The following is a 70,505-nucleotide window of genomic DNA, read 5'->3' on the forward strand; positions in this document are numbered from 1 at the left end:
TTAAACTGAATTTCCAGTGCTTGAACTTGCCCTCTGGCAAAATATGAAGTACATTATAGTCAAGGCAAAATTGTTGTCCGAACAAGGATTTCAACCTATTAGTCTCAACCAATAAGTTAAAGTTATCTAAATCCAACAAAAAAAAAACCTGTATTACGTTAATAAAGAAAAGCGGTTATGACGAAAAAAGAAAAGGTTATATTTATATTTTTGCCACCTACAAAGGAAGATTTATTTGCTTTATTTTATTTTTGGGTTTGCCAGCTACAAAATATCCTCCGAAATGAAATTAAAAGATTGTCTAGCATTTTTTTTTCGATGTGTACCCAGGTATTTGAAAGCTCAACGGGTCCCAACAAATCCAATTTGAATTGAGTCGGCTCATTAAGGAGTAAAACTCTTATAGAATGAATTTTTTCATTTATAAGATCCGAATCCGAGACATTGTTTAAGGGGAATAAACGCCGATTTAAGGGTGTTGGCCAATGGGGACACCCCACCCTCTTTTTCCCATTTGTCCGTGTTCTTATTTTAATTTAAAATTTTAAAAGACTCTTTTTTATTGTAAATAAATGCCATGTCAGCTTCTTTTAAGTATGTGATGTCTGGATTAAAGTGGAAAAAAAATAAAAGATTGAGGACAAGCATGACAAAAAAAAACTTTAGTACAAAAATGTCAAAAGTTGAGGATCAAAATGTCGTTTTCTCAACGTTCTTCTATCAACTCTTTTTCACACGAAAGTTTTCAGGTTAATAGCTCCCACATAATTTTAAATTTTAGGACCACTTTTCACCCTGAAGATTGCATTGGTCATATGCAAGGTTGTCAGAATTGTGATTCTACCTAAAATCGGTCAAGGGTCATGAAATCGTGAATCGTAAGATTTTACCTGTAATTAAAAAAATAGCATATATATATATACACCAAATCCCATATCAGAAATAATTGAAGTAAACATCAAATGATAAATCTTGCTGCCTCCTATTTCGTTTATCAAAATTAGATAGTACTTAGTTTTCACAAGAGAGCGCTCTCATTATAATAACTTCCAATGAAAATTGATATAGTACCGTGGTCACGGATTCTGTAGGCGAAGTTGTTTTTCCTCCCTAATTTCTTCTTGGTCTGTCCCTTCTTGGAATCATCTTTCTTTACACCTAAAAAAGTCCAAAAAAATTCCAGCCTAAATCATCTCAAACCAGACGGCAATCAGGAAGCGGTCGTAACCCAATTCGAAACAGTTCTAGAAACTTTATAGGTCCCTATCACTTATAGCCAAGAGGCAAATTTCAAACTTTTCATAAAATAAGAGAACCAATGAGCAATACTGTCGCACAATGAGAGAAATGAGGAGGGAGAGAGGGGGCATACGAGGTTGAAATCAGAATCTTAAAATCGGTCCGATTCTACAATTCTGCGATTCTAATCGCGATTCAGCCACGATTCTACCTTCCCGATTCATGCCATAAAATCGAAATCGCTAGCTACCCCGATTCTACGAATCGAATCGCTATTCTAACAACCATGGTCATATGTATAAGGGAATTTTTTAAAATTTTTGCCACATAATTATTTACATATTTGTACAGTAAACACTACAGCTTTTTCTTGAAATCTTTTGAAATTTGCACTAGCACAAATTGAATTAAAATCCTAGTAGCAGGAGATGTATATTTGTGAGAAATAAAATTTGAAGGTCTGAATCGGTCCTAAACTAGAAATTTGGATTCAAATTAGCAATATGAAAAGTCCAGAGTGTAAAGTGCTGCAATGTTAAAATTTCAGGTCTCAAAATACAATGAACAAAAGTATAAAACAATTTTAAGAGAAGTCTGTAAGTATATATATGGTCACTATCGGATCAGCAAAAGATTTTACTATTCCGTGAAAAATAATGCAAAGATTGATTCTCCCATATATCCGGAGAATTTTTCTAAATGATATTAGTGATATATTAAATATACAGATCGAAAATATTTAATTTAAAATAATATTTAAAAGATATAATATACATATATAGATGAAATTCTACCAGTTTTTTTTTAAATGCGGATACTCCCCTTTATATTCACCGAAGAATCTATATTATTTGATTTTTCGAATATAATATTTCCTAGTTACGAAAAAATAATAGGTTAACCCTCCCTAAATATCAGTACGTCGTACTTGCAAAATAATTAATCAGATACCACAACCTTCAAATGTCCGTCCAGTTCTAACTACGGCAACGTTCAATCTCTTATCTTTTTTATCGCCACAAGGTCAAGTGACCAACGTAATAGTCGTTAATTGCCAACGAGTCGAGTGGCCAACACGCATTTTCCTGTATTGGTGGTCAAACGAGCAATCCTCGTTCTCCATCTCGCCTGTGATGCGGAGCGGCCAAATATAAATTTCTATCCGTAGGTGAAGCGACTAAAATCTGACAAAGCGGTTTTTGCCCATCTCTTATACCCCACAAGTGAAGCAAATAATGTCCACTTTTGTCCACTGGTAAAGAAGCCTTCGCCCGTTTCCTTCATCAACAGTGAAGCAACTAACTCTTGCTTTTTTATCTCACAATGAAACAGACGTAATACATTCTCTGCCCCCCCGCCATTAATCAAGTATTAATTAATTTAAATTGTACTTTAGTTTAAAAAGTCGCACACATCTCTCCTAGAAATAAAAAGGTTTTAGTTTGATTATTAACGAAAGTACTCGTATCCTTTATTTTCTTTTCGATTATAAAATAGGCTTATGAAATTAGTACAAGGAACTGAAATTCTAATATACAAGTACAAGCAGTCCCAATAATAAGAATTATACTTGAGACCTCTTGGATCCTAGGTAAAAACAAGTATCGCTATATTGCGTCTCCTTATTTAACTTTTCATTTTCTTGTAAAGCCCCTTATAAGAGAATGGCCACAGGCGTTGAATCCTATTGCCCCTTTTCTCTCTTTTTATTTTTACAAAGAGTTGAAAGGTTATCAATGACCTCATCTACCCAATGTTATATGCAAGTGGACCTCAGTCACCCCTCTCTCCCTCTCTAGCTTCCAGCGTTTTTTTAAATTATAGTTTGATTTTTTTTTGAATTTTTTTTTAAATTTCATGTAACACCATTTTGGTATATATAACTAAAAAGTTGAAGAAGAAGAAGACGACGACTAAGGCAAATGTTTAACCTTCCTGATAGTTCCCATAGCTAATCGGTTTTGATAGTTTTGTTGATGTGTGTTGGGTAAATGGCCTCTTAATGTACATACATTTTGATTAATGAAAGTCTCTACCATTTATTCAAAAAAAAAAGACTAAGGCAAATATATCGTGTTTGATATTAGAGTTGAGTTGAGTTGAGTTTTGGTTTTAATTAGTTTGTAATGATTGTATTGTTAAATTATAAGAAAAAATGTTAAAAAGTAATGAATAATTGAGAGAAAGTAATGATTAAGTAATGATTGTGTTGTTGAATTATAGAAAAAGTAAAGAATAGTTGAGTGAATTTAGTATTAAAAACTGAATTGAATAGTTAAAAAATTGAAGAAAAATGAAAAAGTACTAATTGTGTTGTTAAATTGAAGATAAGTGAAGTTGAGTTTAATTTAGTTAAAAAAAATTCTAAAGTCAAACAGAGCCTAATGTGTAAACGTTAAGAACAAAGTCAAAAGAAAAAAGAGCGAGTACTCGAGAAAGAAATTAAAGTTGAGGATCAAAACTTAACTATTTTCTAATAATAAATTGAATAAAAGGATGAAAGATGAAAAGCAAATGTATAGGATGAATACCCAAAAAAAAGAGAACTAAAATTAAAAAAAGTAAGTGAAGCTGCTGGATGAAAACCCGAATGGGGTAGAAATGATTTTTTGTCATTAACCACACGTTCCTGACTGAAAGGCTCACCTCCAATTTAGTACAAGTAGAGTAATTAAAGTAGACAGACTAATAATAGTTAGTTCAAACAGTTCGATACTTTTTTCTCTTAAATAAGTAAGATTTCAGATTCGAATCTTGACTCGAATTGAATTAGTTAGGACCCGCTTGATCCGAATCTTAACAATAGCTAGTTCAAACGGTTCAACACTTATTTCCATTAAATAAGTAAGGTTTTATATTCGACTCTTAACTCGAACTGAATTAGTCATGATCCGCTAAACTTCTGGATAACAAAGTACACACCGAAAAAAAAAAGTAATTAAAGTAGATAATAATGTACTCTTGATTTGAAACCCAGATACATATCGGGCCTAGGCCCCCTATTTCAACCAAAAAAAAAACATATACATAAGCACAGCAAACGCCAAATTTCGAACGATCTACATGGGACATGTCATCACTCTCATTTCACAAATTCCATACAACACTTCTATGTTACAGAGACACAGACATGAAGCTAGCAGTAATAGAACCAGCTGCATAATCATGGAACTACTCGACTCTGAATGCATTCGACTTTAAAACACACAAATGACTTGAATGAATGATGTCTTTCTCCAATTATTATTAACTAGGGAGAAGAGCTCAATGAATCAGTAGAGAAAACCCTTCGTCTCTTGCTAGGTGGTGTACTTCGCGGGCAATATTCCGACGAGTCAGGAGCCTTCTCGAGGATCAAATTCAGAGCGTAGCGAACGGACTCTATATGATGTTGGCCTTCTTCAAGGTCTCCATCTCCAGTACAGCGCTGACTTGTGAAGATGAATATGTTCTTCAGTCGACTACCAACAGCCGATATTTCGGCCTTCACAGGCTTCAAGGGCAGCGCCTCAAATGCCTTTCTGATTTCAGATAGCAAGGTCGGCCGGTACTCACAACATATTGATGCCCTAAGAGAGAAGCTGCCATCTCCGGTTTCGTCTTTGCAAAGCTCAACGTTTACTTCATCGGCATCCATTGGTATAAGAAGGCCTTCAGTAGCTTTGATGGCATTACTCTTCAACTTCTTCACTTGGTTGATCACCTCGGCAAGCAATGTGGCCTTATCCATCTAATTAAAGGAATGAACCGAAGTCATGTTATAAAATTCCACAGTATATGAAAGATGAAAATTAAAAATCATATATGTGATGACAGACTGACATGTACTATAGAAGATAAAACAGAATGCAAAACTCGCATGCATCTTCCAATGAAAAATTTTCAAGTTTTTGCTCTATGGAACCCTTAACCTATGAGCAAACCACCTCAAATGATGATGAATTGCGCAAACATATGTTTTTCATTAAATTATTTTGGCGTGGTGGGCTTTCAAAGTTAATCCTGTCCACGTGTGAGGAATTGTTTCATCTATCATTACGCATATTCTTAGGGATGAAGCTACCTCTTATTAATTTCAAGGTAGGTTTTAAACCATTGATTATTGAGGTATACTAAGCCTCGACCGTGGAAGGTTAATATGCAAACAAGCCAATTAGGTCCTATGTGCGGAAATTTTGATGAATCTCAACAATTTTGTTTAATGTTAATTTTTAAGACATGGGTCGGATTGCACCCCAATTGCGGCTTTTGGATGCCATGAAATCACACATATTGGCAGCCGTAAATAATGACCCAATCTAGGGTCTCGACACTTTCACACCCACACACACACACAAACACACATATATGGTGGCCATACTAACGACACATGTTTTATATATTTTTTGTGTTTTGTTTTTGTCTTTGTCTGCCGGCTGAATCTTACGTATCTAATTGCTTTTATGGTCCATTGATCATTAAATAGTACTAAAGCCCAAAACTATACAAAATATATACATCCACACTACCTTTTTTTTTCGGTTACTATACATACACGCTACCTTATTATAATGTTTTTGGAATTAAACAAGAACTAATAAGATCCCGATGATAAACAAATATTATGCTATAGTACTCGATGTTCAACATTGATTTCGTTATCTACTCGAATTTTGTTATTGCTTCTAAGATCATTAATTTAAAACTTATTGATCATCATTTACCTATTTGTTTTGAGCTTTTTTTTGGGAGGATTTCTTTTTAGTGTTTAAAAGCAAAATTTTTTGTTAGGATAAAGTATTTCCTAATTGACCTTAATTAGTGATGTTAAATTCCTACCTAACTTCCCAAATTTTACACATTATGCGAAAACAAGGCGCCGTTGTCAGGTTGAACTACAATAAATTATCATTAATACACTTGGTCGAGGATTAGCCACGCCTAATTACAGATTAAGAAATATTTTACAAGTAATTTCATGCTAAATATAATAATAAACAATTTAAAAGAAAAAATTCAATTATTTTGGCTTTGATCAAAATAATGTATCATACAAATTGCCCTTTCAACTACTTGAAAAAGAAAGTATTACCTTCTCAGTGCACGGCACAAGGCCGCGGAGTGTGGCCAAGTGAGAGTTAATCCTCTCTCTCCTCCGGCGCTCGGCCTCGCTGTGGCTCTTCAAGGCCGCCAGAGCTTTCTCAGGCGATGCAGCCTTCTTGGCGATGGATGCTGAGGCCTTGACAAGCTTGCCTTCCTCATTGCCCAGTACTAGTGACTGTGGCACTGCTGACCCGCTGCATGAAAGACCACTGAATCCTGGGAAACTGCGTGAAAGCGGATTGAACAGGTTAAAACAATCCGCCCCGAATGAGAAGCTCGTGTCATAAGCGGGTAGGGCCATTACGAAGCTCTAATCTTCCTGTCCCTTTTTTTTTTTTTATCAATTCACGAATAGAAGAGGAGGAGGAAGCTGGACGGGTGGGTCGTGGGATCGAACAAGAAAGTGAGGCTTAGAGGAAGAAAGAAATTCTTTTGGGACGTTTGATTTGGCTGTGGAGATTATGAAGAAATCTTCCGTTTTGCAAGAAGATCAAAGTAACTGGAATTAAAATTAGATGGATTAATTAGAAAACATCCCATGAATGAGTTAAAGGGTATTTTCTTGAATTTCTTTTAGTTTTCTTACACAAGAAATTTTTCTTATTTAATAAAGGAGGATTTTTTCTTTTGAAGAAAAACAGAGGCTTTAAATCTGAGGAAAATGAATTTGTGCAATCTGTTCTAAGCTTATGCGAATTTATAGACCAATTTTTGGGATATTATAATATGATGGGATTAGACAAATATTGTTGGACATGTCGAATAATAAAATAGACCAATTTGCACTTGGAGTGTTTGCCTAAGGGATCTCGAAGGGACAACGAGTGGAATCAGAAAGTCTTAACTTTTGAATCTTCTAATCAATATTTCTTTGAGCTGGTGGTTGAATAGTCGGCATCCAAGCGGCGGAAATTTGCTACGAATGATGATGATGATTTTTTTTTTATTTTTTTGTGTGTTGGCCTCAGTTATGATGATTGGTTTAATGACGCACAGCCTATGCATTAGTCTATAAGAAAGTAAGCTTTTAAATTTAAAAACCATATCCGCACCATAACTAGATGCGGGAATGCAGTGAAAAAAACTGTGTGATTATCAGCGGATACAGTTTTTTACTAGCACCATTGCCATCCTATGACAAGCGGTCACAAGGATTCATGTGTCCTAACCATTAGATGCATTACTTTCTTCAGAGCCCACGCGCATTACAAAGCCGGCACGCAGGGTTACTGTGACATGCGGTCACACGAGAGGTGTCCCTCCATAACATCATCAAAAAATACCGATTGAAAGACTGTAAATCTGAGAGCTGAGAAGGAAGTGCCCCGCCCATCAAAAACTTCATTTTTTGGTAGTAAAATTGGTGGGAGAATATATATTATAAACTAAATTCTCTTGATTTCATTTGATAACTAGTGATAGTCGCATTTTATACGGTAATGTTTATCAATACATATGTGAACAAATAAAAATAAGAAAAGAAAATTAAATACTCACTCTAATCTTTTAATAATGCGAACGACATAAATATATATATATATAGTAAATCTAGTTTTAAGATATATCATGTAAGATTAGGTTCATATAAACTAAACAAATAAAAGATATATAGGTAAAAATGAACTTTTAAATCCACTATTTATAAGATTTTCAGTTCATTGAATTGAAAAGTATTTTGTATTTTCATGAGTTTTTAAATATTCGAGAAGATTTTTAGTTTTCAAAAATTAAGTCTCATAATTATATATTAATACATACAAATAATATGAATATAAAATTCGTTAAATATAATATATCAAATGAAATAATAAAAATTCATTTAATCGGAATATAAAAGGCAAATGCACAAATTTTTTCTCATTTGAAATTAATAAATTATCCGAATACTTCAAAAGATGATTAATCATGAGCTGATGATTTTAAAATAATGATATCTCGTAAGTGCTTATAACCTTTTTATAATAGATAATGATGATATGTAATCTGACGGCACTAAATATCTTTTAATAACACAATAAAATATGCAAAAGATGGGTAAAAAATTGCTTCCAGGGTATGAAGAGGCGGAATGGCCGTTGCTTCTTAGAAGCTAATGCGTCGCTTTTATGACACCGCATGCCAAGCAATCGGTGTCGATTTCAGGCAGTTCCATATTTGTTGACCACAAGATTCCAACTTAGGATCTCCAATTGTATAAAATCCATGAAATTTCTTCTTTTTTTGTTTTTGTTTTGGTGGAGCATGAAATTTCTTTTATGAGCTGAAAGAATTCTACCCATAAAAAAAAAATTACCCCATAAAATGCCAACATTGCGTAAGAAAGAATAAATATATCAGAGTTGACTTTTTAATTTCAGTTTTTTTCTTTTTTATTTCTTGCAGAAGCGGAGAAAATCATCACTTGATCTTTAATTAATATTAAAAATTAATTAAATTTATAACAGTAGAAGCCAGAGTTCTTAATTTAAAACCACCAGGGGTGAATGATTCAGAAGTTCATTTACGAGGCCCTGTGCTTTTTATTTATATCGTAAAAGGGCCACTATATAAATTTTTCTTTCGATGAATAAATGGCCCACTATACAAATCGAGTACATTAAAAATATAGTACTGTCGTGTATGGAAGGTGCAAAAGAACAATAAACAACTTGAATATTTTATCAAATAATAATTAAAGATATAAATTTGCAGTGCAACTGTGCAAGATTGATACTATACTAACCTATAAAAACCGAAGTATCAGAATTTTATTCAACGGAACTGTGGGCATACAAGTAGAATTGTCAACGAACATATACAATCGAAATTATACTCTGTGTGTCTCTACTGAAAACAGAACCTTATACATTTACATATTCCAATTTAGGTCTCAAGTTCAAACATGAACCAAAAACATTCTCTGATCCCTTTGTCAGTTTAAAGAAACTTTCTATAAATGTCTTCCACTGGAAAGTTCGCAATCACTTTTATATTAATTTAAGAAAAATAATAATAGGGGAAAAAAAGAAATTATTAAGCATAGAAAGTACACCTAAGCACAAACTTTTCTTAGCGATGCTTCAAATTTTAATAATAAGATTCATTTTCAGTTTCCTTTTGGGTAAAAGATTCCTCATCTGAATATTGTTTTTAAGTTTTTAATATATAATAACGCCCATTTGCCCTAAAAACATCATGGCCTTCTAGTGTTACGCATGCACTTACGTCACTGTATATGGTACTTATAACTTATAAGTAATCACAAGGATGTGGTTCAGCAATAAATTGAACTTTCAATAAACGAATGTTACCTGTTGTGTATTAGTTTCAAAACTCAGTGGAAATTGTACATCATATTCAAAGTTAAACTAATGTCAAAATGAGATTAGTATCAATTAATAGGCTAAGAATGCTCTAGTTCACGTCGGGAAAATAGAAATAGTAACTTGATAAGTGTAAATGGCTTATCGACCTAATAAGTGTTAATTAAATTATATATGCTTAGCAAAGTATTGTAATATAAATAAAATACTTTAATTATCTATTTGTTTTATTGGAGAGAGGAAAAAAGAAGAATTTTTTCTTTGGGAGGAGAAACAAATTTTATGCGTTTCCGTACACCCTCTATTTAGATTTTAGAGTCATGCGCGGGCTAAAAGTATATTGTGACCAATCGAATTTTTTAGTAATACTAAGATTTTAGTTTAAGAAATTTTCAAAGTATATTGCTCGAGCGAGACGTTTTTTCCTCTTCAAGTTAAAAGTTATTTTTTTTCGAGTACATCCAACTCTAAATTGTATAGGGTTGAATTATGCTTCCCACTTTCACGTGAGGTAATTCTTGACCAACATGATCAATATGATCACAGAAAATTGTGAAATCACTTTGATGTTCATATCTCCGTAAAAATAAAAAAGCCTTTTTAATCATACGATCCGCAAAGTAAAATATTATTTACAACTCTATAATCGAAAGTACTAATAAGACTTCAATCAATTGATGAAATTGTTCCCATAATTGTGAAGAATGACTCCCACTCTCAATTTATATTAATAGTGCAATTCAGCTGCCTTGTTTGTATCAGAGCAACTATATTCAACATCACAATATTATTCATTTCTTTTGGAAGAGATTTTAGCTAGTGAATTGTAATATATTATTATTCAATTTAACTAATTTATTATTTTAATCTTATCGTCTTCCATTAGTACACTAGTTGAATGGCTCGTACGATACACAAATTTTATTTTTGAGGACTAAATCTAACAATATTTTTAAAGTAATATCTTAAGTTAATCATTTTGATCTTTCATATTTTTATTTATTCATAATCATATTAACTTTTACATGTATAAAAAAAAAGTATTTGAAAGTAATTTTCAAAATAAAAAAACTTCAATCTCAATAAAAATGTTATTCTATTTTTGCAACTTCCATTTCATCGTATAAGTTTTAAATTCTGAAATTATCAATTATTACTCTTTGGATCACCAATAGTAATCATAATATTTGATTCTATTTTCGCTCTAATTATAATATGTTTATAACTTCTAAAGTATAATAATTCTTTATTAAATATTTTTGGAACTGTGTAATTAGTTATATATTATATGTGTTTTATTCAAATTAATTTACAATTTCATCATCTCTATCAATTCACATCATTAAATGCACCAATTATCCTTTACTTATGCATACTAAACTTTCCCATCCAATACATGGGTGGTTTTTGGTGTTTATTTTGCTCAAATTTGTGTTACAATATTATCAAAATTAACGAATTCTAATTGAAAGATTTTATGTTGTGATATAATAGTATTTTGGAAACTCAAATAATGAATGAAATATACAACTGTGAGAAAAATATCATTAATTATTTTACCGAGTGATTTCTTTTATGAATATTTGTATTTCAATTTGCATCAAATATGTTTTCATAGGTAAACTGTATCTTTCTATGAATCTCATATTAATGATTTTGATGTTGTATAAAAATATGAAAATAATTTTTTTTTCATTTTTTAAATCATAACAATCAAAATATTAAAATATAGTACACAATACTTCTTCATAGGATATTATTGATTTTATATATATATACTTAATTGTTGCAGTTATAATATATATATATATATAAGAGCAATAACTTATTTAGGAAATTTATCTAAAAACATTTTTTAGTTATTATCCGGGTAGAAAAGTTATAACTTACCTTTTATTTGAAGCATTATCTTGAAAATAAAAATAAATTGATTAATTAGTTGCATTAAAATATTCAATGCGTAATAAATGTACCAATTCTCTTTTACTATATGTACATAGATAATGATTTTGATGTTGTATAGAAATATGAAAATAATTTTTTTCATTTTCAAATTATAAAAATCAAAATATTAAAATATAGTACACAAACTTCTTCATAGTATATTATTGATCATATATATATATATACACCCTTAATTGCTGCAATTATAATATATATATATATATAAGAGCAAAAACTTATTTAGGAAATTTATCTAAAAGATTTTTTAGTTATTATCAAGGTAGAAAAGTTATACCTTATCTTCTATTTGAAGCATTATCTTGAAAATAAAATTAAAATTGATTAATTAGTTGCACTAAAATATTCAATGCGTAATAAATGTACCAATTCTCTTTTAATATATATATATATATATATATATATATATATAGATAGATAGATAGATAGATAGATAGATAGATAGATTATCCAGGTAGACAAGTAATAACTTATCTTTTATTTGAAGCATTATCTTGAAAATAAAATTAAAATTGATTAATTAGTTGCACTAAAATATTCAATGCGTAATAAATATACCGATTCTCTTTTACTATATGTATATATATATATAGATGTCTTTTGGTTTCAAAAACGAGATGGCAACACTACATTTTGCCAGTTATCACATTTTTATTGGTCATACATGAAAGATCTTGCTACGAAAAGTTTCCTTTATCCTATATGTCGTTTTTATATGTTTTGTCCTGTCTTTTATTAATTTATATAGATATATAATTCTGATAATTCTTTGTGGAATATATATATATATATATATATATATCAATTGGAGAAGCCTTGATTATGCTAATGTATCGGCCGTTCTTTGTATGTAATCAAGAACAACATGTTCATATATAATTCTGATAATTCTATAGCAGAGAAGAGATTTTGATGATTAGCAATGGAATTAATTCTCCCACTCGATGAACAACTCTGATGGGCTCCCAAGGTGGCTCCTACGACCTGAAATGCTTAGAGAAGCCGGAATCGTGATGTTACGGATGGGAACAATATTCCATGAGTAACAACAGATCACCGACGCATCCCAAGTACGTTTCCTCTCTTACGTTAGTACGCGTAACAACTTCAAAGAGAACTTATACCAACTTAATTTCATGAGAACTTGGCTTGCAATGACTAAGCGTCACTTCTTTTTACTTATCATCAGCCGTGTCCAATGCTTGTAGTTTTTACGCGAGTCGGACTATATCAGTTCACAAACCCATGAGATGTACAGATTTATATTTTGTATCGTAAATTCTTCAACAAGGAAAGAGGAGACGAAGAGGAGGAGATGGGAGGATAGAGAGAAGGAAAATGGAAAGCAATTACATGGCCCAAGCCTAAGCCCAATTACATGGGCCCAAGTCATAAGCTCGAAAGGTCCAAGACCCTTGATTAGGATCCATAAATAGTTCTCCTTGGAAAAAAAGAGTCCGGAAAAAATACGGAGACCACACCGCTGGGCGGAATTTCGTTTTTGCAGTTTGCACCCTGAAATTTGAATATTTTCATTTTTCCTCGTTTCCATCTTTCCATGCTGAAGTATGTACAATGCCATTTGGCACCCTGGGGATTGATATTTCTACTACTTTTGCTATATCAAGTTCACATATATTAACTAAACCGTCAAAAGTTTCTATTCACTTCCACTTAATATAGTAGCATCTCAATCATGAGTTTCGAGAACCTCAAGAAAAGTCATTTGATTGATTGCGCTGGTAGTACGTAATGTTAGAAATATATGATAAAAGAAAGAAGAGTTTCTTAGATTTTAGCTATCTATATGAAGCTTTCTACTAAATAAAGGTCTTGCTCTCTAAAAGCATGGCAACTCATAGTAAAACAAAAGTAAAACCATAATTCTAGGGTCGAACAAACGTGGATTGGCTCAAGTAGTTCGATCATGTTCCTCTTAAGTAAAATTTCAAGTTTGAGCCATATGAATAAAGAAAACCCACGTTGAGAGAATTATACCCCTTAAAAGATAATTTTGACTAAATTCTGGATTAGTCGAGTTCATTAGATTTCAATTATGAATTGTCCGATCATTAGAATTATATGAATTAACAAAAAAAGAACAACATGAGTACAAATGTTCGAAACAGAATTGAAGGTATTGATGGAGGATATAATTGGCCATTGGGTTGCGCACACAAAAAAATTAATTAATTCTAGGGGCCGAGTTGGAAGTGTGTGAAATGGAGGGAGCAAGTAGAACAGTCCAAACTCCAAATTCAGGGTGCAAACTTGTGCTGAAAAAACCTTTAGGGATCACATTGTTTAATAAGAAAGTTCAGGGATCCAACATATATACGACATAATTTGCAGAGAGATTTTGAGCAGGGAAAACGGCAAGGTGTTCTTCTTTCCCGTGAGTCGGCCAGGCAGAGGCAAAGCAGGGGAGAACGCTACCGAGCAAAGCGTTCGACCTTGGAGAACAGAAGCCCATCTTGACAGGTAAAGATCTTCTCTTATCTTCTCTCCGATCTTTCTAATCCTCAGTACCGGTCAGTTCGGCTGTCAGCTCTACTAGTTTTTCATGTGTTCTCCCAAGTCGGGACTCGGGACACACTGCATTGTGATTGTACTGTTATGTGTGTGTGTTTGTGCGTGTGTTTGTGCGTGTGCTGGCTTTAAAATGTGTTTCGATATCAAGATTGTGGTTTTTAGGGGCATTGTGTAACGATTATACATCCCACTATTGAAGTTGGCTTAGGGTTCCCCTGATCAGACTGAAAAATTGATGCTTGCACTGCATAATAGATTATTGTATCCTGTGAAAGAGAAATAAGAGTCAGTTAAATTGGGTTCGAGGGGGTTTGGACGTTCAAACGTTTTGCCCTTTCTGGGTACTAGTTGAGATAACACTATGGGGTCATCTTAATGAAAAACTCGGGTTTTTGGAAATGATTCTCAAAATCTGCTCGCCGGTTTTCCCAGGAACAGCATACTGATTGGCAGAGAATCTGATGGTAGATTTAAGTTGATGAAATCGGTAGGTAGTGAGGTAATGTCATATTTGTTGTGACTAAATATGAATATTGTTTTATGGACTGTTTTCTTCGCCAAAGTTTTATGCACTTTCTTCATCGAACAGAAAACAGCTCCAGGAAAAGCAAATTAGGTAGAGATTATCTTGAGAGGCTTTGTATTAGTATTTCTTAAATTAGCAATATTTACCAGCTTCTGCGAATTGTTTTCAGAAACTATCTTCTGGAAAAGAATGTAGAAGTTTCCTAGTTCCAAAAGTTTGATAATTGTTTATGAAGAATAGTTCAATTTCAATGTGCAAAGTGGTTCGCCTCAATTTTCACATCAAGGCCTAAAACAGTCCCATGTAACATTTTCATTGTTAATTCTCTTTTCCTACCTTCTAATCCAACAAGAATGCTTTGGGGAAGATTGGGCTTTCAGCGGGCCAGTGATAACTAATCATGACGGGATCCAAACTCAAAAAGTTTCTTAACTGCCTCTTTTGTAATTTAATTGGACAGTCCCAAGTGTTAGGGAATGGCTGCCATCTTTCTATCTGAACTGGAAAGGTAGCAAAACTTTTTTGATTTATTTGTATTGTATATGTTTGGTTCTTCATCTTGATGGAACAGTTCACCTGGGACATTTCGTCCACTGAAACCTTGTCAGTGTCTCTTTGTCCTGGTACTCGCTGCTGAGGTTGCATTCAAAAGATTGATGTCTTTTTAGCAACCTGTCGTATTAGTTGATCCTAGCATTTAGTGATGGTTGATATGCTTGACTTTTGTATACACAATGAGCTAAAGCATTTGAGCTTGTTGGAAGGAGCTTCTGTCCGCTCTTCTTAACCAATCACACCTTTCGCTGCTAATAATTCTCATGCATATATGTCTGACATTATGCCCTGTTTGGTATGAGGGATTCCAGTCAAACTGAATTGCCATGTGAAATTGGGACAATTTTATGACGATGAGTGGTTCCATTCTGTGCCTCTTTCTTTTCTATATGCTAATATGACCTTTCCTACAAAGCACATCTGACTTCTTTGGTCTTCTGGTGAACTTTAGGAGGCTCATACATGAAATATCAAATGGAGGCTGTCAATAATTCTTCCGAAGTGGAGTCTACCCCGAAGCCTCAAGTCATTTACCGTTGCAAAAAGTGTCGCAGGATTGTTGCTGCAGAAGAGAATGTGGTTTCCCATGAGCGTGGGAAGGGAGAAGAGTGCTTCAGGTGGAGAAAGAGAACTGGTGATCCCAAGGACTGGGAAAAGGATGCAGCTGAGTGCTCCTCCATATTTGTTGAGCCCATGAAGTGGATGGAAGCAGGTAAGGGCTGACAGATGACATTCTTTCTCAGTTTTGATTTTCTTCAAAGTTTTCATCGAGAAGTATGTTTCATTCTGAAAAACTACAACAAATTTTTTATTTCCCAGAAAAAATTATATGGAAAGTGAGGAAAATTGACTCTTACATAGCACTTACAAGATTCATGCTCTAATTAACTTTCTTGAGAAATGCAATCTAATAGTTTTATATAGTAACATTTTCTACTCTTCCGTTCAGATCCCATATACAATTTATTATGTTAAATATTTGTATTGTTTAAACATTTCATCTTTCTATTGTAACCAGTCATATACAGCGAAGTCATAGACACGGAAAAAAGCTCTTGGCCGGTTTGAGATACGTATTTAGCTTTCTTCCATGCGCTGGAAAGAAATGGCTACCACACAAGTTTTCCACTCTTCCATAGATAAGGAAACAGAAAGTCAAAAACTGCTCATGTTCATATCAATTGGTAGCTGTGTTGAGGTTGTCTTATACGATAATCTAAGCTTTCGACTTCCTGTTTTACAGTGCAAGAAGGCTATGTTGAAGAGAAGCTCCAGTGCATAGGCTGCAAGGTTCGTCTGGGCTCGTTCAACTGGGCAGGGATGCAATGCAACTGCGGGGCTTGGGTCAATCCTGCATTTCAACTCCACAAGAGTCGAATAGATGAATGCCGCATGTGAACCGGGAAAACCAAACCTTTCTTGGAGAGCACTATCTGGTAAGAATTAATTAGCTTCCTTGACCGAGACATCAACTGCGGTAGCTACTGGTGTGTATATAGTTCGTTGTGTTCTAGCACAAAAGTAGAAGGCACGACTTGAGATCTTCTGAGCTGCGCAAATGCCCATTTGAACCTTGGGTAAGATAATGAAAGCTACTAAAAATGAATCTTGGCCATGGGCCTATATATGTATTTCGCATGTTTTCCGAAATGTTGGGTAGCTTCTCTATCATGATCCATTCTCACCGACCGATCTCTTCGTGTTGGAGTAAGTTGTACTTACCGGGCTCCCGTATAGTGATAGATAACTTGATCGTGATTTTGGTTAATATAAGAGTCTGGTATACTTTTTAGTCTACGAAGGAAATAAACATAATTAAAATGATCTATTAACTGTTAATCCTACTGATTATTATGAAATTTCTGATGAAACAACCCGAGCTTGCCCAGAATTTACATGGGACCAAGTCCTGACTTTCTATACGCGTATGACTTGGGTCGCTTTTTAAAGAAAAAAACATGAGTTTACATTAATCAATTGGTCACCATTCTACGATTGACAAAGACAGCGATTCCTTAATTATTATTTCGTCGTTAGCTAGGAGACCAATTGTCATACTATATTACATAATAATTAATATTAAATTCCATGTTCATCTTTTCAGGTGGGAAAAGGAGACCTTCCCTACCATCTTTTTGTTACATGCATAGTGCGAAAACGTGATAGTTATTGCATGTTATGAAGGTTCAATTTTAAACTCACTTTAATATGGAACAATAATAAATGCGTTTAACTTTAAAGAGCATGGCTGCAATTATAAGTTGTGCAACGTTGAACGTAATACTCCACCTATATCGCCTGATATATGCTGATAAATGGAAATCATTATAGGTTTTTCCTCTCATATTTTGAGCCAGATACATATAATAACTTAACTAATCACTTATGATCAGTATAAATTGATTAGGTGAAATCAAATTTCCCTTAGAAAGCTGGAAATAATATTGGGTCACATTTTGATCTCTCAAGAGGAGCATTACAGCAATTCTATATGTTTAATTTAACACTCGTCTTATAAATTCGATAGGTCATTGTATAATAATAGATAAGTACTCGAGTCCACTTCGTCGTTCGGTTTCGGTAAACTGACCGCTGAATTAGTAATTGTATGCCCTGTCACTAATCAATCATCACGTGCTAAACATGATAAGGCTAAACCTTTAAGACATAGGCAAACGTGGAACCATGACATGTATGGAAATGTAAAAAAAAATTTCTCCATATCCATTATTTATTGTTTTTTTATCCAGTTACAATGGAATTCTTTAGTACAAAAAGAAATCCTAATACAATAAAAGTGTCCAAATAGTTTTATTATACAAATCAAATATGAAATCTCTTAATTATTAACGAGAGCGTATGTGACTGCGTTATATTCTCTTTTTAGCTCATCATTTTTTAATGAATTTGAAAGTATAATCCGATCCATAAAATATAGAGGGAGAGGGTGACCCCAAACATTTCTTATTATATATGATTCCTATTTCCCTTCTATGAGCTTTCACAATTCGCTTAGAATATTCAAAACCGCTGAAAAAGTTTTATCGGCCAGAAACAAGTTGAGAGCATTAAAGAAAGAAATTATAAAGGAGAGACCGTGTGGGGGACTAACTAACTAATTATTTTCAAATAAAGAGTTTGAGATTATTATTTCTTTTGTATATTCTATCCTATCATCCATCTCTCCTCTCATTGAAGTGTATAAATAGATGGATTCCATTCTCTCATTTGAACAACGATATCGATCTTAGTTAGCAAAAGAGAGAGTTATGAAGATCTAAGCAAGTTTTTGAAGAGCTTTTAGAGAGGCCTTGATCGGATAGTTTCCTCTTATCTCCAATATGTCGACCGTAAGAGCCTCCCGATCTCTCTCGTTCTGCATCATATATCTTTCATTATGATACTCGTCGTCATTCCAAACCTCTTGAATTATAATGTCTCTAGGAGAATGAAAATTTTCACGTTAAGTAACCTGCTGTTTTCATGCATGTTTTATGAAGCTCTGAGTCGACTTCATTCCCAAATATTCGTAAATATGTTCAGTGTGTCATGACGTCACAAGCAAGGGAGCACCCGGCATGGCCAAGGTTTTAGTCCGATGTTTTCTATCCTATGTGATCCTCCATTGCATCAAACACATATTTATATCAATCAAACAGGAATTATTGACATGTAACATACATATATGTGTATCAGTATGTTTATACCAACATAATTGAGTGGACTGGGACGATATAGAGGATATATATACATATATATATATATATATATATAAGTGCGTCTGTTTGTGTTTATTATATGTGTATATTTATGTCTATGCTGATAGTAATACAAATGCTTATATAACTGTGTGGACTAAATCAAGTTTTATGTTCTTGTAGATTGTAGAGATGCTAGTTCACATGGATTGTGCAGGATGCGAGAACAAGATAAGGAAGTCTCTTCAAAAGCTTGATGGTAATAATTCAATTCCTCTCCAATTGATTTTCGCAATTCTTCGTTTTTTTTTCCCAATGCATATGCTTGTTTTATTTGAAACTATGTTTGATTACAAACTTGATCAATTGATGGATTGAAATATGTTCGTTATATGTGACAGGAGTTGATGATGTCGAAATAGACATGGGAATGCAGAAGGTGACAGTAGTAGGATGTGTAGAGCAAAAGAAGGTCCTCAAGGCGGCACGCAAGACTGGAAGGAGAGCCGAGTTGTGGCCATTCCCGTACAACCCGGAATACCACAACTTTGCGCAGCAGTACTATTATGATACCAACAGTAACTGTCACCCCTGATACGAAAATGACCTAAGCCGAGAGTACGCTGACAACAATGATCACCAAGGTTATTGTTATGATCGTACATCGAACGAAGAATTAGAAACCTCTTCATCTGCTTTCTCATACAACTACTATAAGCACGGCTATGAAGGTAGTGAGTATGGGTACTATCAACGACCGCCGTATTCCAGCATTGTCGATCAGCAAGCTAGCTCCTTGTTCAGTGATGACAATATCAATGCTTGCACTATAACGTAGCGAGGGAGAGTGCGTGCGGGCACGGCGCGGGTACATTTATGTATGGAAAAGAGGGTTTGATTGCCAAAATCACCTCTCAACTATGGGCCAAGATGCAACGTCCTTTGCAATGTAACACCCTACATTTTAGGCCGGGTTGTGATTTACTCCCAAAAAAATGCTATGTTTTGGCTATTGGCCTCCTGACTCTGATTTTCGCAGATCACCACATCAACGAAATCCGACAATATTATATTTTAGGCAATAAAATTATCTTCTTCATTCCTTTTCATTCTATCTTCGGTTATAAAGTAGGTTCATGCACCTAGTACATCGGCACTCATCATTTTAGATTTTATGTTGATAAGGAATAACGAAGAGGCAAGATAGCAACTACATTGGTGCTCTCTGCACAAGGAACGATTGTTCCTAACCTGGAGTGAGTCGAGCTCAATAGGGCAGATACAGCAGAGGTACACTAAGGTTTAAATTCACTCGCAAATCCATTTCCTGGGACTCGAGATTGCAGGAAAAAACTACGAAGTTAGCATAGTAAGTATAGTTCGCAAGCGTGTAAGAATGGGATGTTATACTATCCAGTTCAGTTCTTGACTTAAGCATCGAAGGATCGAATGTCTCCCCACTCCCAATTTGACTTCTCTGCTATGCTTGAATTGTTACGGGAGGGATACAACACTTGTCATTCGATATATCTAGGGACTTATCGAGTTGTTGAATCCCCTTCAAGCGAAAGAAGCACCTTATGAGACTAGTTCTTATATGTGGAGTATGTACGCTTTCGATTGTATTTTTATATAGATCGTTATAAAAACATTTCTAGAGTCACAAACTCTGGAAAATCATGATTGTTACGAACTCTTACTATGCAAAATTGTATCCAACGATTCTCAAGTCACGGCTCTCGACCAACCCTCTTGTACGGGAAGCAGAGGCTGCGTATTTGCTGCTGCTTGTGCGTGGGACTCGAGTCTCAGCTCTCTGCTTCTCTTTGGTGATTTGCCACTGAGGATGCGATTGAAGGTCTCATTTCCTTTGCAACTCGTAACAGTCACAGAGTATTTATGAATTTCTTGATATTTGCCTTTTCTTATTTTAATTTTTTATATGCATCCTATATTTCTAGGAAGAATACCTTCGCGACTGGCAAATCTCAATTGTCCCTTTCTTTTCTCACCAGGGATGTTTGGGATGCGCCCAACTATTTAACCCTTCTAAGATGCGTATGCACACGTGCATATAACCATCGTACTAGAACCCATCGGTTGCAACCAGTTAACCGAATAATAACGCAGCGATTAATCTTCCTCCCCTACTGGTGTAATCGAGATAGGAACTAATCAAATCAACCAACAAACAGTAAAGTAAAAGAACACCAAGAATTTTACGTGGAAAACCCCGATGTAGGGAAAAACCACGGGACCAACTCCGAATCAACGATCCACTATGAATGAAGGTTATACAATGTCTTTCATCAAGGGTAAACCCTTGGATCACCAAACTCAAGAGAAACACTCTCTTGGATCACCCAAACAATAAATTCGTCACCCACACTGGGTGGTTCACAAAGACAGCTGAAATAGCACCTACAGAGCTCGGATAGAAATTCTGACCGTTCAGAACTTAGCCCCACGTGTTGTGAAGGTGCTGTCAAAATTTCGTCCCAATCGGAGTTCGTTTGACGTCCCGATCGAGGTTTGATCTCCAGCTGCGCGCTGCCCCTGTTGATCCGAATTCGGCTCTGCTCTTCCTCTGTTCTTTGTGCTGTTCTGCTGCTTTCAGCTGCTCCTGATCTGCTACAGATCTGCTGCTTATATACTGCCCCTCTTCCTCAGCTAGTTTGCTGAAATATTAACCCTAACAAAACTGGGTTCTTGGGTTTATTAAAGCCCGATAAAAGCCCAATACAATTGAGCCCAACTTCCTCCAAATTGGAGGGAAGCCCAACAAACTCCCCCTCCCGACTATTTGGAGGCTTCGAGCATACCGGCTATGCTTCGGCAAACATGAAGTTTCTCCCTAGGGAGAGGTTTTGTCATCATATCAGCTCCATTCTCATCAGTGTGCACTTTGTCTAGCTTCACCAGCTTAGACTCCAACACATCTCTAATCCAATGAAACTTGATATCGATATGTTTCGACCTCGAATGGAAAGTGGGATTTTTGCAAAGATGAATGGCGCTTTGACTATCACAGTGTAGAACATACCTTTCTTGCTTCAAGCTCAACTCCTGCAAAAACTTTTACAACCACAACATCTCCTTGCAACCTTCGGTCACCGCAATGTATTCGGCTTCTGTTGTAGACAAAGCGATGCACTTTTGAAGCCTTGATTGCCATGAGATAGCTCCCCATGCAAAAGTCATCAAGTATCCCGAAGTGGATTTCCGGGAATCGATATCTCCTGCCATATCTGCATCAGTGTAGCCCACTAACTCCGGCTTACCAGTGCCAAAGTACAAACACACCTTGGATGTTCCTCTGAGATACCTCAGGATCCACTTAACCGCATTCCAATGTTCTTTCCCCGGATTGGAGAGAAAACGACTAACCACACCAACAGAATGAGCGATATCTGGCCTTGTACAGACCATGGCATACATTAAACTTCCTACAGCTGATGAGTAAGGAACTTTCTTCATCTCTTCTTTCTCCTTCTCATTTGTAGGACATTACTTCGAGCTAAGTTTGAAATGAGAAGCAAGTGGTGATGAAACTGGTTTAGCATTACCCATGTTGAACCGATCCAAAATCTTCTCGATGTACTTCTCTTGAGAAAGCCAAAGTTTTCCACTTGATCTGTCACGAGAAAATGCATCCCAAGGATCTGCTTTGCCGGTCCCAAATCCTTCATGGCAAAGGACTTGTTGAGCTCCTTCTTCAACTCTGCAATCTTGCTCATATCATGACCAACAAGTAGCATATCATCCACATATAACAGTAAAATGATAAAATCACCATCCGAGAATTGTTTCACGAACACACAATGATCTGAAGTTGTCCGTGTGTAGCCATGGCTCAACATGAAAGAGTCAAACTTTTTATACCATTGCCGTGGTGCTTGCTTAAGCCCATACAAGCTCTTCCTCAGCCTGCACACCAAATGCTCCTTACCTTTAACTCGGAATCTTTCAGGCTGCTCCATATATATTTCTTCCTCCAAGTCACCATGCAGGAAAGCTGTTTTTACATCGAGCTGCTCGATCTCCAAATTCAAACTAGCTGCCAGTGCGAGAACAACTCGGATCGATGACATCTTGACAACGGGCGAGAACATCTCCTCGAAGTCAACTCCTTTCTTCTGGTTGAAACCTTTCACTACCAGTCGAGCTTTGTATCAAGGTCGCGAGTTCTCTGTCTTCAACCTGTAGACCCATTTGTTCTTCAATGCTCTCTTACCTTGCGGTAGCTTCACTAGGTCATACGTGTGATTTTCAGACAAGGAGTTCATCTCCTCATTCATCACCTTCAACCAGTGCTCCTTGTACTCATGTGCCACAGCTTCATCATAGCACTCAGGTTCTCCCCCGTCAGTCAGTAGCACATATTCATGAGGCGGATATCTTGTAGAAGGTCGTCTTACTCTGTCAGATTGTCTAGGTAGATTATCTGCAGGCTCTAACTGTAACTGCGAGCCTGTATCATCCGTAGTCACATCATTATCTACCTGAGGAATCTCACCCCCAGTCGTGGTTTCTTCATACTCACCAGGTACCTCTTCCATTGGATGCTCTACATCAACGGATACAGGAATAGAGATCTCGTGAGGATTGCCTACACTGGCCTTCTCTAACTTTTGCAAATCCTTGATTGTCTGGTCCTCAAAGAAGACAACATCCCTGCTCCTGATGATCTTCTTGCTATCAGGGTCCCAAAACGTGTACCCGAACTCTTCATGTGCATAACCCAAGAAGATGCACTGTTTTGCCTTGGCATCAAGTTTTGATTTTTCATCTCGAGGAATGTGAACAGATGCCCTGCACCCGAAGACTCTGAGATGCTTGTATGATACTTTCTTGCCGGTCCACACCTGCTAGGGTACATCTCCATCAAGTGCAACTGACAGTGTAAGATTAATAAGATCAACCGCTGACCTCATTGTCTCGCCCCAGAAAGACTTAGACAGTTTCGCATGAGAAAGCATACAACGAACTCTCTCAACAATTGTGCGGTTCATCCTCTCTGCAAGCCCGTTCTGCTGTGGTGTCTTCGGTACCGTCTTCTCAAGTTTGATACCGTGAGTCCTGCAATAGTTCTCGAAAGGACCTCTATACTCACCACCATTATCAGCTCTGACACATTTCAGCTTCATGCCCGTTTCTCTTTCCACTGCTACATGGAAGTTCTTGAAAATCTCAGTCACCTGATCTTTAGTTCTCATAGGGTAAGCCCAAACCTTCCTGGTGTGATCATCTATAAAGGTCACAAAATAGAGAGCACCACCAAGAGATCTATCCGACATGAAACAAACATCAGTATGCACAAGATCAAGTATATGATCGCATCTAGAGGGACGACTTCTAACAAAAGAAACTCTCCTCTGCTTACCAGCTAAACAGTGATCACAAGTGCTCAAGTGCATACCTTTAACGGGCAAAGACTGCTTTCTAGCAAGAATTTGAATACATTTCTCGCTGATATGCCCAAGTCTCCTATGCCATAGCTCGATAGGATAATCCTCAGCAACATTAACCTGACCGGAATTGTGCCTGGCACGCAGCCTGTAGAGAGTGTCGGTCTTCTGACCCCGTATCACAATCAATGAACCCTTGGAGAGCTTCCATCTCCCATTGCTAAATTCGTTACTGTAGCCTTCATCATCAAGCTGACCCGTCGAGATTAGGTTAAGGCGAATTTCTGGAACATGCCTCACCTTCTTCAGAAGCAACTTGCAGCCAAGCTCGATCTCTAGACAGACATCACCAGTACCGACAATCTTGCATGACTGTCCATTCCCCATTCTCACATAACCATAGTCCCCGGTAGTGTAAGATGAGAAGAAATCTCGATGAGGAGTGACATGAAACGAGGCACCTGTATCTGCAACCCAGGTAGAGTCCTGACATGTGAAATTCACATAGGCTTCATCACAAATGATGTAGGTCTCTCCATCAGATGCCACTGCTGTAGTGCCTTCTTCCTTCTTGCTATCACCGTTGCCATTTTGATTTTTCTTCAGAGCTCTACACTCCCTTTTGTAATGTCCCTCTTTTCAACAGTAATAGCAAGTGACCACTTTCCTCGTCTTCGACTTTGATCTATCCCTCAATTTGCCACGTGAGTTACTATGCTTGGAAGAGAAATTTCTGATTTGACTTCTCCCCCGTTGTTCAGTAACCAAAGCTTCAGACTGAATGGAATTCCCCGAGCCTTTCCTTCTAGTCTCCTCATTAAATAAACTGTTTGTCACCGTGGCCAACGATAGCTTCCCGTTTGGCGCAGAATTGCTTAATGCAACCACAAGTGTGTCCCAATTATCCGGTAGAGTCCCTAAGAGTAGACAAGCCTGCAACTCATCGGGTAATATTATCTCCAGGTTCGTCAACTGGTTAATAATATCCTGGAAATTACTCATGTGCATAGCCATATCACCTCCATTCTGGTAACGAAGATGAACCAGCTTCTTCACGAGGAATGCCTTATTTTGTTGTGTCTTCCTCGCATAGAGATTTGTCAATTTATCCCACAAAGCTTTCGCATTTGTCTCATGAGCAACATGATGATAAATACTATTGTCTATCCACTGCCGAATCAAACCAATAGTCTTCCGATTTGTGCGTTCCCAAGCCTTGTCATCCTTATCTTGGGTTTCGCGGAATCCCCTTCAATGGGATCGTACAAATCCCTGCAAAATAGAAGATCCTCCATCCGAGACTTCCATATAGAGTAGTTGGTTGCATTCAACTTGAACATAAATCCTGTAGACTCCTCCATCTCGAAAACACCGGAAAAACTCAAACTTCTCTAACCCGAAGCTCTGATACCACTTGTTGGGGAGGGATGTACTCAACCAAACAATAACGCAGCGATTAATCTTCCTCCCCTACTGGTGTAATCGAGATAGGAACTAATCAAATCAACCAACAAGCAGTAAAGTAAAAGAACACCAAGAATTTTACGTGGAAAACCCCGATGTGGGGAAAAACCACGGGACCAACTCCGAATCAACGATCCACTATGAATGAAGGTTATACAATGTCTTTCATCAAGGGTAAACCCTTGGATCACCAAACTCAAGAGAAACACTCTCTTGGATCACCCAAACAATAAATTCGTCACCCACACTGGGTGGTTCACAAAGACAGCTGAAACAGCACCTACAGAGCTCGGATAGAAATTCTGACCTTTCAGAACTTAGCCCCACGTGTTGTGAAGCTGCTGTCAAAATTTCGTCCCAATCGGAGTTCGTTTGACATCCCGATTGAGGTTTGATCTCTAGCTGCGCGCTGCCCCTGTTGATCCGAATTCGGCTCTGCTCTTCCTCTGTTCTTTGTGCTGTTCTGCTGCTTGCAGCTGCTCCTGATCTGCTGCAGATCTGCTGCTTATATACTGCCCCTCTTCCTCAGCTAGTTTGCTGAAATATTAACCCTAACAAAACTGGGTTCTTAGGCCTATTAAAGCCCGATAAAAGCCCAATACAATTGAGCCCAACTTCCTCCAAATTGGAGGGAAGCCCAACAAAGACTCCAGTGATCTTGCCACAGTGTTGGCCTGTGGTGTGCTCCCGCCTCTCCCCTCTCCCTCTCCAGTCCTCGTTGGGGTTCTCTATTTTATGTTTTCCATTACTTTTTTTTTTATAAATATTTTGAAACCTGAATTTCAGCTTTCAGATTTTTCTTTCCCGTTTATAAAGGAAGACCAATAAACACTATACAGGGACATAACAAGTCAAATAAATAAATATACACAAGTAATTATACTAACGAGAATCGAATTTAGGACCTCTTGGCTCCTAATAATGGCGTGTGCTATTGAATTATACTCCTTTCTCAGTTTTTTTTTAAAACACATGTATGCACATGTAATGATCAATTTGAAAATTTCCTAATATATGTGGCATAAACCGAAAATAAAAAATCAGGATATCAGTCTCCTGATAGCTGGAGAAGTCTCTTTTACTTTGTTTCTCTGATAAACCATACCCCTCCACCTATCATTCCCGGGTTAAGTCTTTCACTTGAGATTATCCCGTTTGTCGGGAGAATAGAGAAAGAAGGTGTAGTACAGCGACACGTTATTCACTTAGTAATTTATAAATTTCATATTTGATTCTTATAGTGAAATTTATGTCGTAATATATTTAGTTCTATGGTCTCTGTTATAGCTGGAAAAAAGAAATATCAATTCATTATCGGACAAGATTCAATCATACAAATCTGACCGGTGAAGTACCATATTCCATTTAAGCTCCCCCATCATCTTCATCTCTTGAGTAGTCATCCCACAACATTGATGGGACAACCGTTTTCTTAACGGTTCCATTATATTTGGATCTTCGGAACACCATAATATATTTGGTATTTCCAGTTCAAGCTTTTAATACTTTAATTTAAATGTTTAATACTTTTAATAATCGTGATTAGTACAAATTTTTTTATGGTTAAAGAGTTTAGTATTTTGCATAATCCATCACAAATAGTAAAAAGTATTAAATATTTAAACTGAAATATTAATGACTTATTTGGTTTTAGGATTAAAATTTTACTCTACCTAACTCAATTCTTTCACAAATTCAACATCACAATTATTACTATTTTATTCTTTTCTTTCTTTTAATAATATTTTTTCTAACAATTTTTATAATCAATTTTTTGATAATAAATTATGTATCTACTTTACATTTATATATGCATACATATATATATTCTCACATATTTATATATTTTTTTAATAATTATAATATTTTTTTATTTTTTTTATTTCTTAAAATTGAGTTAAAATAAAGACACATTTAAATGAGGATATCAATCCTATCAATCTAACTCGATATTGTGTTAGAATTCTTCCCCTCTTTATTTGGATAGGGATTCCCATTGTTGCTGTCGGCTTTGGTTCAGTGTACCCAATTCAGCCATCTCTCATGATTATCGGAATCTCTGTCGGGTAGTCAGAGGTGCTCGAGATCTGTCCTCCATCATTGTTAACGAACAAAACAAAGCAAACAGACAAAAAAAAAACCCAAAAAAAATTGACCTCCCCCCCCTCTTCAAGATTTTACAGTTGCTCCGAGCTCCGACCCAGAGAGGGAGGGAGAGGGGGAGAGAGAGAGAGAGAGAGAGAGAGAGAGAGAGAGAGAGAGAGAGGGAGAGCAGAGCTTCAAGTAGATTCGGCAGTAAATGGTGGGCGGCGGTAACAATCAGAGAACAGGAGAGGAGGGAATAGAGGCATGGGCTCTGCCCGCAAGCTTCTGATTGCTCAGAAGATAAGAAATTTCATGGCACCACTTTGATTGTGTCCCAAAAATTAGGGCTTTTCTCTCTCTTCCCTGTCGATCGCTTTGCCTTGGGGTTCGGGCCATCTCTGTCCGGGTAGGATATAAATGGCAACCGCGTCTCTGGTGCACGCGCGGTGCGGGTACTCTCCCAGACTCTGCAACGGCTTCAGGAACAATGGCCCGATAGGCTCCAACACGGCGTCTTGCTCTTCGTCTTCGTCGTCCTCCTCCTCTCCGTCATCTTCCTCGTGCTCGACCTCCCTTGGTGATTCAATCTCTTTCCTCGTTCATCTCTTACCTATCAGTTGAAGTTTCTTCTTTGTTATAGTTTCTGTTAGTTGGTATATGAGAATCAATTTTCGCAATACGGCAAAGTTGCACTTCTTTAACGGGGCCAGGACTTGGAAACTCCTGTGAATCCACAACAATGGCGGTCACCAAGTGGAACGATAAGTTGATAAATCCTTGGTTATAGCATTTGAGGAATCGAAAACAAGAAATCAGCTTCTATGGTGTATTATGTTCTTCATTGGCTCGTGCATTGTGTACTTGCAAATTGAGTTCCTTCTCTACTTGTTGACGTCTTTGTACAGTCTGTATCTGATTGGCCGATCAGATAATATAAGGAAAGGATAACCATAGCAAGAAGTGATAATGTTGTTTTTAGCAGTCGGGCACATGGAGGATTGTGTGACAGCTGGCCAGATTGATAACTTGTGGAATGTCTCCTCATGTGCTTTGGACAGTTGCTTGTTGTCGATTGAATCGGTTGCTTTTCGGTTTTGTCTTTTATTAATTTTTATCTGTTTGTTTTAGTTTTACAAATTAGTTGCTCCATTCCTTTCTATTTCCATTGCGAAGAAAAAGATAAATGACTAGCAGATGATAGGGCCTGTGCTTATGCATGTAGAGAGTTGTAGCATATGTAAGCACGTTTTCAATTATGCTGCATTATTGACTATGGATAATATAGTGTGTCGGAGACAATAAATAGACACACCAAGTAATATGTGCAATGCATTTGGTGTGCTGATTTTGTCTGGACAATTGCTTTTATTTTTTTTTAACTTGGTTATGGAGTTTTGTAATGAATCTAAGTCTTTTTCTTTTTCTTTTTTTTTTCAATTTGAGCTGCAAAATAAGAAATAGTAACTCCCATGAGTAAGTTTTGCATTTCTAGTCTTAACTAAATGTCGTGATTGAGATAGCAAGCCACTTCATTGAGTATCCAACTCTATGATAATATTCTTGCATGATTCCTCTTTTGATTGTGTGCACTCTATGTTATGCTATATTGCTTTGATTGGCATACTTCTCATCCCAAATCCTCATATGACTGTCTTGGTAAAGATTATAAATTTGTATCCTGATGATGGTAGATTCACAACTTTCAGGCATAAATAGTAACTGGAAATCACAAGGCTTTAGGGCTCAAGCCATGAGTACTCCTACTCGAGGAAATGTAGCATCCCCAGGGGCGGCTTTTAATGCAAAAGATGGACCTGACCATCTTCTTGTCCTTGTTCATGGGATCCTAGCAAGGTATTCAATGTACTGTGACAGTTTTCATTCTACACCATGATGAGCTTGTCATTTCAAAAAACAAAAGAACAAAGGATTTTAGATGGTGTGCGAAATGCATCTTCATTATCAAGAGTGTCTTTCTCTTTCAGTTTCTCTTGTAACTTGCCATCATTTTAGGAGGTGGCTCAAGAAAGCTTTGCACTTGTGCTCTCACTGTTTAACATTGCACGGTCAATTTTGCCTTCCAAACATAGGTCGCTCTCAACATAGTTACACAAAATTTTGGCAACCTGCTGTATTGATAATTTTTGTTTTAGTTTTATGTTCAGATAATAACTTTCACTTATTCTCGAAGTGTTGCAGCCCAAGTGACTGGAATTATGTTGAAGCGGAACTCAAAAGACGATTAGGGAGAAATTTCCTTATACATGGTATGCTAATCCAACTATTTATGCAACCATTTCCTTTATGTGTTACTAATGATACTCTGGGAAATTCTGAAGAATTATTTTTTTTCTTCTTTGGATTGTGCATAAATTAAGGATCGCTGACAAGAGACTAAATATGACAAACATGGCAGATTGAAATCGCTTAGTTTATTTTTTGTATGCTGAAATAGACTGTACAAGGACTCTGGAACATCTTCACCTTGTATATTCTTTGTTTTTTATCTTTCTTGAGTTTACTAAACGTTTGAATTGTGTCATGGATTGATTCTTCCCCATTTCAGCGAGTTCATGCAACACATACACTAAAACGTTCAATGGGATCGATGGTGCTGGAAGAAGACTGGCAGATGAAGTGAGTAAAATTTGGTATCAGTGAATGTGTGATTTTTTAGCAGATTCTTTCCTTTATAAATTTGTGTTGGAGTGTGGGCTTATATTTTAAGAAATTGGCTAATTGTATCAGCAATGCAAATGTTTTGTGCCAAAGTAGGTCATCCAAGTAGTCCAGAAGACCGAGACCCTGAAAAAGATCTCCTTTCTCGCGCATTCCCTTGGTGGATTATTTGCAAGATATGCTGTTGCTGTTCTCTACTCGCCCAGTTCCTCAAGCAGTGACTCATCAGATAACTATGTGGAGCCTACGAATGCGAAGTCTGAAAAATCCTCTACAACACGTGGTATGATTGCTGGATTGGAGCCAATCAATTTCATCACCTTGGCCACCCCTCATCTTGGGGTGAGGGGAAGGTGGCAGGTTTGTTCTTAAGTTTGAATTTTCTTCGTATATTACAACAAACTGGGCAGTTGCATCATCACCTGTTATGATTATTTCTCATCTGTCTTTATCTGTGTAGTTGTATCCCCGTGGCTTATTTAGCAATTAAAGAAGGGACTGAGTTGTGGCTGCATGTCAAATTGTACTTCCTGGGCCCTTGTCTTATTCAATGTGGCCGTCACATGAGCTTCCCAAGGAGCCTTAAAGCCCATACTTGTGTTTCTATGAGCTTGTCGGTGTTTATTGTCCTGGCAAAAACATTGTAAATGAACAGCAAAGTGAAATGGTGCTTGCAATGGTGACCTGATAGAATCATCAACATGCATGTGACTATGATATTCATCTTTACTTGGTTGTACATTCGAATGCAACGTTGTGCCACTTGTAGTTTATGAGCTAGATTATTGTAAGTTGAAACATTTTGATAAAATTGGAAACTTTGGAATTATTTCAGCTTCCCTTTCTTCTGGGAGTTCCATTCCTGGAGAAACTCGCTGTCCCAGTAGCTCCATTCTTGGTGGGAAGTACGGGAGCGCAGTTGTTCCTTACTGATGGGAAACCCAATAGGCCGCCTCTTCTACTACGAATGGCATCAGACTGCGAAGACGGAAAGTTTATGTGAGTGAAGTATGTTTTCAGTCCATGTTTGATATGATCAGGTGGACTGGAAATAGGATAGAAATGCTGTATAGAATTTGATTTTCTTTGCTAAAACTATGCAGAGGTCAGACCTTTTCTTATAATTGAAAATGTCGTGAGAGTTCACAAAACATAGAGGACTCGTCCCTGTCTTGCTATTTCAGTGACAGGCTATTTTTGGACTTGCAGATCAGCACTTGGTGCATTTAAGTGCCGAATTCTTTACGCAAATGTCTCCTACGATCGTATCCTGATGTTGATCTCTTGGCTTGATTTCTGGTTCATTCCCTTTTATTGCTTTTCTTTCGTTGGTATGTTGATTGATTTCCTTAGCATTAGTCAGATATGGTAGGTTGGCGTACATCTTCCATAAGGAGAGAGACAGAACTTGTGAAGGTGAGCTGAAGATCTCTCTGAACTAGGGTGCAATTGGTTCTTAGCGATTTTAAGATTTCTCCTAAGTTCTATCCTATATTGTAAGATCATAGTCTGCATGAATTGCATTATAGACGTCCTGCGTCAAACATTTTTTCCGTCATCATATTTCTTTGTCTTCACGGTCAGCAATATGGCAAACTGAAAATCAAGGAGTCAATGAAGGCTGAACAATCGATTTGATGGACCTGGTAGAATTGGGAAATTGTCACGAAGCTAAATCATGTCATTTCAACTTTTTCTCTGACCATGCCCAATATGTCATAACTTTTAGGGTGTTAAATATTTCTGCAGCCTCCACGTCGATCTTTGGATGGGTACAAGCATGTAGTAGATGTCGAGTACTGTCCACCAGTACCGTCTGAGGGGGCCCACTTTCCTCCTGAAGCCGCCAAAGCGAAGGAGGCCGCACAAAATACCCCGAGCATCCAAAATACCTTGGAGTACCATGAAATTGTGGAAGGTAATACTCTGCTTCATCATGTGCAGAAGTCGATCTTTGGAAAATGGGGATGAGTGGTAATTTCAAGTCCTTGCTTGGGCTATGGTGGCCTATGAGAAACACAAAAGGCATAGTTTAATCCTAAATTGTGGTTTGGTTCGATCCATCATCTGAGTTGTGTCCAAACAACACCTAACAATGTTCATTTATTCTGTTACAATTGCAGAGGAAATGATACAGGGGTTGCAACAGTTGGGTTGGAGGAAAGTCGATGTCAGCTTCCATTCCGCGCTGTGGCCATTTTTGGCTCATAACAACATTCATGTAACCCGACATCTTATACAACTCAAATCCTTGTCTTGTTCGATCAACCGTCTGTCAGTTTTCAATGTGAAGCTGAGACTATCGTCCTTGATTTTGAGCAGGTGAAGAATGAGTGGCTTCACAGTGCTGGGGTTGGAGTGGTTGCTCATGTTGCAGACAGCTTGAAGCAGCAAGAATCCTCCCCATGTATTCCTGCTAGTTTATAGCATACGGACTGCTTCGTTACCCCATCTTCATGTACATTGTTGGGGGGAAAGGGAGATTATAATGTCAAAGATGGTAGTTAACTTTCATTTGAGAAAGGAAAAAAATTGGATCATAATTTCATACCGGGGAATGAAAGACGGTGGAATAGATTGGTACCGAATGGAATGGATTGGTGATGCCGTAAATAGAGGCATTCGGTCAAATAGTCTTAAGGGAATGGATTGGTGATACAGTAAACACAGAGGCATTCACTCGAGTAAATCATTCCCGTGCCATTTCTTAGCTGACTGTAAGGTTGATCTCTTTTGGTGATTCCTATGACAAAAAATTGATCTGATAGCCTCCTGAGGAAAACTGGAGAACTTTTCAGAACTATTCTTGGAAAACTGGATAACTTTTCATAACTATTCATGCTTTTGCATCGACTTAACCATAGCCACGGTTTCCGTGAGTGGGTTTTGAACTTCTGCACACCTATGTAGAGAGTGTAATTTGCCAATTGCATTGTAATTGATGCTCCAACATGATAAGTTTTTTTTCGCTGAATAAAAGGTTAAGTCGGGTTATTAGTCCGTTGTGACTGTTCCAACTAAGAGAACCTAATCGTTACAGAATGTTCCTTTTGTCATAACTCGCTGAGAGTTTAGCATAATCACTAGATCAAGTATTATGGGTCGGCCACCGCCATCCCATAATATACCCACATAGTGGTGAGCTCTACGTCCTCAGTGAGATTCGAACTCGTGATATTCAAGTGAAACCCTTGATGTTTAAGCACTAGACTACCGGTGGTCAGCGTGATGAGAAGTCGGTAGGGAGGGTAGTTAATAGCATTGAGTAGTGATCAATTGTCCCATTTTGGGCCGTTATATGGGCCCAATTTCGGAGCCCATCTTTTTTTATTTTGGCATTTTGATTCTAGCTTTAGCAAACAGATTAATAACAATAGTAACTGTAAATAAATAAAAATCAAGGAAAACAAAAAGAAATGAAAATTACGAAAGTCCTCATTTTTCTTACATGAGTCCTGTGCTGCAAAAGGATCGTCGCAGCTGCTAGCGCGTGAGGAATAAAACGACGAGCAATGAGGATGCCCGTTCTTCATTTTTATGACGTGCGCTACACGCGCCGCATTGCGCGTGCAGAAGTAGAATCTCCAACTCCCGTCCCGCGCTCCTTCTGCCGCCAACAAGAAATCGTTACTCTTCTTCGTTCTCCTCTCGCCTTCCGTACCACTTTCCACACTCACTCAACCACAGCAGAGCAGAGCAGAGCAGAGCAGGCCAGAGAGGGGAGAGACGAAGCTTCCGGTTCAGAGCGACTGACAATGGCGTTCACGAAGGAAAGAGAGAACTACGTCTTCATCGCCAAGCTCGCAGAGCAAGCCGAGCGTTACGAAGGTCATTCCTCCGATTCATATCTTGATGCTTTCAAAGTAGATTCACAGAGCAGCCAGCGATGATTTACTTAGGGTTATAAGTTCTGGACTGTTGAGTGGAGTCTCTGTTTTGGAACGATGTATTGCAGAGATGGTTGATGCGATGAAGAATGTGGCGAAGCTCAACCCGGAGATGACTATGGAGGAGCGGAACCTCCTCTCTGTTGGTTACAAGAACGTTATCGCCGCTCGGAGAGCATCCTGGAGGATCCTGACGTCGATCGAGCACAAGGAGGAGGCGAAAGGGAACGATTACAACGTGAAGAGAGTCAGGGACTGCATGCAAAAAGTCGAGATCGAGTTGTCGAGCATCTGCCGTGATGTTTTGAGCCTCTTGGAGGAGTGCTTGATCCCTTTATCCGTTCATGCGGAGCCTACAGTGTTCTACTACAAAATGTGAGTGGATTTCCAATTCCGAACTAAGATTTCTGTTGTTATTCGATGGGGGACATCGAGGATCTGATACGAGGGATGTGCCGTTCGATCTCGGGTTGCAGGAAAGGAGATTACTACCGATACTTGGCGGAATTTAAGGCTGGGGACGATAAGAAAGATGCCACTCAGAATTCTATGAATGCTTACGAGGTTCGTCTTCTTCAAACATATCGTTCTATTTCGTTCGCTTCAAAATGCAAAAAGAACTCGGTCCTTTAGAAGTTTGCTTCATATCATATCATTTCATCGGAGTTTCGTGTTCCCACATATCTTGCTATCTTCTTGTCTGTATAGAGTTATCTTCTTGCCGCCGCTGCTTCTGCACACTTGCTTTCTTGGAAATTTAGGGTTGTAATCTGCTTTTCGCTGCAGTTGCCATGTGTGGACTTTAGTCATCGAAGTGAATGCTAGGCTTGTTTCAGTTGATAATTCTATAAGTGACAGATTGAATCCACTCTATGTCAATTGTCCTGCTCGTACGAGTTATTAAGGAAGATGCCGTTATTTTGGGCAGTTTGCATCGAGTAAGGCAGAGGCTGAACTAGCTCCAACCCATCCAGTCCGTCTTGGGGTGGCCTTGAACTTTGCTGTCTTCCAATATGAAATCATGAACTCTCCTGAAAGGTGATCACCGGATAGTCCCTTTATTTCCTCCTTTACGGGAGCACCACATAAACTCCTCTGATCGAGAACATGTGTTGCAGGGCCTGTCACATTGCAAACCGAGCTTTTAATGATGCTATCTCGGAGCTGGACACTTTGAGTGAGGAACTTTACAAAGACAGCACCCAGATTATGCAGCTTCTCAGAGACAACCTCACTCTATGGACTCCTGACATTCCTGAGGATGCAGGTAACCAATGAATTCTGCCATGAAGTCTGCATTTCTTTCTTCTATGTAGCTTCTGTATTCATCAATCTCATGTGCTATAGTCCTTGAGCAATCCTTCAGTTTCCGAATGATTCTGCGTGCATCAATTGTTGGATGCAATTCTTGAAGCCTAAAGTACCATCTTGGAATAGTTGGACTAATCTGCTTTCATCCGAGAATTCTGCAAAGCAACTTGCATGTTCTATATTTCGACGGGGACCGTTTCCTTCTTTTCCTTCCTCCATGGACATCACTGGTTATTCAACGTAGAGATGCAGTTCATAATTTCCAACTCGTTCGTTTTCATCTGAAAGGATGTCTGTGATATATGGCCACCGGTTAACTTTTTCTTCAGTGCAAAATTGTTCATGGCTCTATGCTTAGATCTTCAATGAGGACACTATATTGACTTATTTCCTGTTCATTTCTCGCTGAAGACATGCAAAAGCCGGCAGCTGCTGATACAGATTAGGTACTTAAATCAACTTATGAACTGATGTTTTGCCATTGCAACGCATTTCACACTGGTATAACTTCTGGTTTAATTGATGCTGTGATGTAGGATGTTGCTCGAGGAAACCATTGATTCGGTCTGGGTTGATTTAGCCCAGAGGGATACTGAAATTCCACTGATTTTCTCTTCTCCAATTTCGGCTTTTGCCCTTTCTTAACCAATGTCAATATGCTATAGTCATGTAACCGTTCATGTGATCCGACTTTCACCATTGCCATGTCAAATTGATCTATGCCGCTGATCGGGATTGAAAGTTCTACGAGCTCGAAACTTCAACACCTATTTTCAATATTTTTCAATTCCTCATGTCCGATGTCCTTAATTAGATGTCTCGAAAATGTGGCAATTCCCCGCAATTCGCCAAGGACACTGTCAACCTTAAACAACGGCATTCTCTTAGGAGGAGAGAGAGGGAGGGAAAGAGAGAGAGAAAGAAGCGGGCCGTTGGAAGTTTTATTACCACAAGAAAAGGTACAATTAACCTCGACCATCAATTTGCAACCTCCCAAAAAATGAGTTCATGGCCATATAAAAAGGAGCGTCCACTGTTCCTAAGAAACGCCCTCAATTGAATCTCTCCATCCACTTTGCATTGTAATAGAGAAAAAGGAAACAAAGGAGAGGAGCAAAGCAATGGCAAAGTCAGTCATCTTCTTTGCCTCTGCCCTTTGCTTCTTGTCACTCCTGGGGGCCGCCCTCGGTGACTCCCGCTTCTTCGTTGAGGGCGAGGTCTACTGCGACACCTGCCGTGCCCAGTTCATCACCAGAGTCAGCGAGTACCTCAAGGGTACGTGCTCATTTGGTTTCTTTGGCCTAAACTCGTTTTGTGTATAACGCATGTCTCATGTTGTGGATCGTGCATGTTGCAGGTGCCCAGGTGCGCTTGGAGTGCAGAAACCGTGAGGGAGGAGACCTGACCTACAGCGTTGACGGCCACACCGACGAGAAAGGAGTCTACCGCCTCCCAGTGGATGAAGAGCACGAGGAGGAGGTATGCGAGATCTTGCTCGTGAAGAGCAACAAGCCCGGTTGCGAGGAAGTCAGCCAGGATCCTTACCTCAGGAAGAGTGCCAGGGTCAGCCTTACAGCTAACAATGGCATTGCTAGCCCGATCCGTGCTGCCAGTCCTCTTGGCTTCATGAAGTCCGAGCCTCTTAAGGAGTGCGCTGAGGTCTTCAAGGAACTCGGCATGACCCCCAACGGCCTTGTCGATTAAGACAGCAAAATCGATTAAACATCGTCGAGCGTATCTCCTATCTCAATAAAATGAAAAGGGCAATATCTTTCCCTAAGAAATTGTATTAACATTTGCCTATCAATTGACAGGCTGATGCAAAGCCTAGTTCTACCATAAATTTTGCTTTTAGCTTTTTGGAGAGTGCGTTAGCATTCCTTATTGCCTATGAAGTTACTTGGAATATAATTTTGCAATCTCTGTTCATTCACATCTCAAATATTTTTCACTAAGATTGCAAATAAACATCAATCAGTAAATTTTTTTTTTTAAATCTACTCGTATCAAACTCCGAACGTGATATAATTAAGGACCAAAAATTTTCATTGGAAGTCTCTAAAATCTGAAGCATTTAAATATGGGAATTATGAGATATACCGGGTTAATATTCATTTTTTTCTCTTTTTCATACGAGTTTTCTTGATCCCGTGTTTGTTTATTGTATAATAACTTATATTACCTATTTAGTTTTAAGTTCAAAGAAAAAAAATCGTATTATGCACGTATACATACTTGGGATTTGGAATCTCAAAATAAAAAAGGACAAAAAGAAAATATGATGAGTTTTCGTATTAAGCAGTCTTTCACCATATAAGTCACAACAACAGCGTACTGATCACCGCTGCCAAATGGAGAGGGCATGAAAGATCACTTCATATGAAAGAATAAAAGCTTATGGCTGTACCATCCTTTGATCATCTATTCTCTTGCTTTTTTTGGTATACCTTGATATCCGAAAGTCAAAAGAACTCCGACTATTCTAGTTCGAGTCGAGTCGACCCGTTAATGAGTAAAGCTCTCCCATTGTTGAATGTATGCTCTTACTTTTATCTCCACCAAGAAACTGTATATTATCATATTTGTAGTAATTTAAAACTTGTTTAATGGTGATGGGCTGGGCCTCAATGGCCCACTAAGTAGGCCCAGCAAGGCACGCGACCACTCCAGTTAATCAAAGGCCCAAGCATCCAGTCGAATTAAAATACAATATCTATTTCTTTGGAACATTCATTCCTATCGAAGAGGGTGAAAAGGAACGAGCATGCTTTCGCCTAGTAACCATAAGAAATTTCTAGTCGATACTTGCTGCAGTGATTACTCGTGCCTCTTTATTAACTATCAAAATTTTTATTTCATTTTACTATATCCATGTGTTTCCATCGTAACCAGAATAACCCAAAAAAAATAAAACAGAATATTGACTCTCTTAATTCATTTAGGACAATATCACACCAGATATCTCTAACATGTCTCAAAATTCAGAATTCTGTCACCTCACACCTCTTCCTGTATAGACCTCGTCAAGTATGACATTTAATTCCAAGCAATAAAAATATATCTTATACAGTGGAGACGACTTTTATGCGAAGCCTTGAGTATGGCATTCCCTTAGGACATGACCTGTAATGAGGATCCCTTACTTTAGAATGAGCTTCATGTTTTAGCTTCTTTCCCTGCAATGAAGAGCCCTCGTGGCTTCAAAACAGTTCATGGGTCCAATACTTCTTGTGCCAAGCTTACTAATTTTAGATGCCTTAACCTCATCGGATTTCAACAGGACAGGACTTTTAGGACTGATATGCTTGGGTTTTGACAAGTTAATATGGAAAATGAATAATGATAACTAATTCTTTAGCATGCGTTCAGTTAACATGCCCCTTCTTTCAGTTATTTGCATTTTTCCATGCATATTTAACTCGCAACGAATTTTATCCACAGGCCTGGAAACACTGGATGGATGTGACACTTATGGAAGTCTTGGATCCACTTTTAAAAGGCTCGCGCTCAAGAGACGAAGTGATAAGGTGCATCCACCTGACCTTGTTGTATCTCCAGGAGGACCCCGTTGAACGGCCAACAATGGCCATGATAGCTCTCATGATTAACATCTACCCTGTTACTTTACCGCCGATCCGTGAAATTGCCAACATTGTACCTCTATGGTAGGGCTGTTCAGCGGAGCGGCACCACCATGAGGTGAACGAGCAGAGCCCGTGAACCAAGTGTCAATTACTGAACTCGATCCTCGGTAGAAGACAGAGATTTTCCCAGACGTATTTGTGACATTTACTTCAAAACCAACACGAATTTGCGTTACATCTACATTTATACGTAAATAGTCAAATCTTGTGTATAGTCTCATCCAGCTACGGTTGTTTACAGCACAACATCTGATTGTAGACGCAATTGCTTGATCTGGGAGACATTCTTTTACTCTAAGCTTTGCTCCATAAACATGTAAATAGAATAACTACTCCTCCTTCCAGAAGATTTGACAAAATTTTGGAAGACTCGAAGTTTCCATTCTCACCATACTAGGTACGTAGATATAACACGTCCAGAGCAAACGAAGAATAATGGAGTCGAGATTCCCGACCTAAGCAAGCAAACCTAGTCCACCTCCGAGCTCCAGTCTCGTACCTTTTTGTTTTATTTTTTTAACTCTAAACCTACCAAGAAGACTCTTCCATAGAGCATGGGTAATATGGCAAGTAAAAAAATAGGTAATCCCTTGATTCAGTCATACTTTGCATAAAACTCGCAATCAAGGGTAGAAACTGAGATGCCCCACTACAGTAAATCTCGCCTTCACAGCTAACTTATCCTTGAGAGCCGACCAACAAATAAATGAAATACGGGACATATTTCATGAAACCAAATTGCCTTCATCCATCAAACCTAAGCCTCCTTCAAGCGAAATTGCTCCCATGTGGAAGAAATAGAAAACTGTCACGTGAATTGGTTCGTGGACATGAATTGATTCAAGTGATAGGTTTGGTATGTTATTTTAGAGGTGCTGTTTCTATATAATATGAAAACTTATGATATCTACAGTATAAATATCCACAAACATCTATTCAATATAATTCTCAATTTCCCTTCGATTCTTCAGCTTTTCATTTGTAACACTAACTAATTGGTCAATTTTCGAGCCATTACCTATATGGACTTCTTTCTCATTACATTTGAAGCGGCTTCTTTCTTTCAAAAACTTTTATTTTATATTTGTTTAGACATATCATTTACTCATCACGTGTTCTCTGTTATTTTTCCACTCTCAATTATGATATTTGAAGGAATAGTTTTTTTTTTCGATTATAAGGAATGTCTATAAGATTATAAGGAAAATAAAAACTACATAAATAAATACGAAAAATCTCACTAGCGAGAATAAAACTCAGGATCTCTTGATTTTTAGCAAGGACATAAACCACTACGGTCTATTTCTCTATTTAGAAATATAAATTAACAGCTGCAATATTTTGCAATTTATTTAAGATTTAGACGAAATCCAGATGGAGAAATGGAAATACTATCTTAAATAATAAAAAATTGGATCTTATGTGTTTTTTCTTAGTTTAAAGTTTCAGCAATTATTATTAACTGCCATATATATAATGATGTTGTAAATTGGATATCTTCATGTGTAATTCACGTGATTTTTTTTTTCTAGTTGTGTGTCTGTATAGATAAGAGAAAGAGAATTTTTCAATAAGTTTTTTTTTCCACATAAGCAATTTACTTGAAATATGCATTCCGGCTAATCACGAAATGTGATGCAATTAACTTTATATTTCATATAGACAAATTTTACATGCATTGCAAGAGCTCGAAATTCATCAAAATATCTTGTGGACAGGTCAAGTTAAGACTCGTGTAAGGATTAATTTGAGCTAATAGACAGAGTACGTTTCGTAGTTTCAAACGGAAAAGGGGGATAAAAAAGCATTATGGCACGACATATGTTTATAGTTTCTCTTCTTCCCGAAGACAGATGAATCGCGTGTGTAAACTAGAATAGTCTGCAAAATCAGCGAAGCCCACAGCTTTCAATTCATGCACGAATTGATCTCAACCTTATCATTAGAAATCTTGATCTTTACGCATTTATATTTGACATTGACGTTTTTTGTTTTATCCTCCTTTTGTCCTTAATTTAGTATTATTTTGAAAAACTGTTTTCCTTTCTAACTCACCCAATATACAATTAGCTTCTTAATTACTTCATCCATCTTGCACCTGTCTACATAAAATACAGTTCTCGTCGATCAAGTCGCCTCTATCAGACAAACATAAATAAATAAACATATGTATAAATAAAAGTAATTAGGGACATGGGTATCTTTGATTATACCTAAAAGTATACTTTTAAGAGCTGCCAAAGAGACAGGATAATAATGGAGCTTTATATAATGTGTAATTAAATCGCAAAAATCTCCAAATTGTGTGTGAACTCAAATATATGCTCGTCTCTTCAAACCCCTAAATGAATTAATTTTCAAGATTAACTTTAGGAGTTTAGGAAAATGGCTAGTAAATAAAAATTTGAGTCCTTGAAATTGTATCACAATTATGTACACGACAAGCTCAATTATCGCGACATACATACATAATAAAGTTCCCATTCCCATTGATCATATTGAATGTTCCATAGGAAACGATGACATAAGGGAAAGATCAACAATGAACTTCAACCCCAAATCAACCTTTTCATTTCTCCTCCTATGTGTTAAATTAGCCGGAAAAGCTTGTTGGAAACCGCCCGGAATATGCATCTGACACAATGATGTTATTAAGTCCGAACGATTGCACATCGGAGTTATTTGAATACTCATACAAGAAATTATTATTCCCAGAGGGCGGCGGAGGCAGCTTGCTTTTCCGACGACCCGCTCCAATGGGCACGTTCCTCAGGGCCCCGCCGGCAGTCCAGTATCTCTGGCAACCTCGGCAGAAGTGACGAGGCTGATTGACGTTGTAGTTGTTGAAGTAGCAGAATTTGGTGTCCATGCTGTTGCATCTAGGGCACGGGATAATCTTGTTCGGTCTCTTCATCTCCTCTACGGCCTGTTGATGTTGATGGCGATGATGACGATGATCATCGGCTAACAATGTTGAATTTGACTCCTCATCCTTCACTGTGGCTTGTTGTCTTCCTTGCAGTTTTATTGTGGTGCCAAAGAGTTTGATGTTTGTGGCTTCTTTTCCTCCATGGACAGCTTCCGCCATGGCAGAGGGCAAAGACAGATTAGAAGATAGAGAGATTGGATCTTCAGAGAGAGAAAAGGGACAAGAGAGAGATGAGGCGAGAGAGAGAGAGAGAGAGAGAGTTTCTAATATGGTTTTGGGATGTCAAGTAGGGTGGTATATATATATATATACATAGAGAAAGTCCAAGGAATCTAGATATGACTTGGAAATTGTAATAAAGAAATGGGACTCGATCTCCATGTGCCTTGTATAAATTTTATTTCTCGGCGCGGTATTCGTATGCATAATTTCTTAGATTTTTTTTCTATTTTATTAATTTTTATCTACTTCTGGCTGAGTGCACTGATTGTTGAAGATATCTTCTTCCTCTTTTTCAGTAAATTCAAATTATCTCGAGATGATAGAAATATGATTATTTTATTTTACCATATATGCCATCTTTTTGTTGGTTTTATAATACTTACTTTGATGAGTAACCCGAAAAAAAAACTGATAATATTTCAATAGGAAAATAGTATAAAGGGAAAAATACAGTTTTTTATCCTATATGTTTAACCTTCGGTCAGTTTTGATCCTCTAAGTTTTAATAGTGCCGAATTAGTCTCATATGTTTATTTCATAAGACAATATTGGTCCATTTCATAACTTACAGGACCAAAAACGTCTTTCTTTTTTAAAATTTATAAGATCATATTTTAATTGAAAGTCAACTTATATGATCAAAAATATCTTTTTCAAAACTTATAGGATCGAATTTGTCATATAGAGTAAACGTATAAGACTGATTCGGCAGTTTTAAATCTTAAAAATTATATATATATATATATATATATATATTGAGACACATCCATTAACTTAAAATTTTAATACTATACCAGTTAAATATGAATACAATTATTCGTTTCGTTATTTGCATTAAATTAAAATTTAGGCGGGTCTGAAAGAATATGCCAATATCATATAGTAGAATCATGTGGTTTATTGTTGCAATATATGGTCCTTTTTGAAATTTTATTTAATAAATTTACGCATGGCAGATAAAGTGCAGAATACCGGTCGGGAAAGAATACAAGCGACGGCCGCCACCAAAACAGGCTGATGGCGTAAAAAAGCAAATGATGAGCTTTTTGTCCACATCATTACTCCACGTCACCAATTCCTAAAGCTTTTAGAAATCCATTTGTGGGCCCCGCTTCCAGGTAAGTTGCTCATAAAGTGTCGAACTTTCAAATGAATGGGCTTAATAATTAAGGAGCATAAAAAATGAACTATTGGTCGTTCTTAATAAAAAAGGAAGGATAAATTAACATAAAAGTTATATACATATATATATATATATGTTTTACGAAATATTGTCCTCAATTCTATTTAAAATAATTATTGCTTGCTAGTGGTTCTGACTTCGGAGCACCATATTATATAACTTTCTTTATTGGTATAAAAAAAGTTTATTGATCTAGTAAAGGAATAGGAGGAAATATAAAGAAGCCATAAGAGGTTGTACCTGTAAGAATCAAATGAAGACTCTCTTAGATTCGTGTTGACGACGAACATTATTATAAGTTTGATTCTCATAATATTTGTATTTATTTTTTCTATGAGCAATATCTCGAATTTAAGAATACTCTTTTCTTTTTTAGTCCTGAACTGCCAAATTTTTTATGGCCGCAAAAATATGTGGTGGGTGTGTGCCTATGCATCTTTTTATTTCTTTTGCTTTTGTTGAAAGAACTTCCTTTCGAATAGAACATTAGCACTTTGAATATGCCATTATCGATGATCGTGGTTCGGCTCTTTCAAGAAACTTTGATATCTATCCATCTTAAAAGGGATATGATGATCCTAGTACAAATGTATGTGGTAAGGGTGTATTTACTATTATTACTCGTGACGACTTATAATATATTTGTTCAATCAAATTATAAAGTAGAAGTAAAATATTTTGAGGAATGAAAAGCGTTAAAGGCATGGCCGGATTAGGTCAAACAGGTAGAGATACGGTATCATCTTCTCCACTAAATCATAATTCTCGACTTTATAGATATAAAAGGATAAAAAGTTTTTTTCTTTTTTAATGGGATAATGTGTTTAGACTTTAAGGTCATACTCATCCCATAAAGTCGTCTTCTTTTTTCCCCCTTTCTTGGTCAAACCCATAAAAAGTTTGATGCTTATAATTAAGCTGTTGCCCTTCATTTTAGGATTTTAAGGTAATACTCATCCCATAAAGTCTTCTTTTTTTTTTTTCGTAAAACCCTAAAACCCTAAAAAGATAATAATAATTAAAGGAGGGAGAGAGAGATTATGAATAATAATGAATCCTCAAATCGAGGCTCTCAAATATATTATGTACTTTCTCTTCTCTTTTCCAATATCTTAATAATTTTTATATATATTGCAATTGTTAGTAGAATATGAATAATAATAAATTAAAGGGGCTACTTTCATATATAGAAGAATCTCATTAGATCAATGAAAAAGTATCCTCGTTTTTGTAGCAATTTAATATTGTAGATAAATAATTAAGCATTTGTCTTTGTTTTTGTTTGTCGAAAGAGGCACATTTTCTTTAGGTTTGCATTGCTTTGGAAGTCTCCTTTGTTAATTAATAAATTATTTTGAAGAATATATTGGCGAATATAATTATAGAGATACCCTATCTTTTGCTGATTTGAGCTCTCAGTTTTATTATATACTCTATAGGACGAAAGGGGCATAGTTTAATGGGAGAATTGATTTTGAAAGCTGCCAAACTTGTTCCCTGGATCAACTTTATGGGGCAGAATTCGATTTGATTTGATTTCTACCTCCCATTATTCATTTTTATACCACGAGATTTCACTCTCTTTTTTTTTTGGATAATTTAGTACATTTTATTTCAATATAAACAAACGTTCAAATGTTTACATGAACACCTTAAGACAACTCAAAGACTCGACACCAATAGAAAGAATACAAATAAACTCCTAAGATATCAACGGATATAGCAGAGACTATAAAAAAAGACAAGATTTCACATAAAAATTTCATATTCTAAAGTTTACACTACACCGAATTATAATATATATATAACCAGTTGTTGATTGAGTGGTAAGTGTCAATCCAGTAAGGAGGAGAACGTAAATTCAAATTTTGGAAGCACATTTATTGAGAGGATGAGTAATTTTAATACTTTGTTTGGATATGAGAGAAATCGAGGGAAACTGTGGGAGGGGAAAAAAAATTGCCATACAGATTTCAATCCCGTCCCCTTCTTTCCTGTTTCTTTCGTTTTCTTCAATCCAAACGGAGAGCAAATGCTCTATCATTACACTCCCACAATTTTTTCACTTAAAAAATACAATCTATATATATTTTCAGTTATTATCAAACTTCGCACCATGTCCGAACTTTGGTTAAGGATTTACAATTAATGCACTTATATATATGATTTGATTACAAAGTTTATAATTGGATTTCGTAAAATCAAATGCAAAAAAGTACGTGTGGACTATCACTGTCGCCATCCACTTATTTATTAGCAACCGTTTTTTCCCTTGACATATTTTTGCCACCAATTAGCCCATAATGTTAGCATTCCGTCTAATATTTATAATCTTCCGTTAACCTCCGTGACGGAAAATTCATGGACGACGTTATGTTTTCCGTCACTTTTCTGTCACATAAGGGTATAAATATTAGACGGAATGCCAACGTTTGGGATTAATTGGTGGCAAAAATATATCATGAACAAAAACAGTTGCTAATGAATAACTGGAGGGGAACAGTAATAGTCTATTCAAAAAGCACTCATGTACTCTGCTAGAACTAGAAGCCCCCAAATCATCCCCAAAAATTACAAATACTATAGCATCTCCGATATATCTTGAAGTACTACTAGATAACTTGCATTTTCGGTACAATATGGATCACAACCCAAAAAATACACCCCTCTAAAGTTGTGGTGAGAGGTCGGAGACACAACTTGAGTCCCAATGTACATTTTGCCATGGTGTAAATTCGATGATCGATGCACAATAATATAAAGTTTGAACTATAGGATGGCAAATGAAACTTCCCCCCTCAGTTTTAACTTAATAGGATTTCGATTAACTTCTCTAAGGATTTCTTATGCGCCTTTCCCTATCATCTTCCAGGATCCATCGACCCTTCTTAATTATATATAGACAAAGATCTGAAAAACAGTTTTTTCTATAACATTTTCCTATAAAAATCAAAATCATATTATTTAAGATTGTTTTTCCAACTAAATGATGCATTTCTGTGAGACATGAGGTTCAGTTAGTTGACCTCAGGATAGTTTTTTAAGGTTAAATTCATCGGTGTCCTATGATTGATAATAAATTACAAAGGCCATTAATTTATATTGGTCAAGAAAAGGTAAGCAGCAAATAGTTGCTTGCTTGGTGCAGCTGTTCATCGTCAAGTTGCTTTTATATTTTTAATTAATGAAGCAAGAAAGAAGTTTCATCATCCGTACATCTTGCATATATTTTTCCCCCTGTTTTTGTGCATTTTATGTCATTTTCTAAATTTTATGTGGGCAAGTTGCTAAACTGCCAGCCCAAGACATTTCTACCGAATATAAAATAACAATTAAGCCATAAATACTATTGTATCATGCATCGAAATTGGGTGGCTCAATCCTGCATACATCCATTTTATTTACTGATTTCCCTTTTCTGCAACAACAATATTTGCACATTGCCGCTATAAATTATTTATTAGCAAATACTGTTAAAAGATCTTTACGAGCCCACATTAAAAATATACAAAGTGAGCCTCGAACTTTTTAGAGACTAAGTATTGCCGATTAATAGTTTAAATCTTTGGTTGGATTGCACCCAACCGCTTATAGGTCTAGTCCATCCAATCGTGCACACTCACTCATGCTCGCGCACCTAGTCCATGGCTGCTATACGAGCAGCTGACTGGATATCCTCACACATTGCATCACGTATGCTCACGCTTTTGATTCAGCCTTTGGCCAATAGTCAGCTGATCGGACATGTTCAACCCCAACTCTAATCATGCTGCACATGAGAGTGTTAGAGAGACTTCCACAATTGGTATCCATCTTACGGTACAGTTACCGTACAGGTGTTAAGGATTTAAGATCCCATACTGAAAGGGTGTAAAAAGAGAGTCCTTGTCCAAAATGGTCTTCCTCTTGAAACTATATCCCATAGTAATCGTCCCTAAAAACTATTTTTGACAATAATCTTATAAAATGTTTCATTTATTTTTAAAGTCCCGCAAACTTTACTGTTTTATTTTTGGTCCATGCTGGAAATTTATCACTCCGTTTGGTTTCGCAATCGAATTTTAATATTTTAACTCTAACTTTAACTTTACTCATTACGCAACAAAAATCAACTCTTCAAAGTCAAAAAGGTGGGCCCCATACATAAATCCACATATAACTCCATTATCCCGAATTCAATTTTCAATACTAAATTCTCTCAACTATTCATTACTTTTTTACATTTTTTCTCATAATTCAACAACACAATCATTACAACCCAATTAAAATCAAAACTCAACTCTACTCAACTCTAAAACCAAACACACTATATATTTAAACATTAAAAATTAAAAAACATAAAAAAAGGGAGAATAAAAAAGAAAATAGAAAAAAACGGAGCAGTGGTGGTCGAATCGGGGTGGGACTATAAGGGTATAAGAAAATCAAAAACTCCAACTGAATCATCAAGCCGAATCGAATCTAACTAAAAAAAGTTTAAAAAAATTCTAATACCCAGTAAAATCGGTTTATTCACTGCTTGACACATAATAATTGCGTCCAATTTTTAATTTAAATTTTAATATATATTTTAAAAAATTTCGATTAATGTAATAAAAAAGCAGTGGTGTTTGATTTGAGTTTTCTTCATAAAGTGATTATGGTTTGAATTTATAAATTCGAACCAAATTGAAGCATATTTTATGCCAAACAAATTGAAACTTTTTTTTGGGCATGATTATAAACCCAACTGCAACATGCCCAACCCTAAGCCGACACAACCCCTCTCTCTTTGTAATTCTATCCTTTTCTTTTTGGTTTTTTAAAATTTTCCTTTTTATAGCATTAAAAAGGACTAAAACAAAATAGAGAAAAAGTCTCAGGGACCTTATAAACCGAAGAAAGATATTATAAGACTATTATGGGAAATATTTTGTGGGGAAGACTATTATGGAAAATAGTTTAGAAAATAAAACTATTATGGGGGAAAACTCATAAAAAGAACCCTAACTTTATAAGGTCAGGTACTTAGCACTTGATAGCTTAAGATTTTGGGTTGCATTGTTAATCATTTGAAGACCCAATTAGAATTTAAGAGATTAGATTTTTATCTACGCTACGCACAACATTATATATATTTTATTTTGGGAAAAAGACAAAAACTCCCATTGTGATTTGGGGTTGGGATAAATTGCACCATGTTCTTTTATTTGGAACAATTAGCTCCCCTGTGGTTTGCTCCGTTAGACATTGGGGGTTACGGCGTTAATTTTTTTTTCATTTTCAATCCTCAATCTTTAACTTTTTAATCATTTTGATCCTAAATCTTTTTCTTTTATCATCAATATCCTCAACTTTTCATTTTATTTCATTTTAGTCCTATAACGAAAAATCGATGGAGGAGGGGGTCGGGGTTACCAATTGGCAGCCTCGACCCCGAATCAACCGGGGACCCGAGTCAAAGTCCCCGGTCAATTCGGGGTCAGAGCCGCCAATCGGTGACCCCGACCCCTCCGCTGAGGGTGCCGGCGTCCTCTGTGGGTGTCGGCGCCCTCGGTGGAGGGTTCGAGGTCCCAATTAGCGACCTCGACCCCTCCCCCCTCCCTCTTCGATTTTTTATTATAGGATTAAAATGAAACAAAATAAAAACTTGAGGATAAAAATTATAAAATAAAAAGATTTAAGACCAAAATGATTAAAAGGTTAAAGATTGAGGATTAAAAATAGAAAAAAATTAACGCCGTAACTCCCTATGTCTAACGGAGCAAACCATAGGAGGGCTAATTGTCCCAAATAAAAGAACATAGTGCGATTTATTCCGATCGCAAACCACAATGGATTTTTTTTTATCTTTTTCCCTTTATTTTTTTTCATTTTAATTACATTTTAAAAATTAACTAATGCATCATCTGATATTTCTAATATAATACACTCCATCTTAATAATAATTGAAAATGTCAATAGATTTTTATAGAATATCAAAAAGGTATTTTTGTGATATTTAAAGAAAAATAAAGAAAAGTAGAAATGACGAGAAAGAGAAAATGGGGAGAGAGATAAAGAAAGAACGGTAGAAAAATTAGTGATGGAGTAGTGAAATGAGTAGTTAAAGAAAACAATAAATTTACTAGTTTATCCTTTTAACTTTCTCCTAATTTAAGTATTTTGAATTTATAATTTTTATTCTTGAAATTTTGGAATAAGGGATAATACCCCAATTTTCTTCCTTTTTCCTTTTACGATATATATATATATATTATATTTTCCTGTCTAATTTCTTTTCCTTTTTATTTTTTTGTGTGCATCTTGTTATCTAAAAATGACCCGGGGATAAAACTTTCCAAATCATGAATTTTTTTTCATACGTAAGATTTGAATTTGAAACCGGATAATAAGTACCAAACTATTTAAATCAACTTATGGTGGTTAATTTCCTTTTTTTTAGTTAGTTATGGAGAATGATTTTTTTAATACAATATAAGACAGACCAAACGCATTATATGGGGACTTTTTAGCTAAAGTAAGAGATATATTCTGATATTCAGGTTCATGAATTAAATATGATATACTTTCATTCATCATTAGACGAAACACACACTTTTCCCCTCTGCTTTTTCGTTTTTTATTGGGGCTGTTATAATCACTTAAATGATCAACTTTTCAACCAAAAAAAATGTCAACTGGCTCTGTACAATCCATTTGATCAACTTGTAATGATTCCCTGGATTACAATAAGTGCATGTTTGGTAGAACGAATTAGAGGGAGGATAGGATTTCTAAAATCCTAATCCGATGTTTGGTGGGGACGGGATTGGGATTGTTTGGGATATGCCGGGATATAACATTACGCAAATAATCTCAGGGGAAGGTTGGGTTAAACCCGAATTGGGATTAGGTTATTATTGAAATGATGGAAATGCTTATGACTCTCTTTTTAATTTTCAAAAATTGCCATCGAACTAGGGTTGGCAATGAGAGTTATTATTGAAATGATGGAAATGCCCCCGATCCTCTTTCTACTTTTCAAAAAATGCCATCATTTAAGGGCACATTTGTCATTTCGGTCTCATATTTCATCTAAACATGCCCCAAACACTAGATTATGACGTAAAATATCCATGGGATTTGAAGTCCCAACTCATTCTATCCCAATTTCTATCCTTAACCCGACGCTCAAATATAGCCTAAGTTGATCCAATACCTTCTGATAATATATGCTGATCATAATTTATTGCTGGATCAAATAAATAATGGTCATTTAACTGATTATAGAACTTACTTTCAACTTGTGAGAGCCACATGCCCAAGAAACCAACATATGTATATATAGATATGTCGCGAATAATTTGTACTAGTATCGATCGATTGATGGATGTATTAGATCGTGAAGCACTACAAGAATGTAATCGATGTTTGCCAGGGAAAAGAAATTCTAAAATAATGGTTTGAGTTGGATTCAGACACCATACACATAATTTTCTTCATCAACAAAATGATACGTCTGATTATAAATATTGTTTCAAAAATTAACATAATTTGTTTTAATTTTAGCCTTATAAAAATGGTTTCAGCTAAATACTTCACTTGTAAAAGTACTATTTACTCTTTTTAGCAATTTCATTTCATCCCTATTACATCAGTAATAGCACTCCCAAACCAAACTAATCCCTTTCGTGAGCCAATGTCTTACGAAGCGAGCCAACTTTTCGAAATTGAGGGTGTTGCATCTGAAATGTCCATAATTTCTGCAGAACACTCCCAAGTTGGGGAAACCGAATGCTGCTTGGCCAAAAAAAAAAAAATCTATTTCAAGATGGTAATTTATATCGATATAAGAAAGATAGGTTATTACGGAATACAACAGCTTCGCACAGGTTATAAAATCTGCGATCCGGAATACTCGGTATTATACTGGTTTTGTCGTAGATAATCATCTTTTGTAAAATCGGTGATCTGATCAATGTCAATGCAACACTTTCTGCCCGTGCAAGAATCGTCTAAGAGCTCACAAACTCGAAAGTCTATACACCTCAAGAGCATGCCTCCCGCTGTTCAACCATATTGTGTTCCAATAACTACCATTTCTGATGAAAACTCCGACATGATAGCACAACAGATCGTCACGATCACAGAAATGAAGTTGGATTAACTAATACTCGACTCAGTATAGCAGAAGCACGTTATACAGATTTATACACAATCTTGAGACAAGGATTACAAATTACCATCGATATAAAGCTAAGTTGAAGGCAGTCGCCGAGGGTTTGAGACTCCACAGTTACCCAAATAAAAAAAATGAAATGAAATAAATACAGACAATATTATAGGTTAAAAAGTATGACACTACTAAGCACAGAAAGGAAAGGAGAAAAGAGGGAAAAAAAAAAAACTGAAAAGAAAGGAAGAAACTCTAAAGACTTTGATAGCATTATCTACCAATAAGCATGCTAATGATAATCTGACATTCTCCAAGGCTAGACCAGTTGTGATTCACTTGGTTATAGAAAGACATGGTGGAGGATTGCAAATCCCGACCGAAGCTCCTTCCCATGGAGCTAGCTATAAATATCTGCCACAGGAGCAAAGACCAAGGAAGACATCATTTCTTAGAACCACTGGTATGCAGCAATGCCAAATAGAGTTGTACAAAAAGAAATGACTAAACAGAACATGATGCAACAGCAAGAAGCAACTTCCTTAAACTCGATTATAGAAGCAAACATGACTTGGCTTAATAAAATGACTATGACACTACTCGAAAGGGACTATAAAGAATGCCAAGTGTCAATTATTTGGAGAGAGCCAATGTGGAATCAGTCGATGAACACTATTAGACTATGAACCCAGAGCTGCCTGATCGGCTCATTCTTGGTCCTAGAATAAGAAATACTTAACGATACCTTGTCAGAGCATCTTGTACCTTCATCATCGACATAGAACTATTACCAGGCACAATAAGTGTGAGTTGTATAGCTTGGGAAACTTCAGACCAGATGGAACTACGATGCAGAGGGACATAACAAATTGATGTTTCCTTATTGTAAGAAATCAGCTCTGTTGATTGATTTAAAAACTAGGATAAGTTTTTTAAAAAAAAAACAAGGATAAGTTTAACGGGTGCCCAAGTAATTGATTCGATAAATTGATCCATGAAAGGAATCTTATTACACAAAGTAGTTTCTGATTCACTAATTGATGCCACAATTCAAGCAAGGGCAAATCCAGTAATCTGTCAGTAAGAAACTCAGCTCTGCTTTCTTTTTTAACTATAAAAAGCACAATGAATTGTTCAGCAAGCGAGACTCCCCTCATTACTAATCAAATACCACTTCGTGATATTAGAACTCTCAAGAGAGTCACAAAACTCATGCCCGGGGTGAAAGAAAACCTCGGAAGTTCATAACTGACGCAGAAAATTCTGAGAAAGTATCCAAACAGTTTCACCCTTTGGAATGTCTTCAAGAATGTGAAAACCAACAGATCGACAGAAACTTCACACACGAGTCTCATTTGACGATAATTCGGGAAAACAGAGTAATTATAATGGTCGAAAAAGTTTCGCAAAATCTCCACCTTAGAACTTTGTAAAATCAAATCATCACAATCTCTAAAATATTCCAACAAGGGTAAAAGCTTTTCCTTTGAACCAAGGCAGACCGAAGAAAACAACCCCTTGTTGCCCCTCTGATGAAATTTACAGTTTTATTAACGGACATTTCTCCCTCTGTACCATTCCAAATCGTTCGAGTAGCAACACAATTAAAAATTGGCCAAGAATATGCATAGGACTCGAACAGGTTCAGTCGAACCAATGCAAAGAGTGAAAGCACACCGCCCGAATATAAACATTGACGCCAACTAATCTTAAATGAACTATCGAACTATGCAGCTCCTCTCTGTCAGCATTCGATATTCGAGCAGGTCGAAAGATCATTTCTTTTATTCTTTTTCCAATTCCATTTTATTGATTCTTGTGAATGGAGAAGAAGATGAGAACTTGGTTTCTCACCATTGGAAGCGGAGCGCTTGTGCTTGATCCGCTCGAGCTGAACCTGCGTGTCCATGAACATCTTCAACCTCTGGACCTCCAAGTCCTTAGCAAACTGCATCCTCTGCTTCTCCAAATCCATCGTTTGCCTCAACTTCTCCCCTTCCACTCTCTGGTACACCTCCCCAAACCTCTCTATCGCCTTCGCTAGCTTCTTCATCCCCTCCCCATCCTCCTCCTCGCTCTCCCGATCCTCTTCCAGATCCTCATCGTCCTCGTCGTCTACTTCAACGGATGCCGCCGCAGCCGCCGCGACCTCCGAGTAGTTCCTCCTGAAGTAGGAATCGTCCGCTCTCTCGGCCGGCCTCTTCTGCGGGAGAGCCGCAGCTGCCAGCGCCGGCGACGGCATCTTCTTGTACGGAAGCGGCAGCGCCACCGGCGGCGATATCGGCGGCGACGGTGAGGGTTTCTTCGCCGAGAGGCTGGGCCCGATCAGGGAATCGAGGCGGTCGTAGAAGATCCACGAGGAAGTGAGAGCCCCGTTCGAGGCCGAGATCCGCGCCTTCTCGGTCTTGTACTTCTTCTTGACAGTGTCGATCCGGTTCTTACACTGGACGTCAGTGCGGTGGGTCTTCTTGCTGTGGCCGTGGAGGGAGTTGACGGCGTCGGCCACCTCGCGCCAGTCCTTCTGGCGGAGGTTCCCGCGGTTGAGCTCGACGTAGCGGCTGCCCCAGGCGTCGATCAGAGTCCCCGTCGCCTCCTCGCTCCAGCAGTCCTCCCGGACCGGAATCGGGCGGGGGTTGCTCTGACCGGACGCCGGCGGCGTGACGGCAGAATCCGTCATGTCCCCCAGCTGGACCTAGAGACAGCGAGAGATGCAGAGAGAAAAGTCGCGGCGGCGACGGAGAGCTGAGATCTGAGGAGAGGGAGAGAAAGGGAAGATGGGAGAAGGGCAAATTAGGAGAGTCGCCGGGGAAAGCGCGTGAGGACAAAGAAGGGGGTCGGCCGGCTTCGGCTTTCGGGTTCGGCGGTAGGCACTCGGCTCGGCTTGGCGGGCTCCGTTTAGGAAACGGCATCTTTTTTTCTGCTGGTGGGATTACGTCGCCGTCGGTTAAACGTTGACGCCGTCACCCCCACCAGAGTGGGCCGCTGCCCGTCGATATGGTAATGCGGATGGGAAAGATTAGGTTAGGTGAGCATTCCCGCGCCCATGAGTTACAAATTACATGAACCCGGTGCGTGCTCCCTAGGAGTGATAACAACGACATGGGGCCCACTGGATCACGATCAGCAGGTGCATGTGGCGGGTGTATGGAATGATTCACCGAGGAAATGGATTTGTCTGTGACTTCTCCTCTGTCTATTGCCTAACTTGAGCAGTAGAGGAGGGACCGCGGGAGGAGACATTACAGGGCCACGTACGCAAGGACCTGAAAGAAAATTCCCGGGGAGATGTACTTTATTTTTGACCCCCCTGAACCTTCCTTTATTTACATTTTAGCGCGATACTATACATTACCATCTTAGCTAACGGGCAGTAAGAACACAGAGTGATACTTGAATGGCTGAAAGAGAATGTAACGCAGTGACTTACGCTCTTATTTAGTAATTAAGATATTCCAGATTTGATATTCAGTTGAATTATTTGTGTCGCTTTATTAATTATTAGGATTTATGTTTTATTATACTAAATACATGAGCCGTCCTTATAATCGGGAAAAAAAAGACTTGTTTCTGTTCTGAAAATCGCATTCTCGTTGTTGGATAGGCATCCAGGGTTTGTAGTACATTTTTTTTAGGGTTTAATTGCAAAAATTCTTGAACTATGGGTTCAGGTGCGATACATGTGAATAAATACCTCACTTGTTGGATAAGCCGCGCGTTTATGCATATTCCACTCATCGTAATCCCCGAGGATTATGAGGAATCCTCAGATTATTACCATGAATTTTAGAGAGTTTTGCAACAAGATAAATAATATTGCTATTTAGCTCCATTGTTGTGTTATCCCTTTTCACCATATCCTTATCCGTCGACTGCATGGCCTCCCTGTCTGTGTTTTCCTACTCCACCACCTATATTACGTACATATATAACTAGCCATTCCACCTACACGTTACGCGAGATTATGACTCATGAAAATAATATTTTTAAAAATATTAATTAGTTTATAATTGTAGAATTAAGTTTTTAATAGTTTTCAAATTGACGATTAAATGAAATTATTTACTTTAGTCGAAATTAAGGTAATTACTATATAAATTTATCTCATATATTATGCGATTCACTTAATATTTTTATTACTCCATTTTGTTTTGAAACATGCATTTATTTTTTTATATGTAAATTATTCTACAACATTTTTATTTTTCATCAAATTAATGTTGGTTGTTTAGCAAAAAACTTATGAATTATGTATAGAATATTAATCATTTTATTATTATTATTATTTGAAAATATGATTTTACACGTAATTTATGGACCGTAAAACATATAAGTTTTTAAAACGATTTATAATAAAGTAAAAGATGTAAAACTTTAAAAATTAAAAAATCTTCTACAATTTCGATTTGTGAGGGGAGCTTTTTTTTTTTAGGGCGTGACTTTTTTTTGTCTTAGTCAAAGATGAAAGTGGCAATTTGAGCAACTATTATTGAAGTTTTTCATAGTTTTGATTTGCAAGAGAAGAGATGGTTCTTTTAAGAGGCGGCGTTTTTTTATATGTCTCAATCACAGATGGAAATAGGAGTTTGGGAAATTGTTATTGATTTTATTATTTAGTTTCGGATCGTAAGAGAATTAAAAGTTGACTCCTTTTCTTTAAATAAAAGATAGAACATGGGAGTTTGGACAATTATTACTGAATTTATTTTTTTATTTTTTTATTGGTCAAGTTATCTCCATAGGTAAATGAAATGTGGCATGACAATAAGGTGAGGGTTTGACACTTGGAACGACCTCGATAATCCTCTTTCTCCCCTTAGAGAAACATCATTAATCCTCTCTCCTCGTTTCACAATTACATATTACATATAGATAGTGTGTCCTATATATGTAGTGAATATAAGTATTAGCTCAAGCAAAAAGAAAAAAAGAAAAAAGAAGTGAATATAAGTATTAGAAGTTCTCCGTTAATTAGTATTTTTTTATTTGTTAAGAAAAGTACTAATACTTTGTAATGGTTTCGACCTCCTTCAACACAATAAGACCGTATATGACTTCTTTGTGGGTGCATTTAACTATAACTAGAAATTGGCCCGTGCGTTGCGCGAGTTTATTATATATATATATATATTTGTTTAATTAAGTTTATACATATATATTAGTGTTAAATTGGTATTTAATGTACAATAGTGTAATGCTACCAATTTGAAGGTTAAATTTGATCAAATAATTTTCGTTTACTTAAGGTAATATATATTTGTATTAAAATTGATATGCAATGTACTCGCTATAATTTTACCAATTCGAATGTTTTGCACGTGTTTTTTTTCCGTTTAAAAAGGTTTATATATAAGTAATTTTTTGTGCATTTTTTTCGTTTAATTAAATTTATATACATGTAGTTTTTTTACGTATGTATTTTTTTAAATAGTGACTATGTAATTTAGATACTTCAATACATCACAATACACCATCAAATAATAATTAAATAGCAATGTGAAGATGAACTTTTAACAGGAGACTTAAGGGAGAACCGTGGAGGGGGAGATATAGATCCATTCACTCTATATCTCGTACTGAGAACTTCTCCTTTTTGCTCTTTTATTTATTTTGGTCGTCCCGAGAAGGACGAGCCGATACATTATGATTGTATATGTAGCTCTCTTTTTCGAATGAGTAAGAAATGGATTTACTGTATTCCATAACCAGTCTAGCCAATTACTTAAGATGCATCGAACTGCACTGAACACAAACACACAGCATGATCCAATTGATCAAGGGAACCTTAACAATACGGGAATCCACGAGGAACATAGAGATAAGAACAGTGGTGGCCAAGAGGCCAAAACTATGAGATTTCTAAGCAGTTCTACTTGAAATCCTCTCAAACAATACGAGGTATGAACGCCTCGGCAGTATCACCATACAATGTAGGCAATATAGCAGGCCTAAATATCGAGGGAGAAGCACACCTCTCAAGCTTGGTCGGCGAATCAAGCTCGGTCAACTACGATAGCTTGAGAGCTCTCTCAATAGTAAGATTTGCAATCAAGGTCCCCTCCCGACATATATGTGTAATCTTCATACCCTGGTCCATAAAGGTCTTGACGTCAGCGCTCAAGTCGACAAGCATACGTCTACGAGAATAGTCGCCGCTGATAATCATAGGGTGGACATCCCTCGAGTCCAGCTCGACAATAACACGAGTGTACCCTCTCTCCTTACACAACTTCAATCCGTCGAGTACCGCCTGTAGCTCGGCCTCATCAGATCGAGCGACACCAATTCTACAAGAAAATCTAAGGATCCATTGACCCTTGGCATCCTGCAGAACTCCACCTATCACAGCTGGTCCTGGATAACCCTTGGCATCTACTTGTTATTTTCGGCCATTAAAATGTCGTCGACATATAAAGAAAGGATCAAGAAATTTCCTTTGCACCGCTTGACATACACACAGTGGTCCTCGTCATTCATCCTAAACCTATTAGACGTAATGGCTCGATGGAATCCATGGTGCCATTGCCTGGATGATTGCTTTAGGCCATATAAGAATCTTCGAAGCTTGCAAACCTTGTCCCTTTTGGTTGTTTCCATTGAGTTATTTAGATTATTGTAGCAGAAATTTGTTTGCTTGTATGTGCTGATTTGAGAATATCTTCGCGCATTTATGATTTAGTTGTCCTCTAATTTCGCAATAACCTGTGAAATCAGCAAAGATAGCATGCGTATAAAGTTTACTCACTATGGACAGAATTAGGACGCGATTTTCCATGTCTATGATAAGGACAAGACTTTCCATCTCTATGATAGGGACAAAAATTTCCGTCTCTATGATAGGGACGGAAATTTCCATCTCAATTTTGTTTTTATGATAGGGGTGAAAATATAAGTTTCAATCCGTCCAAATTTTTTAGACGGACTGCACTATCTTAAATTTTCCTCTCTATATATACAGACAAATATTTCAGTCAGAATGTTCATCTCTTTTTATATGGACACTTTCTTTTTTGATGAAATCGTTCGTCTCAACATTAGGACAGAGCTTTCCGTACAAAATTTCAGTCTGTACAAATTGGAGACGGAAATTTCGTCTCAAAATCCATCCAAACTACTTTCGTCTCTTTACTATTCATAAATCTGTCTCTAATTTTAGACGGATTTATTTTCGTCCCTATTACCCATCCCTATGAAGCGAAAATCTTGTAGTGGGAGGGGCCGGTTGGGAATTGGCAATGGAGGAGAGGGGGCGGGAGGAGGAAAGGGGCCCGCTCTGGGTGTCACCATCGGGAGGAGGAGAAGGGCACCTAAGAGATTCGCTGGTGTGAGGAAGAGAGGGGTCAGCTAAATTTTGATTATATTTGGGGTAACAATAGTTGGGGAAGGTGGAAGTTTTTTTCTTTTTCTCAGTGGTTGTTTTATGTAATAATTAAAGAGTTTCAGTGTATTCTAGGGATGATTGAAATAGTTTCGGTGTGTTTTTGGTGTGATATTTTTTTTAATTATATTAAACAATAATAATAATAATAATTCAAAAGTTAACAATTCAAATTAGTAACATCCGTGTAATTCAACCGATTTGGCATTGTATTCTACCAATTTGAATGTTATATTATACTTATCTATTCAATGTATAACGATGCAATTCTAGCCAATCGAAAATGATTGTTTTGGGGGTGAATTTTTTTTTATAATTATAAAAACGATAATAATAAAAAATTCGAAAGTTAACAATTCGAATTGGTAATATCCGTGTAATTCAACCTATTCGGTTCTGTAATTGTACCAATTTGAATGTTAAAACAATATGAAATAGAGTTATATTATTCTTATTTATTCAATGTACAACGATGTAATTACAACCATTTGAATATGATTTTATTTCAAAAAGTCAATTGCTTTATATAAGTAATATTTGTCCTTAATAAAAATAATTATTTCCAACTAATATTTCTCTAAAAAGCAATTGTCATATATATATATATATATATATATATTTGCATGTGCTTTTTAATAAAATAATAACTATATAATTAAAATAGTTCAACACATGGCGACATGTGGCGAAACCCATATGGGAACATGGACACATGGCGACTTTCTGGCAACACATGACAGAAGCTGGAAAGGTCAATGATTATATGTATCGCGACCAAGTTAACTGTTCCAAGCATTATATATTATAAATTTATTCAAATGTTAAAACAATATGAAATAGAGTTATATTATACTTATTTATTCAATGTATAACGATGTAATTCCTGCCATTTGAATATGATACTTTCAAAAAATCAATTGCTTTATATAAGTAATATCTATCCTTAATTAAAATAATTTGTTTCCAACTAATATTTCTCTAAAAAGCATTTTTATTTGTATTTTTGCATGTGTTTTTCTATAAAGAATAACCATATAATTAAGATAGCTCAACACATGGTGACACATGACAAAACCCACATGGCAAAATTTTGGCAACATATGGCCGAAGTTGGAGATGCCAATGATTACACGTGTTGCGACCTGGTTAACTGTTCTAAACACTATATATTATATATTAAGTTTTTTCAAAAACTCAATTGCTTTATATAAGTAGTATTTGTTCTTATAAAAATAATTATTTCCAACTAATATTTCTTTAAAAACAATTGTTATATTTTTTTTCATGTGTTTTTTTGTAAAATAATAACTATGTAATTAAAATAGATCAACACATGGTGATACGTGGCAAAACTCATATGGAAACATGGACACATGACGGAAGATGAAGATGCCAATAATTACACGTGTTGCAACCTGATTAAATGTTCAATGCATTATATATTATATATTGATTCATGGCTAATTTGCACTTATAATAGAGTAAAAAATAGATAAGTATAATTTCTTTTTTTCGGTAAGCTGATAAGTATAATTATGTTTGCATATGACGACTATAATTTATACCAACTGACTTTGTTATGAAGTCAATTACCCATTCTATATCATGATTACCAAATTAGGACATTACGAAAAAATTGTATTCATTCCCATCAATTTATTTTGCATACTACAGATTACAATATTATATTATTGTTTATGTTCCCAATAATTCAGTACACTTCATTGAGACAACAATTTCACAACACAACTAGGGCTGTTCAAAAAAACCGAGACTCCAAAAGTCGACCTGCCCCAAACTGATCCGAATCTTCGGGTTTTTTAGAACCCGATTTGGTTCTAGGGTCGGTTTACTTTTTGTAGCTCAGATTATGATACATTTTCGGGTTTCATAGTTGAAAATTCGCCTGCCCCAAACCGACTCGAATTATGTTGTTTGTATGATTTTGTGTTTGATAAAGGTTTGATCCCCATTGACCCTTTTAATTTTATCTAGTGGTAGTGATGCTATTATGGTCTATGGAATTTTAATTATCTTAGCGAAATTATTATTGTTAAAATTTTGTGTGAATAAGCGAGAATTTATCTTATTTGTATTTTTCATTGAATTTTTCTTTTAAATCTTTGTTGTATTCGGATTACCCGAGAACCGACCCAAAAAATCTGATCCGTGAAGAGTCGTTTTTCTTCTTGTTTTCGGATTCATTCTCGGGAATGGTTTTTAAAATAAAAAACCCGACCACTTCGGATCTCCAAAGATTTTTCCCATAACCGCACCAAACCGCCCTGTGGACAGCCCTAAATATAACCCACATTCTAGGTCGAACGATAAACAGGGTAAACTTTCTAAGCAATCTTAACATTTCTTGTAATATAGCGATACTTGGGCCAGGCAATGCCCTTACAATTTAGCCAAGCTGGAATTTGTTCACCGAAAATTTGAATTTTAGCAATGACCCTCTAAGCTTCTGCGATTTGCATATTATCACCCTAAATGTAATTTTTGTCATATTTTTTTTTCCCCAATCCGTAAGCTTTGCTCTTTCATTCCAAAACTAAGATCGATACAACCCACGCTATTGGGCCACAAATTTCCACAATTCGCGCAAGCCTAACCAAAAATGAGCTCGCAGGCCTAAGCGACACGCAGATCAAAATTAAAAGGCTTGCAGGCTCAATCCAATAAGGTGGTCCAATAGAAGAAACGTGAAAGATGAGCTTAAGGCCAAGCTCCAAGGCATTATTACAAAGGGAAAAGAAAAGGGGGTTATGCTGCTAAACAACCCCAATTAACACCATTTGCTTTCTGCTAAACAAACATAATAGAGATGAGCATGCCAAGACAGCCTAGTAGCAACAACCTGTAAGGACTTACCACTCAACTTCCTCATAGCCCATTTAATTTCATAGTTCCAATCGCTGCAAGTTCTTCTTTCTCCATTGAGCAAAAGAATCAGAATTCCAGGTGCTCTTTGAGTGGGTGCAAGAGAAAAATAAGTGATTATGACTTCCCTCCTCCATATGACATGGAACACATAAGGAGCCAATGCCCTGCTTCCGTCTCTTGACCTTATCCAGAGTAGAGAGCCTATTATGTAGTGCTGGCCATGACAAAAAGAAAGTGCTTTGGGATGCATGGCTGAAACCAGAGGATCTTGTGCCAATGAACCTTTGTCCTCTTCCTTCTCATGCTGATGGATGATCCAACTACTGAAAAAGATGATATATTATACTTTAGTGCTTTGTCTGGCCCCAAGAAAAATGGAGGAAAAGATTGGGGAAGGAATGGGAACTTGTATGCAATTTTAAAACTCGCATACAAAATTCCTTCCCCTTCATTTATGTCCATCCAAACGGAACAATAAAGAGGCATCTCCCGAAGTTTACGTTTACATGGACTTTACTTTTGCTGATTAGTTTCCTCTTTAGTTATTATTAATTTTTATTTGGGTTGGTTCGAATTATTGCTCAGTTATTGGCCATTTCATTTGGATTTGGAAACCGTAAGTGCTGGTTAATGGCTCATACAGTTTCAGCCGAGTGCTAATACATCATCATATTAGAATTTCATGATGGTCTATTAATTACTAAGCATATAGGATAAACCAAAATATGTAGAGCAGGTAGATAATGATCTGTATAGTTTCAGTCTAAATGTATTAAAGAGGGATAAATCCTAAAATTATTATGGTATAATGGAAGATCCTTATTGTTATGATTGTTAATCATAATGGCCACATGTGGTTTGAGCTCCTGAATTATATTGACCTCCATCATTTACATTTTATATAAAATAAGTGGCTTTACGCCATCATGTAAAAATAATAAGAGCATATTTTAGTTGATTTTGAATTGGCGTTCCATTCCGAATTAACTGCATGTCGAATCCCGATTCCCTATTCTAGTATGTGGAATAGAAATTCTACATGCCAGTGCTTTTCGCGATGAATGGAATAGAAATTCCATGTACGTCTCTAATCTGTCCAAATTTTTTAGACGGACCATACCGTCTTAAAATTTTCGTCTCTATTTATGCGGACGAATATTTTAGTTTGAATGTCCGTCTCTCTTTATGCGGATGCCTTTTTTGGACCAAATTGTTCGTTCCAATATTGGGACGGAGCTTTCCATCCAAAATTTCCGTCGATGAAGATTTGAAACGGAAATTCCGTCTTAAAATCCGTCTAAACTACTTCCATCTCTTTACTGTTCATAATCCGTCTCTAATTTTAGAACGACTTGTTTCCGTCCCTATCAGGCGAAATTCTCGTAGTGCATGCTCATTGCGATAGGCATTCTCAGGGGATAATGCTCGACAATTGAGGGCAAGCCTCCCCTGAGCTCGTGTCCACGTCGCGAGCTTGTTTAGAGCTATGGTAACCTCGGGAGAGACTGGTACTAGTCTAAATTTAAAATAATGTATCTAGGACTTTTTGGATTATGATCTTTATGCAGCTCTTTTCTTGCTGAAGTCGACGAACTTATTGAAGATATAATTATGATGGTTTTCATTTCGCTAGTCAAAATGTTCTATCATATATATAATTGTAATTTCTCTTGATTTATTCACCATCAATCATATTTTGGATTAATTTTCATCGTAACACGCCAAGGGTGATTTAGGGCCTAAGATCAAGAAGAGAGGTTAACACCGAGCTTAACATTTGTAATGTAAGCTTAACGCTGAATACACAGTCGAGATTAGTTATAGACAGCCCAACTCAAAGGTTTAATCATAAGAGACCTGTTTTGTCTGTTTATCGATCAAATTTAACTTAACTTAATTTTACTTTAATTTTCTCTCGATTCAACAACATAATTATTACTTTTTTATTTATTTTTATTTTTTCTTCAAATTTTCTCTCATACTTTTTCTTATATATTATTACAATAAATTTTTTAATAATAAATTCTCTCAACTATTCAATACTTTTTCCTTAATTCAATAACATAATTATTAGATTCTCTCAACTATTCAATATTTTTTCCTCAATTTAACAATATAGTAATTACTTTTTTCTCAACTAATTTTATCTTTATCTTTTTAAATTGAACTAAATCATATTAAATCAAATTTAACTTCATTATCATTTGCAATGTGCCCAATGATTGTTCATCTCTCAACTGTAAAATTAGAGATTGGAGGCTACTCACACGTATAATCACACTTGAGAAAAACCTAATGAACACAGAGAGTTGTGATCCTACGAGATGTGTGAGTCCTGTGAGGTCTCGAGGAATAAACATCCATCATAATTTCAAAAAAAAAGAAGAAGTAATTATTGACACTGAAAAGATAGATTGCAGAGTCGAAAGTGGATAGATTGCACCTAATAGACGTCCCGAGAATAAACATCCATCTAATCATCTCTCGTTTGGAGTTGTTTGAATAATGTCGTCCACTTGTTAACTCCAAAGCAATTAGGTGCGTTTGCTTCTATGGTGGAGGGAGGGAAAGTGGGGACAATTGTTCTGCCCACTTCACAAGCATTTATGCATAGATTAGTCATTTTTCTCTAAGGGGGAAATTTCCATCTGATCTGTCAAAAACAATCCTCCAGTAGCCACTACTTAATTATGTTTGTCCGGTACATAAAGTATAGAATCAGCAATATATATTGAGATATAAAACTATAAGCTTATTATAAATATAGACGGCCTCCCTCGTTCGCAATATGTGTTTTTTCGGGTTAATTAACCATAAATGCACGACCTTTACATTTTTTTTTCTAAATATAGCACGACCTTTAAAAAATAACATAGAAATGCACGACATTTGCATTTTTTCCTAAATATAGCACGACCTTTAAAAAATAGCATAAAAATGTACGATATTTGTATTTATTCCTAAACATAGCACGACCTTTTGAAAGTAGCACAAAAAGGCACGACCTTTACCTTTCTTATCGCACGATCTTTAAAAAATAGTACAAAAAGGCACGACCTTCAGGTTTAGCTACGATTTTAGCACGACATCAATTATTCGACAATTTAATGGTAACAGCAACGGCGCCTCGTGGCACAACATGATTGGACGAGTGGGTCAAACATATTTTTATTTAATTAAAAAATAAACAGAAGATTTTTTCTACAAAAAAGAAAGGAGTGGATTGTAAATTGCGAGGGTGCAATCAGGTCCCCCACTGCAAAATGAAAGAGCCCCCAATATCAGGGCTCTTTCAATTCCAACAATGAATGCCTTGATTACGGCCAACACCCACATAATTGGGGTCCTGCTGCGGCCAACGATCCCAATTGGGAGATGGCAACCACCGGCATAGCCACCACTGTTGGTCCCCTCCCCGTTTCCTCTTATTAAGTTGAATCCCCCTTTCTTTTCTTTTAATTTTTATAATTTTTTTAATTAAATAAAAACCTGTAGGGTCTACTTGTCCAATCATGTTATTCTACGTAGCATCGTTAGCTCTACATTAGTCATTAGCGTCACAATCTAACGGAATAATTGAAGTCGTACTAAATGCGCCACTAAATTTGAAGATCGTGTATTTCTGTGCTATTTTTTAAAGGTCGTTCTATATTTAGGAAAAAGTGCAAAAGTCGTACCTTTATGTGCTACTCTCAAAAGGTCGTGCTATATTTATGAAAAAATGAAAAAGTCGTGTCTTTCTATGCTATTTTCTAAAAATCGTGCTATATTTTAAAAAAGATGCAAATGTCATGTTTTTCATATGATTAACCACCACCCCCTCTCCCTTTTTTTTTTTTTTTTTTTTTTTCCGGTTACAGGATCGTAATCATATTATTAGGGTATATGTGGGGAACTCTATATAGTGAGGATCTGGATGTAGCGATGTATAGTTTAAACATTATAAATATATCTCAAGCTAGATAACGCAATTGTGTTACAATCTCTCTGTAGGCGCTTGATGACATGTCATACTATATCCGTCGGACAAAATCTCGTATCTTGGTGCACCAAGAAGCAAACCATGGTGTCCAAGAGCTCGAATGAAGCAAAATATCGTGCACAAGTATATATAGTATAGAAGACTCTACGGATTCGACAGCTCATTCAAGACATTAGATGACATTTATTGCGTCCTGTTGTTGCCTGTTGTCATAATATTAGTACTGCTTACCTTGCTGTGAATCCGATTCAGCATGATCATAGCAAACATATAGTGGCGGATTATCACTTTGCTCAAGAACGATTAGCACAAGGTAATCTTCTGGTTCACTATGTTCCTTTAATTACATCACACTAGCTAGTAGATATTTTCTGTGTATACTTAGATATTCGAAAATAGCTGGTAAATGTTTTAACTGAGAAGTTTTTGTGTCAATTTTTTTAGTCTCATTGTTAGAATCTGTCAGCGGCTATGCCCCAACAAATGGATGGATTGTGTTAGGGTATATGTGGAAATCTTGTGTATTATGTGGATCTTGACGTAATTAATGGATAGTTTAGACTATATAGATAAATCTTAAGCCAACCCAACTGAGTTACGATCTTATGGCCTCTCAATTGTATATATACATATGAATGATTTCCAAACTTGGTACATTAATTGTGGATTAATTGTTAATTACGAGTCATGATGAACCTTCAGGCATGTTAAAAAGTGAAAGCTTTGCAAGGAAAAAGAACGGTTGTGAAAAATTCGCTTTGGTCGCCGAACTTCGAGCGAGAAAGTATTGTCTTTGCAATTAGTCAATTTACTAATAAGTAGATTATGAAAAACTTGTACAATCTAAATTAGTTGATACCAACAAATTTAGATAATTGTATGAAGGCTTTGCTAGTTATTAATTTCTAGCAATTTTTTTTGTATATATTTCAATCTAGAATTGTAAAAATTCTCCTGCATTCCTAAATTCTTTCAAACTAATTGATGTTTTTTAATTGGAAATCTTTAAGAAAAATGTAACTTAATTATGTTTCTTTTTAAAATTTTTGTCTCTGACACTTTACATTTTAAGCTTAGTCCACTGTTTGTTTTATGAATTTGACCCCTCTTTCTTTGTCTTGTCATTTTATTTTTCGAATTTGCAATTATTGAATTGTATTTTCGATAATAAATAATTCAAAACCTATATGCAGAAAATGTTCCATTTAAAGTAAATCATGACAATGAATTTTGACAAACAAAATAAACTTATAGGAACCATACTCTTAATTTAAAGGTTTTAAAGACTGCAGCATATATGACCGCAACTGTAAAAATATAAAAACTAGTCCTCGTGCATGTGCTGGTCGGGCAGTTAATATTTTTGAATTATAGGGAAGACTCATCTATATATAAAAGGGGTAGAAGAAATAAAATGAAGAGCATAACTAAAAATAATAATAGTAACAAAAATAAAGAGCCACGTATTAGTGAAAATTAACTTTTTTTTATTATATAAAAAAACCTCATGAATCTAATACAATAAAATTTAATTTAAATTTTGTGTGCAAATGTAAACTGAGCAGTTAATTAATTTAGTTAATGTTTTGCATGCCATGTCTATCCTTCCCCATGCGGAGATAGTAACTGATCGATTATATGTGAACCGACATATCAAAGAGAAGCCGTCCTATCATTTCCTCATATATCAGGGGATGGACCAATATTTAAATTCAACATTTTAAATTTTCCATACATGCATATACATACACTATACGCATACACATATAAATGGCTAAATATAATGAAACAAGTCAATTCATCCATAAATCAGAATATATATACAGACACTATATCTATACATATAACCACAGTAGCAAAAATATTTCACCATCAATTCGTTGTCTATGCTCATGGATGTACTTGTAACCGAAAATAATATATTTCATGATTGTCAGGAAAAAAGAGAAGAAAAAGAAGCCTCTTCCCAAATATCTCTCGCCAAATTTATTCCCCAAAAAAAAAAAACTATGATATTCAAAAGGAAAATGTTGCTCGCGTTTTCTAGGTCCCAGGGGCACTTACATATATTTACAGAAGAAGTAAACAATGCGCAGACAGGAGAGGAGGCACCAAAACTTTACCCTAATCACTAAAAATTTGGGAAAAAGTAACTTCCAATATAAATTACCAACCGAGATTACCACAACCAGCTAGGCTAAGGGGGGACACTTGCCTCTTAGATCGTTTTATGTGTAAGCCGTTTGACCTTCGTTTTAACTAATAATCCCAGTGTATAATTTCTTGTAAGAAGTTTGCTTCTTGCTCAACCTATTTTTCGCATCGCGTCACCCGTCATATAGTGTCTCGGAAATACTCTCGAGGTGAGGCCTCCATACACCAACGCGGCCCCTTCTCTGGTCCTTCTGGGTTGAGATCTTCTCCGACATTATCTCGCTCAAGTACTGATCAGAGACGAGGAAGTCTGACTTCATGTTACTATCAGCAGCAGCCGATCCCTGGGTCCTCCGCTTCCTCGATGATCTCGATCTGCTCTTCACCGATGATGCAGAAGAAGACGTAGGGGCGATGGGCATGAGGAAGTAAATCTTGCCTCGCTGGAGCTCAGCATCAGGCGGGACGACCACGATCCTGGGAACCAGCCCATCATCGGATGCCTTAGAAGACGGCCTCTTAAGAACGTGTTTTGGGTAGAGTTTCATGATCTCGCTAGCTTGGATCTTCCCGCTGATCTCCTCGACCCGGCCATTCGAGTGTACTATGCGGATCACGTCAAGAATTCCACAAGGGAGAATGCATGATATGCAGCATCTAATCGTGTTCTTCATCCCTCTATGTTCTCTACTTCTAAACTCTCTCTCTCTCTTTATCCTTTGGAGAAAAATAGTGAAGAGAGATAGAGAGACGAAAGGATAGAGAAAGGGGAGAGAGACTCTTTTCTATCAAATGATAGATTTATCATGGGCTATTTTATACTCCTTTTTTTTCTGCTTTTTGAGGGAATTAATTAATTTTAGAAATTTTCACCAATTAACATTGATCACATCTTGATAGATAAACCATATGAGATCATATGTCCTTTTTCATTTCATCTTGAGTAAAACCTTAAATTTTACTACAAAAAAACACCTTAAATTTTACGTGATAAAGTTATAAGGTTTTATTCAAGACGCAAACATATAGCGTGCAACGACATAGGAGATATAACAGAGATATAATAAAACAAAATATTTGAGGGTGAATAAAAATATTTCTATGTACACAGTCGTAACTTTACTATAATTGTGTCTTTGAAAAATGTAACCCTCTATGGAATTTTGTTAATTTTCACAAAGTTCAACTCGTGACATAATTGAAGCATTTACAATGAACTGGCCTTTCTGGATCCATTATTTATGCCTTTTTCTAAGGGGAAAAACTATGATTATGCTGCTTCTTTTTTTTTTTCTTTTTCTTTTTTCCTTTGGGTGACGTTCAATAATTTGGGTTGGGTATATGAACGCATATGGGGGAAGTTCATGGGCAACACATTATGGTGCTTGATGGAGACTGCCAAATGAAAGATAACAAGACCCTTCTTGCAGGGGGGCCCTGGACGCGCGTTCCTCTCCTAGCGTTCCACTTGTCGCGACATGATTGGAATGTTCCTTTGCAGTAGGTGGTGAGGCTATAGGTGTAGGGCCCGGGCATGAGAACGAGTGATTTTGAGATCTCACTTATTGACTTGAACTATAACAGCGTGGACGATGAATGCTCGTTTTTTCATAAGAAAAGTACATAGGTTTAGTAGCAATAAGAAAAAGATGCATACAGGGCACCAAAACTTTTTATCCATGGCATTCGAATAATAACCTCTTCACTCCAAGTCGAGAGTGAGCATAGCTGTACGAAATCTCATTTCTCAATGGTAAAAAAACTCTTTATTGCAGTATAGTCTTACTGTATATGCAAATATCAACCTTCTCCCACTTGTCGCACTAATTTATCAAAATTTGGCTTATTCCCCCCATTTAATTCATAAACTATGAGGTAATTAGATCAAAACACAGAAGAAGATGAAGTAATATAATTTTTAGATAATCACCTTAGAGGAATCTGATAATATAATTGTCAAATAAGGTATTTATTTTTATTGTCTATGGATAATTAACTTGTACTCTCACTGTACCACGTTGTTGCAACATGACAAACCAATGAAAGATGATCTGATCTACACATAATCACGCGCGTTATGCTGATTTTGGAGTTATATGTGAATGAAATCTTTGTACCTATTGTATTATTCCACTTAGAAGTGACAGATGTACATTCACCTAAGAAAAATGTACATTAAGCTAATTATATATCTGAGGTCCAAATACTTTTCCTTACTCTTTATTGATTTTTGGCCCTTTTCAGTTATCAGATAAACTTTGATGGA

At 36.6% G+C, this 70,505-nt stretch overlaps 9 protein-coding genes across 10 annotated transcripts; 5 read left to right on the top strand and 4 right to left on the bottom strand.

Annotated features, from left to right (window-relative positions):
• Positions 1-4,170: 4,170 nt before the first annotated feature.
• LOC116203056 (transcription factor bHLH30-like) lies at positions 4,171-6,987 on the bottom strand. Its single transcript, XM_031534721.1, has 2 exons — positions 6,311-6,987; positions 4,171-4,969 (listed from the first exon to the last, which is right to left on the bottom strand). Exons 1-2 carry the CDS (start codon positions 6,620-6,622, stop codon positions 4,490-4,492), a joined length of 792 nt encoding a protein of 263 aa, XP_031390581.1. The 5' UTR covers positions 6,623-6,987; the 3' UTR covers positions 4,171-4,489.
• A 6,946-nt stretch (positions 6,988-13,933) lies between these two features.
• Positions 13,934-16,848, top strand: LOC116202380 (probable inactive dual specificity protein phosphatase-like At4g18593). The gene is made up of 3 exons (XM_031533920.1): positions 13,934-14,066; positions 15,650-15,910; positions 16,442-16,848. Exons 2-3 carry the CDS (start codon positions 15,661-15,663, stop codon positions 16,594-16,596), a joined length of 405 nt encoding a protein of 134 aa, XP_031389780.1. The 5' UTR covers positions 13,934-14,066; positions 15,650-15,660; the 3' UTR covers positions 16,597-16,848.
• Positions 16,849-18,447: 1,599 nt separating this feature from the next.
• On the top strand, positions 18,448-20,005 carry LOC116205661 (heavy metal-associated isoprenylated plant protein 28-like). Its single transcript, XM_031538293.1, has 3 exons — positions 18,448-18,548; positions 19,080-19,155; positions 19,298-20,005. Exons 1-3 carry the CDS (start codon positions 18,540-18,542, stop codon positions 19,489-19,491), a joined length of 279 nt encoding a protein of 92 aa, XP_031394153.1. The 5' UTR covers positions 18,448-18,539; the 3' UTR covers positions 19,492-20,005.
• A 7,764-nt stretch (positions 20,006-27,769) lies between these two features.
• Positions 27,770-33,299, top strand: LOC116205160 (putative lipase C4A8.10). 2 transcript variants are annotated; one of them, XM_031537662.1, is made up of 11 exons: positions 27,770-28,430; positions 29,560-29,707; positions 30,053-30,120; positions 30,420-30,490; positions 30,629-30,892; positions 31,368-31,531; positions 31,742-31,797; positions 31,896-31,948; positions 32,282-32,450; positions 32,656-32,753; positions 32,855-33,299. In XM_031537662.1, the coding sequence occupies exons 1-11, from the start codon at positions 28,271-28,273 to the stop codon at positions 32,957-32,959; spliced, it is 1,356 nt and encodes a 451-aa protein (XP_031393522.1). In that variant the 5' UTR covers positions 27,770-28,270; the 3' UTR covers positions 32,960-33,299. The 2 variants fall into 2 exon arrangements, with proteins under 2 accessions (XP_031393522.1, XP_031393523.1); XM_031537663.1 differs by lacking the exon at positions 27,770-28,430 and adding an exon at positions 29,179-29,326.
• A 671-nt stretch (positions 33,300-33,970) lies between these two features.
• On the top strand, positions 33,971-36,488 carry LOC116202533 (14-3-3-like protein C). The gene is made up of 7 exons (XM_031534116.1): positions 33,971-34,360; positions 34,488-34,794; positions 34,896-34,983; positions 35,348-35,457; positions 35,538-35,686; positions 36,142-36,176; positions 36,267-36,488. Exons 1-6 carry the CDS (start codon positions 34,045-34,047, stop codon positions 36,174-36,176), a joined length of 1,005 nt encoding a protein of 334 aa, XP_031389976.1. The 5' UTR covers positions 33,971-34,044; the 3' UTR covers positions 36,267-36,488.
• A 278-nt stretch (positions 36,489-36,766) lies between these two features.
• Positions 36,767-37,663, top strand: LOC116202534 (olee1-like protein). The gene is made up of 2 exons (XM_031534117.1): positions 36,767-37,005; positions 37,088-37,663. The coding sequence occupies exons 1-2, from the start codon at positions 36,852-36,854 to the stop codon at positions 37,432-37,434; spliced, it is 501 nt and encodes a 166-aa protein (XP_031389977.1). The 5' UTR covers positions 36,767-36,851; the 3' UTR covers positions 37,435-37,663.
• Positions 37,664-41,814: 4,151 nt separating this feature from the next.
• On the bottom strand, positions 41,815-42,584 carry LOC116202535 (dof zinc finger protein DOF1.5). The gene has a single exon (XM_031534118.1). The coding sequence runs from the start codon at positions 42,460-42,462 to the stop codon at positions 41,968-41,970; it is 495 nt and encodes a 164-aa protein (XP_031389978.1). The 5' UTR covers positions 42,463-42,584; the 3' UTR covers positions 41,815-41,967.
• Positions 42,585-51,827: 9,243 nt separating this feature from the next.
• LOC116205083 (trihelix transcription factor ASIL1-like) lies at positions 51,828-54,822 on the bottom strand. Its single transcript, XM_031537542.1, has 2 exons — positions 53,697-54,822; positions 51,828-52,256 (listed from the first exon to the last, which is right to left on the bottom strand). The coding sequence occupies exons 1-2, from the start codon at positions 54,517-54,519 to the stop codon at positions 52,243-52,245; spliced, it is 837 nt and encodes a 278-aa protein (XP_031393402.1). The 5' UTR covers positions 54,520-54,822; the 3' UTR covers positions 51,828-52,242.
• A 13,162-nt stretch (positions 54,823-67,984) lies between these two features.
• LOC116202650 lies at positions 67,985-69,021 on the bottom strand. The gene has a single exon (XM_031534245.1). It carries the CDS (start codon positions 68,911-68,913, stop codon positions 68,413-68,415), a length of 501 nt encoding a protein of 166 aa, XP_031390105.1. The 5' UTR covers positions 68,914-69,021; the 3' UTR covers positions 67,985-68,412.
• Between the last annotated feature and the right edge of the window lie 1,484 nt (positions 69,022-70,505).

Source organism: Punica granatum, chromosome 4 (assembly GCF_007655135.1).
Source record: "Punica granatum isolate Tunisia-2019 chromosome 4, ASM765513v2, whole genome shotgun sequence".
In the NCBI taxonomy this organism is placed as follows: Eukaryota; Viridiplantae; Streptophyta; class Magnoliopsida; order Myrtales; family Lythraceae; genus Punica; species Punica granatum.

What these genes read in the sequence shown, in the direction of transcription:
- LOC116203056 (XM_031534721.1), bottom strand. Translation starts at nt 6,622, where the DNA reads ATGGCCCTACCCGCTTATGACACGAGCTTCTCATTCGGGGCGGATTGT. An exon ending in TTGTGCCGTGCACTGAGAAG is followed by an intron (nt 4,970 to 6,310) that starts GTAATACTTTCT and finishes TCCTTTAATTAG; the next exon opens with ATGGATAAGGCCACATTGCT.
- LOC116202380 (XM_031533920.1), top strand. Translation starts at nt 15,661, where the DNA reads ATGAAATATCAAATGGAGGCTGTCAATAATTCTTCCGAAGTGGAGTCT. An exon ending in CATGAAGTGGATGGAAGCAG is followed by an intron (nt 15,911 to 16,441) that starts GTAAGGGCTGAC and finishes CCTGTTTTACAG; the next exon opens with TGCAAGAAGGCTATGTTGAA.
- LOC116205661 (XM_031538293.1), top strand. An exon ending in GTCTCTTCAAAAGCTTGATG is followed by an intron (nt 19,156 to 19,297) that starts GTAATAATTCAA and finishes TATATGTGACAG; the next exon opens with GAGTTGATGATGTCGAAATA.
- LOC116205160 (XM_031537662.1), top strand. Translation starts at nt 28,271, where the DNA reads ATGGCAACCGCGTCTCTGGTGCACGCGCGGTGCGGGTACTCTCCCAGA. An exon ending in CTCGTGCTCGACCTCCCTTG is followed by an intron (nt 28,431 to 29,559) that starts GTGATTCAATCT and finishes CACAACTTTCAG; the next exon opens with GCATAAATAGTAACTGGAAA. An exon ending in GAGAAATTTCCTTATACATG is followed by an intron (nt 30,121 to 30,419) that starts GTATGCTAATCC and finishes TCCCCATTTCAG; the next exon opens with CGAGTTCATGCAACACATAC.
- LOC116202533 (XM_031534116.1), top strand. Translation starts at nt 34,045, where the DNA reads ATGAGGATGCCCGTTCTTCATTTTTATGACGTGCGCTACACGCGCCGC. An exon ending in GCAAGCCGAGCGTTACGAAG is followed by an intron (nt 34,361 to 34,487) that starts GTCATTCCTCCG and finishes GATGTATTGCAG; the next exon opens with AGATGGTTGATGCGATGAAG. An exon ending in TGACATTCCTGAGGATGCAG is followed by an intron (nt 35,687 to 36,141) that starts GTAACCAATGAA and finishes TTCTCGCTGAAG; the next exon opens with ACATGCAAAAGCCGGCAGCT.
- LOC116202534 (XM_031534117.1), top strand. Translation starts at nt 36,852, where the DNA reads ATGGCAAAGTCAGTCATCTTCTTTGCCTCTGCCCTTTGCTTCTTGTCA. An exon ending in AGTCAGCGAGTACCTCAAGG is followed by an intron (nt 37,006 to 37,087) that starts GTACGTGCTCAT and finishes TGCATGTTGCAG; the next exon opens with GTGCCCAGGTGCGCTTGGAG.
- LOC116202535 (XM_031534118.1), bottom strand. Translation starts at nt 42,462, where the DNA reads ATGGCGGAAGCTGTCCATGGAGGAAAAGAAGCCACAAACATCAAACTC.
- LOC116205083 (XM_031537542.1), bottom strand. Translation starts at nt 54,519, where the DNA reads ATGACGGATTCTGCCGTCACGCCGCCGGCGTCCGGTCAGAGCAACCCC.
- LOC116202650 (XM_031534245.1), bottom strand. Translation starts at nt 68,913, where the DNA reads ATGAAGAACACGATTAGATGCTGCATATCATGCATTCTCCCTTGTGGA.